At 40.8% G+C, this 72,089-nt stretch overlaps 4 protein-coding genes across 8 annotated transcripts; 3 read left to right on the top strand and 1 right to left on the bottom strand.

Annotated features, from left to right (window-relative positions):
- The first annotated feature begins 5,330 nt into the window (after positions 1-5,330).
- Positions 5,331-7,788, top strand: Pate1 (prostate and testis expressed 1). The gene is made up of 5 exons (NM_001270389.2): positions 5,331-5,401; positions 5,699-5,734; positions 6,313-6,345; positions 6,605-6,727; positions 7,448-7,788. Exons 1-5 carry the CDS (start codon positions 5,350-5,352, stop codon positions 7,579-7,581), a joined length of 378 nt encoding a protein of 125 aa, NP_001257318.1. The 5' UTR covers positions 5,331-5,349; the 3' UTR covers positions 7,582-7,788.
- Positions 7,789-23,251: 15,463 nt separating this feature from the next.
- Positions 23,252-55,607, bottom strand: Pate2 (prostate and testis expressed 2). Of its 5 annotated transcripts, XM_087560017.1 has the most exons (5): positions 24,861-24,978; positions 24,723-24,746; positions 24,037-24,165; positions 23,595-23,748; positions 23,252-23,404 (listed from the first exon to the last, which is right to left on the bottom strand). In XM_087560017.1, the coding sequence occupies exons 1-4, from the start codon at positions 24,910-24,912 to the stop codon at positions 23,612-23,614; spliced, it is 342 nt and encodes a 113-aa protein (XP_087416143.1). In that variant the 5' UTR covers positions 24,913-24,978; the 3' UTR covers positions 23,252-23,404; positions 23,595-23,611.
- On the top strand, positions 32,844-34,857 carry Pate3 (prostate and testis expressed 3). The gene is made up of 3 exons (NM_001256529.1): positions 32,844-32,892; positions 34,185-34,307; positions 34,733-34,857. The coding sequence occupies exons 1-3, from the start codon at positions 32,844-32,846 to the stop codon at positions 34,855-34,857; spliced, it is 297 nt and encodes a 98-aa protein (NP_001243458.1).
- A 1,847-nt stretch (positions 55,608-57,454) lies between the features above and the next one.
- On the top strand, positions 57,455-60,226 carry LOC148004027 (prostate and testis expressed protein 4-like). The gene is made up of 3 exons (XM_087564014.1): positions 57,455-57,575; positions 58,991-59,110; positions 59,436-60,226. The coding sequence occupies exons 1-3, from the start codon at positions 57,509-57,511 to the stop codon at positions 59,555-59,557; spliced, it is 309 nt and encodes a 102-aa protein (XP_087420140.1). The 5' UTR covers positions 57,455-57,508; the 3' UTR covers positions 59,558-60,226.
- The last annotated feature ends 11,863 nt before the right edge of the window (positions 60,227-72,089 follow it).

The raw sequence follows: 72,089 nt of genomic DNA, 5'->3' as shown, positions 1-72,089 counted from the left end.
CCACTCTGGAAATCAGTCTGGAGATTCCTTAGAAAATTGGATATAGTACTACCTGAGGACCCAGCTATACCACTCCTGGGAATATACCCAAATGATGCACCAACATATAACAAGGTCATATGCTCCACTATGTTCATAGCAGCTTTATTTATAACATCCAGAAACTGGAAGGAATTCATATGCCCTTCAACAGAGGAATGAATACAGAAAATGTGGTACATCTACACAATGGAGTACTACTCAGCTATCAAAAACAACGACTTCGTAAAATCCGTAGGCAAATGGATGGAACTAGAAAATATCATCCTGAGTGAGGTAACCCAATCAAAAGAACACACATGGTATGCACTCATTGATAAGTGGATATTAGCCCAAAAGCTCAAATTACCCAAGATACAATCCACAGACCACATGAAGCTCAAGAAGAAGGATGACCAAAGTGCAGATGCTCCAGTCCTTCGTAAAAGGGAGAATAAAAATATTCATAGGAGGGGATATGGAAGCAAATTTTGGAGCAGAGACTGAAGGAATGGCCATTCAGAGCCTGCCCCACCTGGGGATCCAGCCCATAGATAGATAGATAGATAGATAGATAGATAGATAGATAGATAGATAGATAGATAGATAGATAGATAGATAGATATAAACAGCCACCAAAACTAGACAACATTGATAAAGCTAAGAAATGCATGCTGACAGGAGCCTGATATAGCTCTCCTACAGGCTCAGTCAGAGCATGACAAAGACAGAAGTGAATGCTAGCAGCAAACCATTGACTTGTGAATGGGGTCCCCATTAGAGGAGTTAGAGAAAGGTTTGAAGGAGCTGAAGGGGCTTACAACCCCATAGGAACAACAATACCAACCAACCAGAGTTCCTGGGGACTAATCCACTACCCAAAGAGTGCACATGGACAGACCCATGGCTCCAGCTGCATATGTAGCAGAGGATGGCCTTGCTGAGCACCAATGGGAGAAGACGTTCTTGGTCCTACAAAGGCTGGACCACCCCACCCCACCCCCGGCCAGTGCAGAGAAATGTCAGGGCGGGAAGGGAGGTGGTTGGGGAGGGGGAACACACTCATAGAAGAAGTGGGAGAGGGATGAGTTAGGGGGCTTATGGATGGGAAACTGGGAAAGGGAATAACATATGAAATGTAAATAAAAATTATCCAATAAAGAAAAGAATGGAACTTCAACTTCCCTATATAATGAATTTGGAAGACTTCCCTACTTGTCTGTATCTTTACGTTTTGAAGCATTGGTGCTTAATTTCCCTTAAGCATTGGTGGAATCCAACAATGGAACTGCCCGAGCCTGAGCCTATTTTATAGAAACTTTTTTGATTGCTATTTGGCAATATTTACTTGCCGAAGATCTATTCAAATATATGCTTCTTCTTGAGTAAATTTGTCAATTCCATCTTTAAAGACTTTATTTAGTTCACCAGGTTACCTAATTAGTTTGTGTATAATTGTTGAAAGCATTCTTTTATGCTCTTTTTTTCTGCTCTGCAAAGTCAGAAATAATAGACTTTCTTTCATTCTCACATTTAGGGAATGCGCATATCTCTCCCACTCTATCTTCATGAGATGCACTAAAATTCTTTGAACATTTGATTTATTCAAAGAACTAATGCTTGCTTTCATTGACTTCTCATGTTTGTTCATTTGATTTTAATGATGAGTGCATATGTTGGGGGGGCGTGAAAATACTGTGCCTGTGAAGGCCAGAAGAATACATAGGATACCCTGACGTTGGAGTTACAGGAGGATGTGACCCTCCCAACCAGGCTTCTGGGAATTAAATTCAGGTCCTCTGTATAAAGAGTATGTGCATTTAACCAGCCATCCCTTATGCCCCCAATTACTTTCCTATTTAATGTTTTGTTAATTTCCGTTCAAACCTCTATTCTTATCTTTATCTGGGGAGGTGTATGGGATGGGTTTCAATTGTTTTTGTTTTTCTCACTTCATATGGTAGAACATAGGTCGTTTATGTGATATATTTCTTCTTTGATCAAAAACCTAAAGCAAAAGACTAAAAGGCCCTAGAACAATTCTAATAAAGAATGTTAATATGGACGCTGAAAGTATGAAAAAGAATCAAATATAAATTCACAAGCTAACTGCTGTCCCATTGTGTGGGAGTATCTAAGTGTGGCCTCCCCTATCTATCGAACTTACATGGAAAACAATGGAGGAGCCCCTCATTTCTCCTTAGCTAATTTAGAAATTTTTCTCATGTGGCAGCCAAGTTTGTTGATATGTGCTATTGAAAATCCAAATAATTTCATTTAATCTCTACATTGCCATAGAAACAATAAATAATTATTGGTGATTTTTTTAACCTTTGGAATGCAGACCTACCTCTCTAGCCACCTCACTGTCATTAGTATCTTCCCTAGTTCTCAGCACAAGGGGCAGGGACTCTATGGGTGTGTGGAGATGATCGCAATTCTGAGTTTCTGACAGTAAAGCACTGGCTAGTCTCATGACAAAAGAAAGTGCATGTGAATTTTCTTCAAAGACACTTGAGTGTCCTTCCTTGTATTAGTGCATATTGTTTAGATATTTCCTGTATCCCATATCTTTCATGGAGGTAGAGACCTAGTTTCTTTTCATCCTTGTCATACAGTGCTGTGTTCTTCACTTACCTGAGGCAATGAGATAGGCTGTTCTTATCTGACCACTGATGCTTCATCTCTTGATGAAGAAGAAATTGTTCTTTTCACACTGGATCATTAGTAGATGTCCTGTGGGTACTGGGTAGATTCCAGGAAGCTGAGGCTTTGCAATGCAACAACCGGGCTTTTTCTCTTGTTTGTTCCCCTTATCATTAAGGCTGTGTGTCCACAAGAGACCTCATCCATCCAGCTCTATCAGTCACCACCAGCCTCACTGACCTACTCAACACAATCTCATTGTGAAAATATTCTCACTACCAATGAAACTAAGATTTTTGTGTGCCTTATGAAGTATTAATTTATTTTTATTGTGTGTCTATGTATGTGCACAAAGTGTACACACACACACACACACACACACACACACACACACACTAGGCTTCTAATGGATTCTGAGGGAAGAACAACCATTGTCTTCAAGTTCTTAGCCCAGTTGTGAGACCACCATGTTCCAGTAGACAGGTCCAAACCAATGGTAATAGGCCCTGGCTCAACAAAAAAAAAAGAAAAGAAAAGAAAGGGCATTATATAATAGAATATATCTAATATTATATATTATATACATACATTTGGAAATATATATTTTGTTGGGGGAAAGAAGAACATGTATGTACTACCGAGCCTTTGTGTTGGGAAACAGCTTGCAGGAGTCAGTTCAATCCATCCACCATGTGTATTCTGAGGATTATATGCAAGTCATAAAGCTTGAGAGCAAGCACCTTACCCACTGAGTCATCTTTAGCAATCCCCTGGAGTCATCTTTTAAATATATATTGGATGCCAAAACAGGTGGGCACATTTGTTTCTCTCCATAATGTGAAAATTTATTGGAAAACAATGCATTTTATATGCTACATCAGTTTCAATGGCTTTAGTTCACCAAGTACTTCTGATCTCACTTGGCTATTGTCAATCACATTTTTAGTCTAATATCAATCACTAACATTAACTGTCAGGATCTGTGTGTATGTGTGTGTCTTTTTATATTATTCTATGTTTGAGTCTGTGTCTGTGTGTGTTACAGAAAGGCTATAAAAGGGTTAGAAGGTCTTCACTGATCAAAGAAGATGCTGGGAAGACAGAAACAAAGAGCTGATGAACCCTCAAGGAAAAGTCTCTTTAAGTGACCAGACAAGGAATTATACTAGCCATGCATAATAGTACATGTATTTGCGCAGGGTGTTTAACATGTGAACCCTGAATAATGGCACTTTAGTAGAGTAATAGGTGCTCCCAGGGAAACACTCACCCTTCACCCTTTTTCAAATAAGCCAGCTAACTCTTTTGACATATAATAATGTCCAAACTAGCATGAATCTGTACACCTAGTTCAGATTTCTACTCATTTTGCTACAGAATGTGTTGCTCCCTATTAAAATGCATTTTCTTCCAGTGTCTAGATCTCTCCCAGTTGATTTTCCTTAAGCCTGGGTGTAGCCCCTCTCATTGGTTCTCTACAATGAAAATGGAAGAGGGGAAGCTACAACTTCACCTCCCCGTTGCTGAGAGAAAAAAACAGAAGACTAAAGTGAGGCATTATATATAGCTCTGTGAATCTTCAGGTTATATCCTCTACATAAGCAATACACCAAGACACCTCTCTACCTAATTTTGCCTGGTGTCTGGGAAAGCTTATCTCTCTCCTAACTGAAGCCTCGATATAAACCATCAAAAAGGGAACACATTTTCCTTCTCCGTTTTCCTTGTCTACTTTAGTGTCTTACAAAATGACTGACACCTAGCAAGCGCAAGGCCCTGGGTTCGGTCCTCAGCTCCAAAAAAAAAAAGACAAAATAACAAAATGACTGACAGAAACTCCACTACCTTCATCAAGATTCTGAGCAGATCTCAGAGCCTGATCTCTCGGCTCCTCTCACCTCTGTTTTTTTTTTTCTTTTTTATGAATGTATTTATTACATTTTTAAGTTGATGTCCATTGCTGTTTTTTCTGCATGTATGCCTATATGAGGGTCTTGAATCCCCTGGAGTCAGAGTTACAGACAGTTGTGAGGTGTCATGTGGGTGCTGCGAATTAGATTTGTGTCCTTCGGGAAAACAACCAGTGCTCTTAACCACTGAGCCGTCTCTCCAGCCCATCTCACTCACCTCCATTTCTAAGAAGCATGTATTTCATAGGATTCTCAGCCTTTCTACATTCTAATTCTTTGTTCTTGTATATTCTCTCAGCTTTTACAGGTACTTTGGTGTAGGACACTTTGGTCCCTGCTGATCCAATCCTGATCTATTCTTTTTTTTTTTTTAACGGTTCACAGACTTTATTGGTTTAACAATGAACAGCAAAGAAAATGTTAACTATCACTCCAGAGGCATCATGTAGACGTGAAGGCCACCCTTTGAAAGCAATCCTGATCTATTCTGTGTCCTTTCACAGAGAGATATAATGACAAAATTAAAGACCTAGATATCAGAAATCCTGAGAGATATGGCTGGAATAAATCAAGTCTAAGATTTTCCTCATCAGTCTCTCTTCCACCAAGTTACAAAGAAAAGACATTAGAGTCACTGGTTTTTTCCAGAATCTGGGTATGCCTTTCAATCACTTCTCAGTGTCCCACCCCACTAACTCCTATTGAAGAAACCTAGACTCATCACTGTATAAATAGTGGGGCTTCCTGTCCTAACCTGAACCTTTCCACCTCCAAAATGTTCAAGCCCCACTTACTGAGATGCCTGACCTTACTCTGCTATTTGAGGGGTGAGTCATGAAGAGTCACCAGTTGGTGAGCTATGTCCATGATCAAAGAATGGTGAGAACTCCCATGATAAAGGCCAGCCTTGGCAGCCCAGCAGAAAAAGCAGCTCCTCTGTGCCATGCCTCCCACCCATACTCTATCAGGTCGCTGGGATGAACGTTAACCAAAGCCCTCTCTGCTCAATGGAGGAAGCAGATGGTTTGCCAACAGACTGAGCGATTCCTAGAAGCTGTGAGGTGGGGGCTGGAAAATTATATTCTGCAGATAGTATGAATTTTACCTTTTGGGTTTTTCAACAGTTTTCTTTGGGTCGCTTCCAGGTGATGCTAACAAACGTGAGTAGAAATGGTTGTGATTAATGGCTACAAAGATGGGGGAGTTGAGTGGAGCTTGGTGGGCACTGGCAGCTAAAAGCAAACCACAGCTAGGTGGAATTCCTACCGTGAGCAGTCTCTTCTGGCAGGATGTAGTCGCAGTGGGGCTGTCTTTAGGGCTAAAACAAAGAAGTAGCACAGAAACTGACCATCCTGAGGGCAAGAACAAGGGACTAGGGAAGTGGAATGTGGGGTTCACAGAGACCAGATGACGAAGTCGAAAGTAGCAACCTCCTAAATTGCAGAGGTATGTTCTGTCAGATCCCAGCTGAGACCATCATGAAGGTTCAACTAAAGAAGGAATGGTGTATGCTACATCCCTTGGGGGTGGGAAGAAGACTCTCAGAGGCCCTAAAGAGATGGAGAGGATAAAAGAAAAACATGGTACAAAATGACATGAACAGTTTAGAGTGGTAGAAAAGGCTCAAAAAGAATCCAAGATAAAAGGCAAAATGAGCCCTGAGGGAAGAGAGGTGCAAAGGGAGGGTAAACCTCAGACCCAACTGCACGATTGTTCTCTTTCTCTCTCACCTGAACAGCTGATAAAGTACTCATTCATGAAAATAACAATGGTAAGTATAAAAAGCCCTAGCCTGGTCATCTTGGCACTGATGTTTCTCTCTCCCTTGTGCCTTCCACTTTTTATCCCTGTCAGACTTCTAAGCTGAGGCCTCTGGGACCATAAACTGCCACCCTTCTGGTTTTACTTATCCTCATGCTTTGATGGGTGTGGGGGTTCAGGACACTCCCAGCTGTAAGCAGGATTCACACTTGAAGTAGAGGATAGGCTCTTTGCAGGTAGTAACTTCTCCTCTCCCACCTCTCTTCAAGTTGTGGAAATTGTGCAGTGCAGGATGTGCCACCTCCAGTTCCCAGGAGAAAAGTGCAGCAGAGGTAGAGGAATATGTACTGCAACAGTAGAAGAGGCCTGCATGGCTGGAAAAATCTTCAAAAGTGAGTGGTGGGATCAAGAAGCAAAAACAGGAAAGAGAAAGTGGGATGTGTGGGCCTTGAGGGGAAGGATCGAAGGAACTTCTGGTTACTGTAGACAACCTCACTCCTAAAGTAGCTGGTAATACCCATAATGCACCATGATAAAAAAAAAAACAAAGAAATGGTGGTAGCTGCTGAAGCAGGGATGGTATTCAAGGCAACAGTAAGATCCTGGAAAGAACGGGGGTTGGGGTGGGGGATGGGGGTCAAATGCAGAAGAGATGGAGTTAATACACTCTGGAGACCAGTTGGTTGGTAATGAAAGCTGTTCTTTGTGTACCTGCCCAAGGTTTTGCATGAATGGCGCCAAGCTATGAAAATAGAAGAGCCCAGTGTCAGGAATATGCCCTGGTTATATCTCCTTATGAGTAAGATTTACATGGTTTCACTAGTCTCCTACCCTCAGTGATATCCAGGCATTGAGGTTTTCAGTAGAAACTCTCACAGTGGTAATCCCAGATGCATCTAAGCCTCTCATGATGGCCTTTCTACCTCTAGTAAAATCTTAAAACCACTCACCATTTATTTTCTTTTGGGTAGCCTCCAGCTTCCAATCCTTCACATCTGAATACTGGAGTATGAACCACATGTGGTGATTTTTAGATACCAGTGTGCGTTGGGGAGAAGTAGATTTACAGAATCCTCTTCCAAGGTTGCTGATCTGTTCCCCTTCTTCTGCAGAGGATGGTACCATGTGGTTAAAATTCATGGGCTGCTTAAAGAACTGTGCTAATGTGAAAAAAATAAAATGGGGCAGCTATCTGGTGGACTTCAGATGCTGCCGGGGCCACGACATGTGCAATGAAAGGTTTTAGACACTTCTGTCTTTCTGTGCTCCAACAATGTGTGTGATGGGATGGCCTCTCTACAAAGACCTCCGGAGTTTAACTCTGCAGAAAAGGACTGCAAACACATGGCTCTGCCTTCTACATGTCACAGGGAAAGCATTCTTTTTCTAGAGTCCCTTCTTGTTTCAAAACCAATTAAAAGTGAATAAATAAAATCCTTTTTTACCAATATCAGCCTATGCTTGGGTTGTTGATAAACCTAGTATAGGTACATTCAACATTGGATAACAAGATACTAAGGACAAAAGAAATCATTAAAAAAATTTTAATGTCTTCTTCCTTTCCCTTCTATTCTGTGGCAGAATTTTTATTTTTTTATTACCATGTAATAATTATACATAATAATCAGCTTTGCTTTGATGTTTCCACACATGTATATAATGTATTCTGATCATATTCATCCCGTTACTCACTTCCCCATCTCTACTTTCACGTTCGCGTGCACGCGCGCGTGTGTGGTTGTGTGTGTGTGTGTGTGTGTGTGTGTGTGTGTGTGTGTGTGTGTGATCTTAATGAGTTTAATGAGAGTTGCTTGGAGGAGTGTCTCTGAAAGGTTATTTACAGCCATGAAGAGATACCTCTCCTTTCCCCCTCAACCACTAATCTTATGGCCACTACCCTCAGAGAAGGATAGGGCCACATGAGCCCCTCCTCCGGTAAACACAACAGCCCTGAGTTCAAGAAATGCATTAGTCATATCATCCTCAGAAGACAGCACTTCCCAGTACTCCACTCCAACCTTGAGCCCTCCTAGTCTTCCCAAACTCTCTTCTGCAATATTCCCTTAGCCTTGGAAGTGGTGACAGATTCTTTTCGTGGCTTTCTAATGACAAGTTATGAGTCTCTTCAGCTACCACTCACCACTGCAAGAAGAAGCTTTCAGACAGAAGTAGGCAGCAGAACTGATTAATGGAGACAGACACAGTTATTTAGAAGGCAAGCTGACAGGGCCATTTACCATGTCCATCATGTAGGTTTACCAAACCAACAGTTGTAGCTTCCTCACTAAGACCTATAACCTTCCCCATTGTAGCTGAAGATTTTATTAATTCTTTCTCTTGTTTTTCTCCCTCCTTCTTTTTTTAACATTTTTTTTGTTTTATCGGGTTTTTTATTTACATTTCAAATATTATCCCCTTTTCCAGTTTCCCCTTCAGAAACCTGCTATCTCTCCATGCTTCTATGAGGTGTTCCACCACTCACCCACCCACTCCCTCCCACCTCCCCATCCTGACATTCCCCTACACTAAGGCATCAAGCCTTGAGAGGACCAAGGGCCTCTCCTGTCATTGATACCCAATAAGGCCATCCTCTGTTGCATATGTGGCTGGAGCCATAGGTCTTAGGAAGTGTACTCTTAGGATGGTGATTTGGTCCCTGGGAGCTATGGGGGATCTGGTTGGTTAAAGCATGTACCACTGAGATTCTGAAAAAGGATGTCTATGATAAAAAATGAAATGTTTAATTGGGCTTTTCTTCATTTTTGTTCATGGATGCTTCTGCCAGGCTGAGAGAGGGTTGGTGTATGGAAAGAACCTGTACTAGAGATACAAAAAGATAAGGATCTTCTGCCATCTGTCTTTGGGGCTATAAACTAAAGGCATGGGATTGTAGGAGGAGTCTGTGGAATTCTGGAGATTCCCATGTATCAGCTTCCCTGAAGAACCCTTAGAGAAGGATCCCAAGCAGGAAAGGATATCTGACATGAAACTTCTATAGGGGTCTCAAGCCATGAGTTGAGACCAGTGAGAAAGTAGATTATACAGCAGTGTGCCTAAAGCTGAGAGATAATTTTCCACTTTATTAAAAATGCCTTCTTGTCCTGGACAAGAAAGAGATGCCCATAAACATACAAGAAGCCTACAGAACTCTAAATAGATTGGACCAGAAAAGAAATTCCTCCCATCACATAATAGTCAAAACACCAAATGCACAAAACAAAGAACATAGGAGCAGTCAGCAGCAGGAACCTTCCAGTTTCTGGCTGTGCCCAGAACTAAAATCCAGTCATCAGGAGCCCTGACACACCTGAGAGCAGAAGGAAGGAACAACTCTTCTGCTCCAAGTGACCCACCTGGAGACTTCAGGACACAAACCAAGGAGCAACTCTCTGTTCCCAGATATGGTTGAAAGAAAAGAGGTCTACAGGAGTGCTAATGCACAAACTTACAGGAGGATCAAACTACTGTTAGAGACAGCAAGACCAGCTAACACCACAGACAACCTGATGGCAAGAGGCAAGCACAGGAACCTAAGCAACAGTAACCAAGACTACTTGGAAACATCAGAGACCAGTTCTCCCACCAAAGCAAATACTGAATATACAAACACACTGAAAAAGCTTTAGATTTAAAATCACATCTCATGATGATGATAGAGGACATTAAGAAGGACATAAATAACCCCCCTTAAAAAAATACTGGACAACACAGATAAGCAAGTAGAAGCCCTTAAAGAGGAAACACAAAAATCCCTTAAAGAATTATAGGAAAACACAACCAAATAGGTGAAGTAATTGATCAAAACCATCCAGGATTTAACAATGGAAATAGAAACAATAAAGAAATCACGAAAGGAGACAACTCTGGAGATAGAAAACCTAGGAAAGAGATCAGGAGTCATATACACAACCATCACCAACAGAATACAAGAGATAGAAGAGAAAATGTCAGAGGCAGAAGATATCATAGAAAACATTGACACGCCATCAAAGATAAAGTAAAATGCAAAAAGCACCTAATACAAAACATCCAGGAAATCCAGGAAACAATGAGAGGATCAAACCCAAGAAAAATAAGTATAAAAGAGAGTGAAGATTCCCAACTTAAAGGGCCCATAAATGTCTTCAACAAAATTATAGAAGAAAACTACCCTAACCTAAAGAAAGAGATGCCTATAGACATACAAGAAGCCTACAGAACTCCAAATAGATTAGACCAGAAAAGAAATTCCTCCCGTCACATAATAGTCAAAACACCAAACACACAAAACAAAGAATATTAAAAGCAGTAAGGGAAAAAGGTCAAGTAACGTATAAAGGCAGACCCATCATAATTATATCAGACTTCTCACCAGAGACTATGAAAGCCAGAAGATCCTGGGCAGATGTCATGCAGACCCTAAGAGAACACAACTGCCAGCCCAGGCTACTATATCTAGCAAACTCTCAATTAACATAGATGGAGAAACCAAGATATTCCATGACAAAACCAAATGTATATAATATCTTTCCACAAACCCAGCCCTATAAAGAATAATAGATGGAAAACTCCAACAGAAAGAAGGAAACTACACCCTAGCAAAAGCAAGAAAGTAATCTCCCTGCAATGAAACCAAAAGAAGAGAGCCACACAAACATAATTCCACCTCTAACAACAAAAATAATAGGAATCATTATTCCTTAACATCTCTTAACATCAATGGAGTCCGTCCCTCAATAAAAAGACATAGACTATCAGATTGAATATGTAAACAGGACCCAGCATTTTGGTGCATACTGGAAATGCATCTCAGTGACAAAGATAGACACTACCTAAAAGGGAAAGGCTGGGAAATATTTTTCCAAGAAAATGGTCCCAAGAAACAAGCTGAAGTAGTCATTCTAATATCAAATAAAACTAACTTTCAACCAAAATGTATTTAAAAAGATAAGAAAGGAAACTTAATACACATCAAAGGAAAAATCCACCAAGATGTACTCTCAATTCTGAACACCTATGCTCCAAATGTAAGGGCACCCACATTCATAAAAGAAATTTTACTAACACACAAAGCATACATTGCACCACAGACAATAATAGTAGGAGATTTCAACACCCCACTCTCATTAATGGACATGGAACAGAAACTAAACAGAGACACAGTGAAACTAACAAAAGTTATTACCCAAATGGATTTAACAGACATCTATAGAACATTTCATCCTAAAACAAAATAATATACCTTCTTATATCACCTCATGGTACCTTTTCAAAAATTGACCATATAATTGGTCACAAAACAAGTCCCCATGCATCCTATCAGATCACCATGGACTAAGGCTGGTCTTCAATAACAACAAAAATGACAGAAAGGCCACATATACATGGAAGTTAAACAATGCTCTACTCAATGATAACTTGGTCAAGGAAGAAATAAAAAAATTAAAGACTTTTTAGAATTCAATAACAATGCTCTACTCAATGATAACTTGGTCAAGGAAGAAATAAAAAAATTAAAGACTTTTTAGAATTCAATAATAATGAAGGCACAGCATACCCAAACTTATGGGACACAATGAAAGGAGTACTAAGAGGAAAACTCATAGATCTAAGTGCTTCCAAAGAGAAATTAGAGAAAGCATACCCTAACAGCTTGACAGCACACCTAAAAGCTCTAGAACAATAAGAAGGAAATTCATCCAAGAACTGATATCAACCAAGAAGAAAAAAAGAACTATACAGAGAATCAACAAAACCAGGAGCTTGTTATTTGAGAAAAATCAACAAGATAGATAGACCCTTAGACAGAATAACAAGAGGGCACAGAGACAGTATACAAGTTAACAAAATCAGAAACGAAAAGGGACACATAACAACAGAAACTGAGGAAATTCAAAAAATTATCAGATCCTACTGCAAAAGTTTATATTCAACAAAACTGGAAAATCTGGAGGAAATGGACAATTTTCTAGACAGATACCAGGTACCAAAGTTAAATCAGAATCCCATTAAACCATCTAAATAGTTTTATAACCCCTAAAGAAATAGAAGTAGTCATTGAAAGTCCCCCAACCAGGGTTTAGTTCAGAATTCTATCAGACCTTCATAGAAGAACTAATCCCAATACTCTTCAAGCTATTCCATGAAATAGAAACAGAAGGAACACTAACAATTTGTTCTTTGAAGCCACAGTTACACCTATACCTAAACTACACAAAGACCCTACAAAGAAAGAGAACTTCAGAACAAATTCCCTTCATGCAAATCAATGCAAAAATACTCAATTAAATTATCAAAAACTGAATTCAAGAATATATCAAAGCGATCATTCACCATGATCAAGTAGGCTTCATCCCATGGATGTTTCAAGGATGTTTCAATATATGAAAATCCATCCAAGTAATACACTATACAAGCAAACTCAAGGGAAAAAACACATGATCATCTCATTAGATGTTGAAAAAGCATTTGACAAAAATCAACCCCACTTCATGTTAAAAGTCTTGGAAAGATCAGGAATTCAAGGTCCATACCTAAACATAGTAAAAGCCATATACAGCAAACCAGTAGCTAACATTAAACTAAATGGAGAGGAACTTGAAGCAATCCCACTAAAATCAGGGACTAGACAAGGCTGCCCACTCTCTCCCTACTTATTCAATATAGTTCTTAGAGTTCTAGCCAGAGAAATCAGTCAACAAAAGGAGATCAAGGGGATACAGATTGGAAAAGAAGAAGTCAAAATATCATTATTTGCAGATAATATGATAGTATATTTAAGTGATCCCAAAAGTTCCACCAGAGTACTACTAAACCTGATAAACACCTTCAGCAAAGTGGCTGGGTATAAAATTAACTCAAACAAATCAGTAGCCTTCCTCTACTCAAAGGATGAACAGGCTGAGAAAGAAATTAGGGAAATGACACCCTTCACAATAGTCACAAAAAACATAAAAATACCTCTGTGTGACTCTAACCAAGCAAGTGAAATATATGTATGGCAAGAACTTCAAGTCTCTGAAGAAAGAAATTGAAGAAGATCTCGGAAGATAGAAAGATTTCCCATTCTCATGGATTGGAAGGATTAATATTTAAAAAATGGCCATCTTGCCAAAAGCAATCTACATATTCAATGCAATCCTCATCAAAATTCCTACTCAATTCTTCAAAAAGTTAGAAAGAGCAACTTGCAAATTCATTTGGAATAACAAAAAAAAAAGAGAGTAGCCAAAACTATCCTCAAAAATAAAAGAACTTCTGGGGGAATCACCATCCCTGACCTCAAGCTGTATGACAGAACAATCATGATAAAAAACTGCATGTTGTTGGTACAGAGACAGGCGGGTAGATAAATGGAATAGAATTGAAGACGCAGAAATGAACCTATATACCTATGGTCACTTGATATATAACAAAGGAGATAAAACTATTCAATGGAAAAAAGATACCATTTTCAACAAATGGTGCTGGTTCAACTGGAGGTCAGCATGTAGAAGAATGCAAATTGATGCATTCTTATGTCCCTATACAAAGCTCAAGTCCAAGTGGATCAAAGACCTCTACGTAAAGCCAGATACCCTGAAACTAATAGAAGAGAAAGTGGGGAAGAGCCTCAAACATATAGGCACAATGGATAATTTCCTGAACAGAACACCAATGGCTTATGTTCTAAGATCAAGAATTGACAAATGGAACCTCATAAAATTGCAAAGCTTCTTTCAGGCAAACAACACTGTCAGTACGACAAAATGGCAACCAACAGACTGGGGAAAGCTCTTTACCAATCATATATCCAATAGAGGACTAATATCTAATATATACAAAGAACTCAAGAAGTTAGACTCCAGAGAATCAAATAATCCTATTTAAAAATAGGGTACAGAACTAAATAAAGAATTCTCAAATGAGGACTATGGAATGGCTCAGTAGCACCTAAAGAAATGTCTGGAGGTTTCTCGGAAAATTGGAAAAAGTATTACCTGAGGACCCAGCTATACCACTCCTGGGCATATACACAAAAGATGCTCCAACATATAACAAGTACACATGCTCCACTATGTTCATAGCAGCCATATTTATAATAACTGGGAAATGGGATAACATTTGAAATGTAAATAAAAAATATCTAATAAATAAAAGAAAATCTATATTTTTGAATAATCTACTGTTTTAAATTTTTAAAGCAATGTAAATAAAAATATTTAATAAAAATAATTTTAAAAAGAAATGTAAACAAATTATCCAAGAAATAAATGTTCAACATCCTTAGTCATAAGGAAAATGCAAATCAAAACAACCCTGAGATACTACCTCATACCAGTCAGAATGGCTAAGATCAAAAACTCAGGTGACAACAGATGCTGTCAAGGACGTGGAGAAAGAGGAATACTCCATTTTTGGTGGGATTGCACACTGGTACAATCACTCTGGAAATCAGTTTGGAGGTTCCTCAGAAAATTGGACATAGTACTATCTGAGGACTGAGCTATACCACACCTGGGCATACACCCAAAAGATGCTCCAACATATAACAAAGACATATGCTCCACTATGTTCATAGCAGCCTTATTCGTAATAGCCAGAAGCTGGAAAGAACCCAGATGCCCTTCAACAGAGGAATGGATACAGAAAATGTGGTACATCTACACAATGGAATACTACTCAGTTATTAAAAACGATAACTTCATGAAACTCTTAGGCAAATGGATGGAACTAAAAATCATCATCCTGAATGAGGTAACCCAATCACAATAAAACACACATTGTATGCACTCACTGATAAGCGTATATTAGCCAAAAAGCTTGGAATACCTAAGGAAAAATTCACAGATCATGTGAAGTCCAAGAAGAAGGAAGACCAAAATGTGGACACTTCACTCCTTCTTAGAAGGGAGAACAAAATACTCACAGGAAGAAATACAGGGACAAAGGGTGGAACAGGGACTGAAAAAAAGGTCATCCAGAGACTGTTCCGCCTTGGGATCCGTCCCATATACAGGCACCAAACCCAGACACTCTTGCAGATGCCAAGAAGTTCTTGCTGACAGCAGCCTGATACATCTGTCTCCTGAGAGGCTTTGCCAGAGCCTGACAAATACAGATGTTGATGCTCACAGCCAACCATTGGACTCAACAAGGGGACCCCAATGGAGAAGTTAAAGCAAGGACTGAAGGAGCTGAAGGGGTTTGCAATCCATAGGAAGAACAACAGTATCAACCAACCAGACCTCCAGAGCTCCCAGAAACTAGACCACCTACCAAAGAGTACACATGGAGGGACCCATGGCTCCAGCTGCATAGGTAGCAGAGGATGGCCTTATGTGGCATTAAAGGGAAGAGTAGTGATTGGTCCTGTGAAGACTCGATACCCCAGTGTTTGGGAATGCCAGTGTAGTATAGTGGGAGGGAGGGAGTGGGTGGGGGAGCACCCTCATGAAGCAGGGAGAGGGGGAATGAAATAGGGAGTTTCCAGAGGGGAAACCAGGAAAGGGATAACATATGAAATGTAAATAAATAAAATGACCAATAAAAAACACATTGCCTCGGGAACAATAGAAATGTGCATAGCTGCCCAGGATTTGTTTGAACTGACAAGTGATCTCTGTAACATGCAAGCCTGTGTTTTGTCTGCCTGCCCCCACGCCCTGAATAGAACATTCTGGATCTTTTCTCAACCTGTAAGGGAGGATGTCCTCCTTCTGAGAACATACAAGTCCTCAGTAGCTTTGCTGTTTTCAATTCCAACATTTCATGAATATTTTAAATAGCACTTCTAGATGCTAGGCAAAAGTCATCCCTACCACACCGTGCTACAGCAACCCACTTTCCCTGTGACTTCTGCAAAGACCGTCATCCTTTTTCTTGAAAAGGGGGCATAAGGATCCCCAGTTCATCAGAGTCTACACTTGAAATCCTTGGAAACAGTTCTTAGCCTACAAATCAAAGTGCTGAAAACAAGAGAATTTATCCTCATTTCTAAATCTTGGTTTCTGGGTCCATGCTTTCCATCCAAAGAAAATTGAAACTATATATTACAAACTAATCTTAGAACATATATTACATCCAAAAAATAACAGGAAATCATTGTAATGCTTGATTCCAAATCATAGTTTAAGTGAGATTTTATTGACTCATTCCCCATATTGCCAGGCTAATGTCTGGCAGTAATGAGATATAGTAGAAGATCTTCATGGCCACAAACGAACTCCGGTATCATCTTTGTAGTGAAACTGGTTCTTTGCTTGGGAAAGGTGCTGTGTGAAATGTCTTGGCACAGAAGGGGCTTTTCATAAACCTTGTAATGGCATTGTAGTCACCACTATTACCACGAACATCTGCACCCAAAGTGTGTATTTGCTCCAGTGAAAACAACTTGGTCAGACTTTTCCTCCAGTCAGATGGTTAGCAAATGACCATGAATTAACCTAGAGCTGTTTAAAGGTAATAACCAATTGTTAAGTTGCTAATTGTTTCTTCATTATTGTCTTCCAGGGACATTTCTATTAGAGTTTAATGTTTCAGGCATTATTGACAGAATGTTTGTAATTTCCAGTTCCCTCTTTGTCAAACCACTTAGCCAAAAAAATTATCAAGCTGAGCAGGGCATTGGTGACACATGCCTTTAGTCCCAGCACTCGAGAGGCAGGGGCAGGGGCAGGCAGATCTCTGAGTTCAAGGCCAACCTGGTCTACAAAGCAAGTTCCAGAACAGCCATGGATATACAAAGAAACCCTGCCTCAAAAACAAAAACAAAAACAAAAAAAAACCAAAAGAACCAAATCAATAAACTTAGAGACTATGAACATGTTTTGGAAGAGAGGAAGTGAGGGTCATAGAAGTGAGGGTCATTTGAAGGAATCTTAGAAAGGACTGAAAGAGCTTGAAGGGGCTTGAGACCCCATATGAACAACAATGCCAACCAACCAGAGCTTCCAGGGACTAAGCCACTACCCAAAGACTATACATGGACTGACCCTGGGCTCCAACCTCATAGGTAGCAATGAATGGCCTAGTAAGAGCACCAGTGGAAGGGGAAGCCCTTGGTCCTGCCAAGACTGAACCCCCAGTGAATGTGATTGTTGGGGGGAAGGCGGTAATGCGGGGAGGATGGGGATTGGAACATCCATAGAGAAGGGAAAGGGGAGGGGCTAGTGGATGTTGGCCTGGAAATCCGGAAAGGGAATAACAATCGAATTGTAAATAAGAAATACTCAAGTTAATAAAGATGAAAAAAAAAAAAAGAAGTGAGGGTCATAGGTATTCATGCAATGAACTCTGCATTGGTGACCAGCTTGAGTCTGACAACCTACTGATCATTTTCCTATAAGAATTGTTACTTCACAGAATGTCCAAGAGGAGTCCCAGTGACGTTCCAGTATTGGTAGAGCTGCAGGAGTCAGAGTCATTGCAATAAACATGTTCAAGAAAAGAAGTGTGAACAAAAGTGCACACTGTGGGACACACGACCCACTAGAGTTTCCACAATGAGATTATGTTTTCTGTGTTGTGGAAGAGGTTGCAAAGGTAGAGAGTGTGGATGAGGAGAGTTCTAGATGAGTGGGATCCACAAAGAACCATTAATTTTTTTAATTGTTACTTTTTCACGTTTTTAAGATTTTTTGTTGTTTTATTTATTTACATTCCAGACGTCGTGCCCCGCCCCAGTTCCCACTCCCAGTTCTTCATCCCATTTCCCCTCCTTTTTGCCTCTGAAAGGGTGCTCCCCCTCCCACCCTCACCCCCCTGCATCCCTCTTCCCTGGAACTTCACATCTCTACAGGATTAGGTCATCCTCTCCAACGGAGGCAAGACAAGGCAATCCTCTGCTACATATGTGCGGGAGGGAAAGGGATTGGGGGGGGGTGGAGCTCAGACCAGCCCCCGTATGCTCTTTGGTTCAAGGCTTAGTCTGTGGTAGCTCCCAGGAGTTCGGGTTAGTTGAGACTGTTGCTCTTCCTATGGGGTTGCCATCCCCTTGAGTTCCTTCAATCCTTTCCCTCATTCTTCCATAGGGGTCCCCAGCTTCTGTCTAATGCTTGGCTGTGAGTATCTGCTTCTGTCTCAGTCAGCTGCTGATAGAGCCTCTCAGAGGACAGTCATGCTAGGCTTCTGTCTGTAAAAACACCTGATAGCATCAGTAGTAGTGTCAGGCTTTGGTGCTCCACACACACACAAGATGGATCCCAAGTTGGGACGGTCACTGGAGAGCCTTTCCTTGAGTCTCTGCTCTATTTCTATCCCTGCATTTCCTTTAGATAGGAACAATTATGAGTCAGAAATGTTGATGATATGTTGGTAACCCTGTCCCTTCACTTGGGGCCCGGTCTATCTACTAGAAGTGTTCTCTTCGGGTACCCTCTCTCCCCGTTGGGCATTTCAGCTAAGGTCACCGCCATTGAGTCCTGGATGTCTCTCACATCCCAAGTCTCTGGGACTATCTAAAGGGTCTCCCCAACCCCTGCTCTCAGAAGTTGCGTGTTTCCATTCATTCTGCTAGTCCTCTGGGCTTCTCTCTTGTCCCTCCCCCCCCATACCTGGTCCTTCCGATTTTCCATCTTTCTCCCCTTCCCCTTCCCCTTCCCAGCAGGCCCCTCCTTCCCTTCCTCTGTCTCCTGTGATTATTTTGTTCCCCCTCCTTCTAAGTGGGATTGAAGCCTTATCACTTGGGCTTTCCTTCTTGTTAAATTCTTGCAGTCTGTGGGGTGTATAATGGGTTTTCTTTACTTTTTGGTGAATATCCACTTATCGGTGAGTACAGAAGATATATGTCCTTTGGATCTGTGTTACCTCAATCGGGATATTTTCTAGTTCCATCGATTTGCCTGCAAAATGCATGATGTCCTTGTTTTTAATAGCTGAGTAGTATTTCATTGTGTAAATGAACCATATTTTTGGTATCCATTCTTTAGTTGAGGGACATCTGGATTGTTTATGAACATAGTGAGCATGTGTCCTTGTGGTATAGTGAAGGATCTTTTGGGTATATGCCCAAAAGTGGTACAGCTGGTTCTTCAGGTAGTACTATTTCCAATTTTCTGAGGACCCACCAGATTAATTTCCAGAGTGGTTGTCCAGTTTGCAATCCCAGCAGCAATGAAGGAGTGTTCCCTCTTTCTCCACATCCTCTCCAGCATGTGTTGTTACTTGAGTTTTTTTTTTTTTATCTTGGCCATTCTGATTGGTGAAGGGTGGAATCTTCAGGGTCTGTTTGATTTGCATTTCCCTGATGACTATGGACTGTGAACATTTCTTTAAGTGCTTCTGAAAAGCCAACCTGTGATGGGCAGCTTTGGCATGCACATGCCCAGTGTTTGTGAGAAAGTCAGAGGACAACTTTTTGGAAGTCAGTTCTTTCCCTTCCCCTTGTTTTTGAGACAGGATCTCTCTCCGCCACTGTTGTACTGTGTACTCCAGGCTATCTAGCCTGAGAGCTTTTCTACTGGTTCTCCTGTCTCTGCCTCCCATCTTGCAAAGGGCTGGAATTACAGGTGTGTACCACTGCAGCTGGCTTTTATACATGTTCTGGGAACCAAGCTTAAGCCCTGAAGCTTGTATGTTAACTGTCTGCATTCTGAGCCAGGCCCCTGGCCCTGTGAGTGCTTTTTATACTTCTTTGTTGAAACCTGCTCCGTGATAGAAGATACACATTTTATGCACCTGTGGAATAGTTTCTTATATTTCTCAGGCTCTTTTTAATTAGCCTGGTGCTTTCTTATTTTATATGCTCTATCTGTTTCTAATAACATGTCCTTTGAAATTTTCTTATTAGTTATGCCTTAATAGTTATGGCATTTTTAGTCTTTTAAGCTTCTTTTTTAACTGGAGGAGTTTTAATTATATCATTTCCCCCTTCCCTTTCCTCACTCCAAACCTGCCTATGCACACCCCTCCTTGCTGGATTTCAAATTCATGGCCCCTTTTCCTTTAATTATGGCTGTATACTTGTATGTATATGTGCATGTATGTGTATATACATGTATATGTGTGTGTTGGTACATGTAATGTTACTTGTCTGTGTGTTTTCAGAGCTCACCATTCAATACTGGATAACCAGTTGTGCTCTTCTATCTCTCCTCATTCCTTAGCAGCTGCAGTTCTTTGTCAAGGGTTGAGGTGTCCTAAGCTTTCTCCCTTATAAACTAGCACGTCTACTAGTGCTGTTCATGTTCAGGATATATTAAAGCAGTCATATTAGAAGGATTTGATGTATGTGGCTTCTGACATTTCAAGGAAACACAATCCCTCCACCCAACCCGACCCCAAATTTCCATATGGAGATTTAGATCCATGTATATCCATATATATTTATTAGTCCTCAAACTCATAAAATCCTTCTGCCTCTTCCATAATGATCCCTGTGCCTTAAGTGCAGGGGTTACGTTGTAGATATATTTACTGGGACTCTCCATGTTGTTTGGTTGTGATTTTCTGAACTGTCTTCATCTGTGACAAAAAGAAGTTCCTTTGATGGGGAGTGAGAGCTACACTTATCCAGTAGCTATGGTTGTTAAACAGTTTTTCAAGTATTTGTCAACCATTTGCATTTCTTCTGAATATGGTCTATTCAGTTAAAAACCCTACTTATTAATTGGTTGATATGGGTTTATTTATGTAGGTTTAATCTTTGAAATTTGTTTAATATACCCTAGATATTAATCTCATATCTGCTCTGTAGTTGGCAAATATTTCTCATTTTGTAGGCTGCTCCATAAATCTTTTGATTATTTCCTTTTCTATATAAAATCATCTTAATTTATCATTTATTTTTATCTTATATAATTTTTTGTATAAAATTTTATATAATTTATCATTATAGTACCATTTGATAACTCTTGGAATCATTCCCTCTCCTATTATAGTCCTCTTCAGAAATTTCTCATCTAGGTCTTTATCTTCAAGTTATGTTTTCTTATAGTATTTTCAGTATTTTAGACCTCAAAATTGGTGTTTGATCCATTTTACACTGAATTATATGCAAGCTGGAAGGAGTAAATCTATTTTCATTTTTTCAACATAGGAAAATATACTTCTCGCTGCACCATTGAAAGGGAAGTTTCCTCAATAATGGATGAGGTCTATACGTATCTTTCCATATAAGACCATATATTTGAATGTATTTAGAGACTGTGATGGCTTAGTAAAGTGATGGTGTAAAGTTTACCCTCCAATACTCATGACTTTATTAGCACTGATTGTTGGCTGGGTTTATCATAAGAGGCATGATTTCATCCTTGTGGATCAGGTCTTAAGTCTAAACAGAGAGTCCTTGGTGACTGCTAAGGTATGTGTGCCACTACTGAGTCCTTAAGGACATTGTTACGGATCATAGGTATCATAGCTGGATAGGACTATTGGTTGCTTCCCACTATTGAAAGCTGAAGTACTTGGTGTCTTCCTTCAGCAATAGGGTCTTACTTTACAGCTCTGGAACAACTAAGGACACTGGCTTATAATGTCTCTAGAACCCTTGAGACAGGATATTTTTGTTTCCCATGATTTTTTGATAGTGTTGAGGAATATTATATTAGCTAGGATTCTCTAAAGAAACAGAACTGATAGAATATTTGAATATATACATGCATTAATATACATATATGTATATATATACACAAAAAAATCTGACTTCTTTATATATTTTTAGATTACTAAACCACTCTGAAGCTTATTATCTTTGCATTTATTTTTCCTGTCTGGTTTTTTTCCACAAATTAAATTTGTGAATGAGAGATTCCAATTATATATATATATGATATTTTATTTATTTACATTTCTAATGGTATCCCCTTTCATCGTTTCCCCTCTGCAAACTCCATATCCCACCCCCTCGCCCTGCTTCTATGAGGGTGCTCCTCCACCCATCTCACCATCCTACCATTTCCTTACACTGGGGAGCTGAGCCTTCACAGGACCAAAGACCTCTCCTCCTATTGAGCTGTCTATGACTCTGTCACCTGCCTTTAGGACCCTTTTCTCCTACTGCCTGCCTTGTCTAGCCTCTACAAGAGAGGGTGCACAAAGTCTTACTACGACTGCATAAGCCAAGGCTGGTTGATACACATTTTCTGAAGATAAATGGAGCAGGGAGGAGGAGTGAATGAGGAAAGAAGGAAGAGAGACTGGAAGGGCAGGGACTACAGTTGGAATGTAAAGTAAATTAATAAAACCAATAAATAAATAAAATAAAATAAAACAGAAAAAGAAGTTGTCTAGATCAAATTGCCTTGTGGACAAGTCTGTGGGGAATAATCTTGATTATTCTTATTGGCCTAAGAGGGATCAGATTATTGTGGGTGGTACCATTTCAAGACAGTTGAACCCATATTGTATGAGGAAGCAAGCTAAGCATAAGCCTGTGACAAGCATTGTCCCTCCATAAGTCCTGTCTCCAGGTTCCTACCTTGAGTTCCTGCCCTGACCTCCATCCATGAAAGACTGTCATCTAGAAGTATAAACTAGTTAAACCCTTTCCTACTCTCAGTTGGTATTGGTCAAAGTGTTTTATCACAGCAACAGAAAGGAAACTAGTACATGATACCTCATTCTATCTTTATATATCCTGTTATCTTTAACTACTGAAGAAACCCATTTTTTTCTTCACTCCTATCTGAATATATTGAGTAGTCATTTTTGAATAAGGCCTGAACCCCTAATACAATCACTTGGTTGAACCAGAGCCTTAATAATACAAATCAGATCCACAGACAACAAACTGTCTCTACATCAATGACAATTTTCATATATTTCTAGTTTTATTGTTTAATCTCTTTCTACATTTCTCTCACCTGATATTTCCTCCATGAAATTTTGCCCCCCCTGCAAAGTCTCAGATCCTTAGCAAATTGGGAAGCTGGTACTAACTCTCTCTTACCTTCAGAATCCATAAATACCGTGCCAGGAAGTCTCAGAGTTAGTCTAAAGAAAATGCCCAACTCAGAACACTTGGTGCAGACCAACACAGAGTATATTTACAGATCTCCCTGTACAAAGGTGGGATGACATTTTGAGCCAAATTCTCGTGGGCTTGTACACGAGGTGATCAATTCTGGACCTACTCATGATGACCAGGACTGTCCACAGATCAAAATGCCCTGCTAGATATGACAAAAAGAATTAGCAAAGATTTGCTTAGAAATGAGGACAAACTCCCAGCCCAGTTTCTCATATGACTGATTCTCTTTTCATGGACAAATGCCTTTCCCATTTATTGTTAGTTAGTGGGGAGAGTAAATACAAACTTTGGGGAAAAGGGAGTTGGTAGTAAGTTGAAGAATGATACCATACCCATAATAAATTCAGAACTAGAGTCCCATTGGGAGGTTGCAATAGCTACTGTGCTTGCAACAAATTAGCTCTGTCCTCCTTTCAAAACTCAGGAAGTTGATGTCCTCACAGTTGGTCATACATGACAGTCTTGAATAATGATACATGCTCTGCCCTGAGAAAGTGAAAGAGGAAAGAACTTTGAAGAATTTATTGCTCACTCTCATGTTTCTGGTAACAACCTATCCTCAAAATTCCATAATTTCCTGTACTCCATAACTGATGAGAGACCCCCGCCCCTCCATCACTCAGTGCTATGTTAAGGAAAGATCCATCTCTGCAGTCTTTGCAAGACTGCTCATCTGCATCAACTCCACTCTCCCACTCATCCTAAGAGTGAAAGGCCCTGCTGTTTAGAAGGGAAGGTCTGGTTAGCTGCCCATCATCCCATTCCCCACGTTACCTCTGTTCGTGAGTATGTAAAAGTTCTCAGCAGCACAGGACTGTCTATGCTTCAGTGTGCAGGATCTCATGAGTCCGTAGCATAACCCAAGATGATATTTCTTACATTTATAACACATTGTTCCAAGATCTACCAGACACAGAAAGAAGTACTTAGTGAATGCAGTCTGGAGAAAACGTCTGCAATTAGAGCTTTCTCTGTAAGTTACTATTGATCTGTGGGTCATAACATTCCCAGAATAGAGCTCTTACAATAATCTTGAGAGAGAAAGGTTTTCTTTTGGGTTACTGTTTGGTTTCGTTTTTTGAGATAAGATCTCTCTATGTATCCCTGGCTGGTCTGGAACTTAAAGAGATCCATCCACCTGCCTTTGTCTCCTAAGTGCTGGGATTGTAAAAGAGAAGCTTATAGACATAAACCAAATGTATACCATTTGAGGAGGCCAGGGTTCCTGTAGAATGTACCCAAAGAATTCACATAAGCACCTTGTATAGACTGAATTTTTGCCATGAGTATTTGTAATAGTTAAAAGGAAACAAAGGTAATTACGATTCCTTATTAATGGCCATAGAATAAATATGCCAGGAGAACACTGGATTCTCAGGATTTGGCAGTAAATGGAAGGGAGGTTTACTCCTGAAGGTGTCACAAATGAACCAAAGACTTTATGCCAGCCATGATCGTACCTTTTTCAGGTTCATTAAGGACACCTGGGAAGAGAAGGAAAAGCAGTTTCCTTTGTTACAATCTCAGACAGCCAGTTTGGAAACCCCTCCTTCCCCAGCATTGGGCCACTCTTGAGTACCTTTATCACCAGGACTTACCCCAATACTGGCAGAATAAACAGACTATCACCAGCATGAACAGAGCAAACATAGTGCAAGCCTTGTCTTCAACAGCTTCCTGAGGAAGGCACTGGCTCTTTTCTCACTTGAAAGGAAACAGTGACCTGTCCTTGGGCTATTCATCTAAATTACATCATAAATTTTTCAGAACAACAGTACTTCCAGTTCCCAGGATCAAGACATCGTGTTTGACTCCCTCAGGATATATTCCTAAATCCTAATTGATCACATTGGTTCCTATTTCCAGGATGCAGGTCTTGTCGAACTTGGAGTTGTTCTTTAGAGATCCCTTTGTCCCATCCTCAAAGGAGAATGACAGCAAAGCTCATCCATTCCCCCCATTGATTTCCCTGCACCTTCACACATTTTTCTCTATATGCCTTCACCATGATCTAAGCCATCATTAGATTGACCAATGAACAGCTTTAATTTTTTTTTTGCTTCCTTATTTCTACCCTTGCCTCTTCATGGTGAGTTCTCCAGGTAGAAACCAGAGAACTGTTTATAAGTCACAGGTGCCACACTGTGAATTCAAAACCTCCAATAACTTCTCAGCATAATGTAGGAAAAAATTCAAAACCTTTGAGCTGACAGAGCATTCCTTAGGGAAAATAAGTACTAGCTGCCTCTCCAATGTCTTCCCCTGCCAATTTCATCTTACTGGCTTAGGTACCAATTCAGATGCTGCCTGGCCAAATACAAGAGCACTCTGGAAAATGACACCTCTGGCTTCCATCCTATCTCACCACCTGACCTTGTATATCTGTTCCTTCCTTACCTGTTTCACAAGGACAAAGTAAACATTTTCTTTAGTGTCTGTCATTTTTCTATAGGGTCTGTCACACCCTATAGCTTAGAGTTTTGAATATAAAAAATATCCAATAAATATTTGTGAGTTGAATGAATGGTAGCCTTGCCACATCTACTTTTGTATTAATAGCTCATTTGTCACAGAACAATAAGGTTTATCAGATTTTTTTTCTTTTATTTGTAAGATTATATAATTATACCATTTCTCCCTTCCATGGGGTCCAGACAGGGAGATAGCCTGAGATGACCATCATTCCAATGCCATGTAGGCCTGAAGGGGCAGACCATGGCTGAGATGACCCCTACCCTGTGCCATAATGCACAAGCAGGGCACAGCACACCTGAGACCACTCCTGAGATGACCCCAGACACTCAGGAACCTGAGGCACAAGAAATGAAGAGAAAGAAACAGAAAGATGTGGACACAATGAAGGGAGGAAGAACTGGAAATTTGAGGGTAGTGATGACTGATGTGAGTAGCCAGTGATGCCACCTGGGACCATGGTGGAGTCCTGATAAATGCTAACACATGGACCACTTTTGGGGCTGTGACCCTACAGCCACAGGGGTCTGTTACCACCAAAGGCCAGACAGATGTCGCTGGTCTCACTGCCCCTTGGGGACATGTTAGTTTTTGAGGGCTGTTCAGAACAGGCCCCACCCTTCACCTGGGCATTGTAGGGGAGCTGGCCCTGGAGGTGTGAGAGTAAGAGAACTGACCAACCCCAAGCCAGCAGCAGTACTCAGGAGAGAGGGCCCCACACATTTGGGAGTTGGGCTGAGCCATCCCTGAGGGTATGAGCATGGGAGACCTGTCCCTGCTACTCATCTCCTGGATGGTGGCATAGACAAGGGAGACATACTCTCCTCTCTCCTTCCCCCATATGTGTGTGTATATTTCTGTATGTGTGTGTGTGTGTGTGTGTGTGTGTGTGTGTGTGTGTGTGTGTGTGTGTGTGTGTCTGCTGTGGGATGGTACTGGCAAGGGAGAGATTCTCCTTCTCCCTTTTGCCCCAGGCTAATGAGAGCAGAAAAGTTGGCCCTGAGAGATGGCCACAGGATAATGGGAATGGAAGAGCTGGGTTGTCCCTGTCCCTCACCTGCTGAAGCTTGGGACACTTGGGACACACTGCTCACTTTGGAGAATGGGCCCTGCATACCACCTGGGCAGCACAGTAGTGCCCCTGAAGTTGGGGGCATGGGTAAACAGACCCAAGGGTGTGAATGTGGGCCTGCAACCTGTCCGCTGTGTTACTTGAAGAGAAAATAAAGTGGTTTATGAAGACTATTGACAGTATTTCAGAAACAACTTTCCAAGTTTTTTTGGAATGGAGTTATTTTATTAAGAGAAAAACATTAGAGAGAATTGCCCAAGAGTCAAGAAAGGCTGGCATGCGGCAGTAGTGGGCAAGAGCTTTGCCCAGGGAATCTTCCTGACAACTCTCTGTACTCTTTTCTGACCTCTGCCCCAGGTTTTCTGTTAAAAGAGGTGGTGCTCTTTAGTGTTCTGCCAGGAACATGAAATGGCCAGGAGACAAACAGACTGTTGTGGGAGCAATGAGGAAGGGCAGAAGGAGTCTTCATTTTCTTAGGGTTATCTGTTTAACCCTGTGCATAAGCATGCTAAAGAGAGACTCAATCGTTGTCTCAGTTGGTAAGTCCAGGAACTACAACGCCTAGCTGTATCCCTCCCTGGATTAGAGCAATCATTCGTGAAGTTAGGGGTACATCTTGAAACAGGAGCAATCACCTTTGGAGAAACAGTCAATGCCCTCAAGCAATAAGTTCTTAGATCATCCCAGATGAACTGTGCAATGATCAAGCCTGCCTAGTTAAACAATTTAAATGTGCTTTCTATTTAAAGATAAAATTCATGTCAGTACCACAAATATAGACCTGGTGCCATCAAACTTCTCTCTGGTTACTTCAACCAACATGGTTACATCTGCCTTCTCTCTGCTCTTTGACATTACATGAGTAAAATTTAAAATCATTCTAAAAATTATACCCACACACATATACAGACATGTACACACCACATCTATGTGTGCTTTCAATAACAGCTTTGGCATTTTTAGATTTCCACTGATGCTTAGCCTATTAGCTGTCAGAGCCAGCGATTTTGCCCAGAAACTTTAATAATACACTATTTACCAGAAATAATTTGGGCTAATTTGACAATTTCACTTACATGGCCATTCATTTAAAAGCCAACTTATTACCATGCAACAATATAAAAACATAAATACATGTAAATAATACATAGGGAGTTTTTTTCATTTTTTCTTTTATCAAAAACAGATTCTTTTCCCATACCATATATCCTGATTATAGTCTCCCCTACCTCTACTCCTTCCAGTTTCTCCCCATATCAGATCCACTTCCTTTCTGTCTTTCATTAGAAAAGAACAGGTTTCCAAGCGCTAACCACCAAATATGACAAAGCAAAAATATAATAAGATAAAAGCAAAACTAATCCCATCTAAGAGGGACAAGGCAAACCAACAGGAGTCCTACAAACAGGAACAAGAATCAGAGAGTCACTTGTTCACACATCAGGAGTCTCATAAAAATCCTAAGCTAAAAGCTGTATTAGATATGCAAAGAGCCTTATGGAGACCAGGGTAGGCCCTGTGCTTGCTCCTTCAGTCTTTGTGAGTTCATATTCACTTGTTAATTGATTCACAGGGCCTTGTCTTCCATTCCTCAGACTCTTACATTCCTTCTGCCTCCTCTTCAATGGGGTCCTCTGAGCACTGAGGGAAGGGATGTAATGTACACATCCCGTTTAGACTCTCCACATAATGCCTGGCCGTGGGTATCTACATTTGTTCCTATCTGCTACCTAAAAAAGCTTGTCTATGACTGAATAAGGCATTGAGCTTACAGTCTTTAATTGCCAGTCTTTAATTTAGACTGTTGATCTGATTTTCTTCATATCCTTAACTAATCCTTACTCTGACATCTGCACTTCCAAAGACAGGACTCATAATACAAAGTAGAAATTTTGGATCTTAGACATCATGCCTAGGGTGATCATAGAAATTTAAACAGGCTGGGAAGGTAGCAATAGCTTTTTTCTTAAATTGCATTCTTTTCTTTAGTTTCAAACTAGCTAAGAGAATAATCTTGAAAAAGCAGTGTCTTGGAAGAGGAGAAGACAAGTAACTTAATGTCACAAGTGAAATTTAAAATCATCCGAAAATAATTACTGTCACACACATACACACACATGTGCATACCACACATAAATGTGCTCTCACATACCTGAATTCAGGCCTGCCCAAAGTGGTAATTTTATCACACAATAAAAATGTTAAAAATGTAAAACTAAGGATTGGCTACAAATTTTATTACTGTTATTTTCAAGAATTCTAGAGCAAGGCTGAGTTCTAACAATGTCAAAAACACAATGATTGCATGAAAACTATTACCATAAACACATATGATACCAGTACTAAACAAAAACATACTTTTAGTAGAAAAGACATAGAATGTTCAAATATCTATATATTTGAGAGATAAGAAAGGCCCAGAGGCTGCCAAAGGCTCAAGGGATGAAATTCGGTGCATGGATTCAGTCAACCTCTTTCCTGAAATTGGGAATAATCTTCCACCCTTCAGTAAGATTCCCATTATCAAGCTTAGAATAAGGCCAGACAATGTTACAATAAAATATTAGACCCATTTTTCCTTTAAAGTGAAATTTATTTCAATTTTTGAGGATGCATTGTGGTGAATTTAATTTCCTAGAGTGAGTTACAAGACTGTAATCAGGATAGCATTCCTCTTGCCTACATGCATAGTCCTCCAGAAGACTGACAGGTTGGGGTATGTCCCTGTTCTGTTGCCCTACAAAATGTCCTCAATGAACCAATCGTATCCTAGCAGAGTTTTATAAAACACTGGTTTGCACTTTCAACTCTCCTAAGATCTCTTCATCGACAAAAAAAGATCCATGCTCTGCTGAGTCATAGAAAATGCTCAAGGGTCACCAAAATGCCCACTGATAAAGTAAAGGCTCACCCACCAAGCCTTATGGATGAAAAGAACTGACTTCTGCAAGTTCTCATCTGACTGGAATACTTGTGCTGTGTTGCACATGCACACACATACACACACACACACACACACACACACACGCACGAAAAAATCTGTACAAAAATGTAATAAAATATTTTAAAAGAAACTTTTCGAACTTTCTGGTATTTCTCCTAAAACTGCATGCCTCGCAATCTGATAATCTTGTTTTTCCTTCCTCCCTCCCTCCCTCTCTCCCTTCCTTCTTTCTTTTTCCCCTTCCTTTATTTGGGTGGTGAGGATCATTTTGGGTCCTTTGTACATCTAAGAAAGCATGGTTTCCTTGAGCTACATCCCTAGATCTGAATTTTCTAGGAATGGTAGGATTTTGATGTGAAGTCCAGGCTAGCCTAGAACTCATGGCTCTCCTGTCTCTGCCTCTGCAGTCCTGGGACTATGATATGTATATCACCATGCCCAGAAGACTTATATCTTTAAATGAATAAACTTCTCCTATACATAAGGAATATTTGCAAAAAATTGCTTCAGTATAAAATGCATCTGGTACTTCCATCCAAAACACTGTCAGCTGACTGATTTAGGAGACAGAGCGGTGAGATTGGTCATATGGGACCCATAGCTGACTTATCATTCATAAAAACAGACCTCAACACAACAGGACAGAATGGAGTCAGATCAATGATGGGCAGAGTGATCCTTTGACCAAGACTACTCAACAATACACCTTTCTTACCTCTGATTAAACCTCATTTAATCCAAACCTCACTTTAGAACCCTGAAGATGAGCCTGGGGATGATAGTGGATCATCTTTCTAATGTGGCCATATAAATCTCTGCCTATACCATCACTTTGTCTCTTTAATAGAAATGTTGAATCTATCTTGTCGAGGTATCATGGACCGGGCTCTGACTCTAATAGATCTAGTGGGGTGACATAAACTGAATGGTCTCTATTCTAAAAAGACAGACTTCTGACATGGGAAACCCAGGACAAGAATCAGAAGTTCTAGGTTGAAGGTCCATTTTGGTCACAGACTCTGTGTCCTTCTTTCTCTTTCTCTGACCTATCTCTTACCCATAAGGATAGGCCAGGTAAGTTTGGCTACCTTGTTAATTGTTGTCTCACATGGAACAGTGCATGTATGTTGCATGCATGAGCATGTCTCAATGAGTATTGAACAGTGGTTGTGAAAAGTGAATTAGAGACTTATTATAAGTACTAGTACTATTAGTCACCAAGTATGTGACCATGAAAATGATGCTGGATTTCACCAAGCCTTATTTCCTCCTCTGGAGACAGGACAAGGATGGCCATACCATAATAATAGTGCACCCAGCATGTGGTACCCACAGTTTCGACACCCAATCACACATAGAAAGTTTCAAGAAAAAAAATTAGCTTTCCTTGTCATGATTAGCTAAGCCATGCAGCAAGATAAAAGCAGCCTACAGAAATGAAGCAACACTAAATAGTTTATCCCTCAATCTGACATATTCAACTATTGAAACAACAAACCCCAAGAAACTGGAATCCACCTCCCCTTGAGATCTCATGCTGGGTGAAGAAGGCTGAAGCCTGATGCCATCTTGAAGGGAGAATTTGTTTCCCAGGAAAAAGACTCCACACAGTTCATCAGAACTTGTCTGACCACTTTGCTGAATGGAAGCTGAAGCCTACAGAATAAGGGATCACTATTAGATGGGGCCAGTCTTAACCGGAACTGTCTAGACGGACATATCCCTGACTCTCTATTTAAAATTTAATCTCACTTTAAGATCCCAAAAATGGACTGGAGACAATCACTGGATCTCCTTGTCCCTCTCCCCAATGTAACTCAATTGAGTTGACCTCAATCTTTCTACTTTTTACAATTAGTTTGGCTGTTTGACTTCTAGAGGAGGAGTGGTCAAAGCTGGCTCTTTGAGGTACAGACTGTGAGCCCAAGTTCAGTAAAAATACCTATTCACATAGAATTTATCTTATATTATAATACAAGTGATATATCATGAGGTTCTATAACTAACCTAAATATGATTTAAACTATATAGGAAATATGCATAAGCTGTATGCAAACACTACATAATTTTACACATTGAACACCATAGATTTGGGTATCTGTGGAGGTTTCTGAAGCAAATCTCCTCTTGATACTGGGGGACAACTATGATTAATGTGATAAAGACTATATTGTAAAAAGCTAACAGGGTGGAAACATAAACAGTTACTCATTATCATTATCGTCTTTTGTTAGCATGGGAATACTAGGGTACCTTTTAGAGCAATGGACCCTTTCTTGACTCTTGAGTTGGCTTAGCCCAGTAAGCTAGAATCCTGGGGACTTGCCTGTCACTTCCATGTAATTAACTTACAAATTTGAAGAATGGAATTTTCAGGCCAGACAGAATGACTTTTACAAAGAGGTATTTTTTTATCGCGAAAGGAAAAAAGCAGAGTTCCTGAACAGTAGGAGGGGTGCTCTGGAGGAGGATACCATGAGCCTCACTCTCTTGGGATTGACAAGGTTTGCCTAGACAGCAGAATGGGATGAGGGTGAGCTGGTCAGTCCAGTTTCCATTCAGCTGCCCAGGTGCTTCTGAGTTTCAGTCATTTACTCAATATTGTTTCCAAGGAAGGAGCATTCCTTTACAGGACACGTGACAACTAAGATCTGGGCACTCTCTGCTTTTTGCCATCCCTGGCTTCTGTCTCTGACAGAATCAGAGAGCTTTTGGCTTAAACCCTTTCACACACACCTAGACTCGAGCAAATTCAAGGCTATCCACAAGCTCAAAGACATGTCCAGTTTGAGACAAAAAAAAAAAAATCTCTGCATTTTAGAGTCTTTTTACCCTAAAACAGTCTAGTCAAATTTAGGCTCCAGATCTCAAGACTATGGAGACCACAGCCAATAAACTCAACCTCTCAAGCTAAGCCTTGTGAGACTGACTCCCCTTAGGCATGAATAATCATCAACTTTTGCTGGAGGAGAAAGCTTGTCCCTGGAGCCCAGCAGACTGGGTCTTTGTTAGCTTTCCTGTGGAAGGATTAGCTGTCAGACTTGTGCTTGCAGCCCTTCCTAGCTTTGCTCCACACAATACATCTGGGTCCAAATGAACAGGCACTTCTTGCTGCTCGTCTCCCTCTTCTGCCTCATTGTGGGTGAGTTCCAGAGGCTCCTCCCTGAGGAGTGAGCTTCAGTGTCAGGAACAAGAGAACTGGAGGGGAATCTTCACACGTAGAGCCATGTCCATGTGGACTGAGCTTTGACCACATTTGGGAGGGGATGAGAGGAGATGGCCTTCAAGATGTTCTCTGTGCCTTCTGTTTCAACTTCTTTGTCTTTTCTAGCACTCCACCACATCCCTCTAAGTGCATAGGCCTTTATTTTGTTACCCTTTCTGCCACTGCCAAACCTCATAATATAAATGCCTAGAAAGATTTACCTTAAGATACTTATTCTGTTCACAAATCTAAGTTGCTGAAAGAGCTGGTTATTGGATAATTTTGTAATGTGTTTTAGTCCTAGACTTTGGATTCTGATAGCCGTTTCAAGGACCTTGCTACAGGTTGTTTAGGGAAGAAATTATGTACTCCCTGGAAACTAGTCCCGTCACTTTTCTAAATACTCTTAATTTGTCAAATAGAGACAAAATCTTCTTCAAGATTTATAAGATCAGATTACACTGTATTAAGTCAAATACAATTCAAAACAACATAACACCAATAAGATAAGATGGTCAATAAATGATACATCTTAATCTTAGCACTACAGAGAGATTTTTTTTCCTGTGTGTGTGTGTGTGTGTGTGTGTGTGTGTGTACATGTGTGACATGTACATTGTACATGTCATATCACACATGTAACCAGAGGACCACTTTTAGAAATAATTTCTCTCCTTCCACCATGGGGGTCTTGGCTCAGGTCAGTAAGTCTTGAGAGCAAGCAAATTTAGCTAAGCTAAGTGACCTGTTTCTGGAAAGAGATTGTTTTGTTTTCTTTTGTTTTGAACCTATATTTCAATTGTTCACTCTTCCATAACCTCCTGAAGGTATTACTCATTGACCAGTTTTTAAGTTGGATAAATAAACTATGTAGAGGTCAATTCTTTACACAAAGTAAGGGCTAGAGAGATAGCTCAGTTGATAAAGTACTTGCTGCCCAAGTGTGAGGACCCGAGTTTGATCCCCAGAACTCATCTAAACAAACCTAGATGTTGCAGTATGTGCTTATAACTCCCAGTGCTAGGAAGGCAGAGACAGGCAGATCCTTGGAGCTCACTGGTCAGACAACTCAGCATCACTAAAGGCAAAAGAGTAGATGAAAGGTTCAGTTGTCAGCTAGCTCTTTATCTGCCTACCCACCCTTGGAAGATCCCTTCACCCAGCTTTGCTATCTGTCTACAAATTCCAAATCCATGTCCTCAAGCGGAGCTGTGTGCTCTCTCATACAGAAGCAACAACACTGAAGTGTACAACATGCCACCTCCGCACACAGTCAGACCATTGCAGAAGAGGCTTTGGTGTTTGCCTTGCTCAGAAGCACGAAACATGCATGAGCTTGAGGATCTACTCCAGTAAGTGTCAGGGTTGGGTGCAGTCATGTGAAGCATGGGCAACTTCTTAAAAAGGGCTATGGCAGAATTGCGTCTCTGACCCAGGCCATACTACACTGAGCATGGAGGGCACAGTCTTATGAGATAGGCAGAAGAGACGTGGCAGGATGAGAACAGCCAAACAGATTTTTACTTTGATGATACCAAAGCGCTGTTTTCCTCACTTTCTAGCAGGAGAAGGAATAAAGCACATGTATAGATTTGAGCTGTCAGAGGCTACCCAGAAGCTAACAAGTGAACCCTATAACTTTCCAGCAATTTCTTCATGGGTGCTCTTGGGAAGGAGAAGCTGGGAAGTCATCCATAAACCTACCTGGTTAAGGCAATGAGTGTTCTGCCTTGGATACTGAGATCACTGCCTTACCACTGCTTCTTTCTTATTGTAGATGGCTCTCTCCAGACCTCATACATGGTGTGTCAGAGATTCTGCAAGAATTTGGCATACAACTTCAACAATCGAACTTATATTCATAAATGTTGCAACTATGATTTTTGTAACTTCAGACTTTAAGATACTCCCCCCAACCTCATTCTAGAAGGTCCCACATGTTTTTCTTCTTTTACACTCTGTTTATCCTGCCTTTCCACCCTGTATACATCGAGGATGCTCCTGCTCTATCCCCATCATTCATCCTGATTCCTTTAATTTGGATCTCAAGTTGAGCAAGCGATGATGGTTTTGAACAATAGATTTCTCCTACTACTAGAATTGGCATCTAAAAGACCTGTTCCAAGAAACTCTGACCAGTAAGTAAGATGTGAATTGGAATGGCTCTCACACTCTTCTTTAGCTTAGTTAGTTGAGGTGGACCAGAAAGAGTTCAGTGGAAAATTCACAAATATTTTTAACTGAACAATGAACCATCACAGGGTTAAGCAGAAATAGAACAAAATGGAGATGAACCCTGAAGGTTTTGCTCTGTGAATGCAAAGTTGTTCCTTTGTTGCCCATTTCAGACTCAGTCATTCTGATTTTCTTGGCAATTAAAGTACATTCTCACACACGTTCACAGGACATAGTAAGCACAAGTCTCCTGGCCTCTGTGACAGTCCCAGATCAAATAAGGCCATGAGTATTTTTCTACAGACATACGTCAATAGCATGTTTTATCACACTTAGTTTCTTTATTTACCTAACCTTTCTCCCTCCCTTTCATCCTTTGCCAAACACCTATTCACCTTTCATTGCTACATGCAATGCACTCTCCCAAAAAAAGTGGACTGCCCTTAAATCTTTTCCCAGTATGTCCCATGGCTCCTCGGCTGTATAACCCAGAGCAGACAGCCTTTAATGCTTCCTCTTTTGTGGTATAAATGGGCCATACTCAGAGACAGCTTTATCCTCCCTGGAGTATCTCCCATGAGCCTTAGGAAAACATGTAGAGCACATATGGACCTAGTACTTCTATAAATAATAAACTCACTCCATATAACGTGTGTACAAATGTGTCTTTCTCACTGGACCCACATAGGCAAATCATGCTCTAAACAGGAACTCAGAATGCAGTGGGCAGAAGTATTCAACTGCTGTTTCCTACAGTTGGCATAGTAATGATCTCTGCTATTCTTCACAAATGAGAATCCTAGTTGGGGATCATCTGTACATTACACCTCTCCTTCTGCCATCCAGCAGGACTGTGACCTTTAAGGACCTTACAACTACAGGTATTTCTCTAGATTTCCAGACTAAATGTCAGTGATCATGTACTTAGTAACTCACAGGAGTCACAGGAATACTTGGTCACCACAATTTTACTAGTTCCTATTCAGCCAAAGTCTGGCTGTGCATTGCAAGCCCTTTCTTCCCTCCAGTGAGAAAGTCTTAGGGTTGTTTTCAAGAGGAAAGGTTGCTGTTGTTCTTTGTTCACACAAGCCTGTTCATATAAGAAGGGCTTGTCTTTTCCAGAGTGCTTGGAATTTACAAGTGTTCAATATCACTTAAAAATATTTTATTTTACAGTTTGGATTAAGAGTCCTGCTATGAAGATCTTAATACACACTTCCCTAACCTTCATAGTAAAAGAGAGTTGCTCATGACTTTCAGTACCTAAAGAATCAAGCTGTCCTGGAAACCGAAAATTGGGTGTCAACTTCTAGCCTTAAGCTGCCAAGACACATTAGGAGACAATAACTGGGAGAAAAGAAGCTGACAGCTCTTGCAGAAGAACATAGACAGCATACTGGGTGTGCTGCACACACTTGCTAGACCATGGCTGTACCTACAGCAGGTCTCAAGTTAAGGAACAGGCTGTGCATACGTTTACACAGGGACAAAGCAGAGACCTGGCTGGAGCTACCACTGAAGTAAAGTTTCCTGTCCATAAGCCCCCATCCCGTCCCTCCTCCCCCTTCTTCTATGAGGGTGTTCCCCCCTTCCCAACCACACCCCCTTCCCACCCTGACATTCCCCTACACTGGGGGGGGGGGATCCAGCCTTGGCAGGACCAAGGGCTTCTCCTCCCATTGGTGCCCAACAAGGCCATCCTCTGCTACATATGCAGCTGGAGCCATGGGTCTGTCCATGTGTAAACACAATGACTTTTAACTACCTGCTGGTACCATACTTCTGCATAAACCTTGATTCTTTAAGATAAAGAACCACTTTGTGGTTTTCGAGTATAAACTGAGAATGTGGGAACACAAACTGAATTGGGTATTGAGGCCTTTCAGGAACTACCTGGTTCCAGTCCACTGGTGGCATCTCCTCTCTTCTATGCTCACTGATGTCAGGAACTTATTGTATAAACATTCTCATAACACAGTTTCATCATGTGTGTAAAATGAGGGAACTAGAATTAGAAGCCATGGAGTTTCACATGGTTTACACATGAGAAATAGAAGTCAGTTAAAATTCACCAAAATACGAAGGCAAAGGGAGACTCTGAACCATGTCCTTTCAGTAATCAGCCAGATGCCATGTGAGAAAAGTGTGGAGTGTAAATTTGGCTTTAGGTAGGGATTCTGAGTCACCTCTTTTCACAGGTCATCTCTACCACAGTTCTGGCATAGTACCTTCAGCTACTGACCTAACAGAGGATTTGACGAAACCCAATACATCAACAATTAACTTCCTCAGAAAGATTTTTCTGCAGGTTTCTTCCATGACCCTCTTTGACCTTTCATGACCCAGTCTTTGCCTGGACTGGGAAAGCAGACCAGAGGGTTCCTGTGCACTTTTTAGATTAGATGCTTATTGCCTACCAGTGCACACTTTGGCCTGTTTGGGAGAACTCAGGCAAGCTCTCTTAGCTGGAGAACACTATGGCTAAGAAGGAAGAGGGTCCCAAGTCAGAGACCTGGAGTTAAGGGTTGTGTATGAGAGACCACATGTCCAGGACTGGGGAAGGACAGAGACCTTGGCATGGAAAGGCCTGTGCAGTACTGATCTTTGTTTTCTGTGTGAAGTCACAACTGGCTTTTCTGACTGTGCTTCAGGATGTTCTCCCTCCCTTGTGTTTGTCCCCTGGAAAAGACATTCTACACAGACACAGAAACTGGAGAGGGAACCAGAGAGGTATAAGAAGACATCATTGGTACCAAGAACCCAAGTTAGACTTCAGGAGTTTTTTGTTACCAAAGAATCTTCTTGGGCCTCTTGTAAGGATAGACACTTACTGTGCACTGTTCCAGGTTGCCCCTTGACTCAGGTGTCTGCTCCAGGGAAGCTCACAGGAGACCTTGAGCCAAGCTTGGGCGGAGCATTCTAGGCCAAATCCCTGGGGATTCAGGACTATGTTCTCAGCATCTATGTCAATATCAATAAGTTCTCCCAGACAGTGCTCCAGCAGGCAGGCCCCAGAGAGTCCCAGAAGCCTTGCTGTCTCTGTTCTCTCATGGCATGTTCTTCTGTGATAGCATGGCAAGCATCAGACACAGAGCACACTGCGTCTCAGATGGTGGCATACTCTGAATGAATATATCCTGAGAGGAATGGGCCATCTGAAATACTAAGAGCCCTTAGAGTAAACTTCACTGGGACTGCCTGAAGTAGTGGTCCATCAGAATCGTAAGTGAGTATGCAGTTTGGTTAGAACTTTAGGAGGGTGTGAGAATCAGTATTCATATAGTGAGGTGGGGTCAAGGAGGACAGAGAGAATCTCATTTACATAGAATGAAAAGAGTTTTAATTACTTAATTTCATTATTTAATTAGCCTTTCAACGTGCTTGGAAAAGTTGGTTTTGGGTTACTGAATATCGCTTACTGGTATTGCTTGCACATTAGAAAAACTGCACAGTACGACGTTTCTGAGCCTGTGGTGGAAACTTTGAATTCTGTTCTAACTTTGGAGGGACACTGGTGTCCTCTGGAAAAGATGAGCACAAAATGATGGATATGCTGATAAGCAAAAAGAAAAATAAGACTCACCTGGATCTCATATGTAATGCAGGGAAATAGTGGAAATTAATGGATAAAGTCTTGAGCACAAAGACTAGAAAAACACATGCCTATGATTATTACCTGCTGATGTTATTCTTGATCTGATTCATCCTCTCTGCCTTATAGCAGGGTGTGGACAGTGGAAGAGGGAGGAGAAGACTGCACCATGACCTAATTTCTATGCTATATGCCTTATAGTGAACCTTCAGATTCCAAATAGCTTATAAGTTATAGGATCCAGTGTGCTCTGTAAAAGCAAATAAAGATAGACATGCTTTTAAAACTCAACAGGGAAGGAAACCTCTAAAGAAGGACTGAAAAACTGCTTGTATAACTTAAGTGAAGGGTCCCTGAGGGGACATCACATGAGAGCAGAGGACACATAAAGGATGAAGATGGTGTGGCAAACTGTTGTGGTTGCTCTTCTCACTGCTGTGGCAAAATGTCTGACAAACACAACTTACAAAGGAAGGGTCTGTTTGGGTTCCAGTTTGAGGACTCAGCCTATGGTGGTAGTAATGCATGGTAGCAAGGGCCTAAGGCTGCAGATCGCATACATTGATGGATAGAAATCTAAATGAACATTACAAAATAGTCCTTTACATATGTGTACTGCCTACATATGTTTGTGTTTTTAAGTCATTTACATGGTACCAAATTAATTCGTAAGTAAGTGCCCATAATTGTAAGTGCCCAATCATAATTGCTAAAGGACATGCAAATTACTTTCATTTCCACTATAACTGGACTTTTAAGAGGACTTTTAAGAGGAAGAAGCCAGACTTCTTAAAGTTCACAACCTGTCTCACTAATTAGAGAAAACATGAAGAGAGACAAAGGAGAAAATATGTTCTAGTTTGCTTTCTGTTGTTGTGATCAACAGCATGTCCAAAAGAAGCTTAGTGAAGGAAAGGGTTTGTTTGATTTACAGGTTACAAAGAGGCATCCAGGCAGAAGCCCAAGGCAAGAGCCTAAATAAGAAACTATGGAGGAATGCCGTTTACTGGCTCACTCTTGTTCAGCCATCTTTGTTATGCAACCCCAAACCAACTGCCACAGGATGGTGCCACTCACAATGGGCTGGACCCTTCTACTTCAATCAACAAGCAATAAGATGCCCCATAGACATTCCCCTAGGCAAATATGTCAGAGACAATTCTCCAGTTGGCATTTCCTCTTCCTAGGTGTGTCAATTTGACAACCTAGGTTAGCCGACACAGAGTATCGAATCATTATAGTCACATTAAGGAAACAGGGATGGCTAATTGTCCCAGATCTTAGTTTTGAGGTATTAATGTATGCTTTGAAATTAATGATAATAAAAGTCAAAATGAGATAATTTCAATGAGAATGTACTCCATAGGCTCAGAGGTTTGGTGATGTATAGGTCAGTTTAGGAGACATGGCCTAAACTACTGGAATAAGTGTGTCACAGGAATACACTTTGATGTTTCAAAGCCATGTGCCATTCCTAGTAGGATCTCTCTGTTTCCTGCTTGCAGTTTAGGGTGTAAGCTCTGAGCTTCCAGATGCAGTCACTATGCCTCTGCTCCACCATCACAGACCTTTAACCCCGCTAGTTCTGTAAGCCCAAATACACTCTTTCTTCTATTAGTTGCCTTGAGCATGGTGTTTTATCACAGTGACAGGAAAGTAACTAATACCGAGATATGCATATTTAGACAGTCCTGGCCAAGTTGTTATCCCTATGAACTTTGTCTCTGTTCTGATTTTACAAAGTTGTCCTAAGGTTCCTAACTCTTGAGGGATAAAATGTTTTTTAGGAAATAATTGCTCCTGCTCCAAAATCTAGGCTTTTCCCCTAATAGATCATTGACATCATCTCGTCTCTCCTATTACAGAAATTCAAGGAGCAAGAATAAAGCCTTATTCTACTTCAGATGCTGCATGAGCCCAAATGAGAAGCAAATTGTTTAGCAAAAGCAATTCTAAAGTGTTTGTTAAATATCATAATGACTTGATCTTTAACAAAAAGTTACCTTAAATTTGTTACAAAGATATAAAATTATTCATACAGTTGTTTTTGTTTTAGACATAGCTTCCTGGATTTTTTAAAAACATAATTATGTCATTAAAAAAACATGTTTTCTAATAATAAGACATATCCGATATAAACACAAAGATATGATATAAAGGCTATAGACATGAGATATATTTTTGGTAAAGGGTTAGATAAAAAAAAGATAGGACTTTGCATGTTAGAGTCATATTGTTCCAAAATGGAAATGAGTAAGAACAAAGTTAAAAGATTAAAGTAGGTTGTAAAAAGATTATGAGAATTAAACCTAAAGAAAATAAATGTGGTTACAACTAAATTGATTATAATAAGAAAGATTATTATAACATTTGAAATGTAAATACATAAAATAGCCAATAAAAATAAAACAAAAACTAATTTTTTATAAAGATTAAATTTTTAAGTCAAAATTCAATAAGCTAAGACAAATGTAATTCTCCACAAAAATCAAGTTTTAAAAGTATTGCTCTATTCTCAGTAAATTTACAAAAACTAGCTGGCTTGGAAAAAGACAAGCATTTGTTTTATTCTTTTACTCAATGAGACATTTAAGCCCTATGGTTAGGTTTTAAGTTCATTTGTTTTGTTTTGCCATTCCTTCCCTTGTTAGATAGACAAAGCCTTAACAGAAGAAGCTGTGTGGTGATTACTAACATTGTATTATGGGAAGACTAGGACAGAGTGGGGAAGATCAGGAGTCCTCCAAAATTAACTGTGTATGCCAAGCCAGGAAGATTAGAGGATGTCAGGGAGGATACCCCAGCACTGCCAACATCAATCTAAACCTAGTTATACCATGAAAACAGTTCAGAACACCAAAGACAAATGAAAACCTGAAAGCTGTCAGAGGCAAAAGTCATGTTTACCTCTAAAAGATGAAGGATGTGGGCTGGAGAGATGGCTCAGTGGTTAAGAGCACCGGCTACTTTTCCAAAGGTCCTGAGTTCAATTCCCAGAAACTACATGGCTCACAACCATCTGAAATGGGGTCTGATGCCCTCTCCTGGTGTGTCTGAAGACAGCAACAGTGCACTCGTATACATAAAATAAGTGATTCTTTTTAAAAAAGGGGGGGGGATAAAGGATGAGGATTACAGTGAAGTTCTCTTGAGAAAGCATGCAAGCAAGAATCAAAGAGGGAGAGGAATGGCAACCTGGAATTCTGTCTTCTACTAAATGATCTTTCAAAAATGAAAGAGTTTTCTTTTTGCAAGTAGCTCTGCCTTGTAAGAAAAGTTAGGAAAGTTCTTCAGAAGAAAGGAAAACTATACAATACAGCAAGAAACTCAGAACCATGTAAAATAATGAAGGAGAAGGTGAAGAAAAAATAAACTCTCAGTTGTCTTAGTTGACCTAGCATCAAACAATTTGTTCAAAATTGAACCAGCAACAATGTATACAACTACATGTTCATGTCTGTCTATCATATAAAATAGATAAATATGCAAATTATGTGTGGCATGGATGGAAGCACTGATATGAGGGAACAGGAGAAACTGGGATTGTTTTCTAAGTACAGTGTACTCACACAACCTGCGAATTATGAGTTATTAGAAAGCAAGCTTGGATCTGTTCTAAATACGTATTATACACTTGAGGGCAAGCATTTTTAAAAGCTTAAAAAGAGTCTGCAGCTTTAAGGAGACCGGGCTGTGCACCTCAGCCTGGGCAACACAGTGGAGCTGACCCTGATGGTAAAGGTGAGCCCCGTTGTGAGAACGAGCAAGTTGGCCCAGTTCCTCACGGGCTGCAGCACTTGGGGGAAGGGACCCCTATGCCTTGAGTGGGTACCACAGTGGAGCAGACTTATGAGCATGGGTGGAGCGTAGGTGTGAGAGTAGGAGAGTGACCCTGCCAATGGCAGTTTTAGGTGACCTAGCTAGAGCAGTGACAGAGAGCTCACGCTGGTGATCCGGATAAGGCTTACCAGCTCAAGTACACCTAGACCCAGATTCAGGGCTCTGACTTGACCCATCCCAAAAATTTATATTCAATATCAATCATCTAAGCCTCTACCTTAGGAAACACTAAAAAAAAGATGCACAGATGTCAAAAAAAGTGCAAAAACCACAGCCCACATCATATCTGTCAGGAAGATGTAACCCAAACTAATAACATGACATAATTTTAATATCTGTTCAGAACAATGACCATACCAGATGCTTACTAAGGAGATAGAGATACAGGAGTTCACATTCACTGCCGATGGAAATGCAAAGAGTAAACCATTTTAGAACATAATTTAGCAATGTCTTATTGAACTAGGATACTTTTAATTCTTAATATATGACCCATAATCATGTTCCTTGGGAAATGTACTTCTAATTTAGACTTTCTACATATAGATGTTTACAGTAGTTTCATTGGTAATTGTCAAAACTTGGAAACGACATGACCCTCAGAAGATGAGACACATAAACATCAGAAAATGGAATAGGGTGGCACCATCCTGTGTGCTTGGGTCTTGGACTACATAATGGGAACATGAGGGTTCATCCCCCTTGCTTCTTAACTGCAGATGACATGTGACCAACTGCCTCCTACTCCTGCCACCATGAATGTCTGGCTATAGCAAACTGAAGTTTGGAACTGTGAGGCCAAATAGCCTCTTCCTTCAAGTTGCTTTTGTTAGGGTATTCATCATAGCAATAGAAAAGAAACCAATGAGCTATCTTTGGCCACCAGGAAACTGAAAATGAAAATTATCTTAAGACTCTATCTCATCCCAGTTGGATTTTTTTTTATGTGTGTCATTGTTTGGTCCGAATTGACATCCATATACCATGCATACCTGGTGCCCACAAAAGCTAGAAGATGGAATTGTATCCCTTAAAACTGAAGCTACAGACAGTTGTGAACAGCTATGGGTGCTGGGAATTGAACCCCAGTCCTCTGGAAGAGCAGGCAGTGTTTATAACTGCTAAACTATCACTCCAACCCCAACTGGATTGTTTATCACCAAAAAACAACAACAACAAGTGCTGATAAGTATGAAGAGAAAAAATAAACCCTGATATAGTGATTTTTTTCCTGTGTTGTGCAGCCTCCCACTTTGTTGATAGTGTCAGCTCTAAGAGTTTAGACTGTAACCTTTGAGGTTGATTAGATATAGAATTATGTCATCAACGAGTAAGAATACTTTGACTTCATTGTTGTATTTGCACCCCTTTTATTTCCTTCTCTTGTCTTATTGTTCTTAGCTAAGACTTTAGGCAGTGTGTTAGTCCTTATTTGTACTTTTCGAGAATTTTTCAGAGTTAAGTTGTCACTCCTAGTTGAACTGTTAGAGTCCCAGTAGTATTTTTCCATCTCCATCCCATTGGTGAAGAAAGTTAGTGTTTATATTAACCAATGTGTTGATCTCTTACAATTTGTGGCTCTCCTGCTTCCGGTTTGATAATTTGCACAAATGTGAAAGCAGTGTTAGATTCCCAGGTGGGTGGAGGTGCTACGAAAGATTATCCAGGCCCACACGTCACCAACTCTCACTTATTCAGTAAGCTTACAATGAAGGAGGGATTAATAAGGAGAGAAGTCAACAATCTGAGGGCCATAGTGGAATAGAAGAATAAAGATGCTTATAATAAGGGAGTAAAGCAAAGTCATCTTTTTGAAAGTAGCCATGCTTCAAAGTCTTCGTGGAGAAACAAGTTTACCCAAGCACTGTGCTCTCAGAAGTTATGTCATATTCTTCCTGGGGGGAGTGCTCACTGTTCCCTATCATGATGTGTTCTTGGACTGATAGATCACAATATCACACACCAGATAGGACGTTACCAGGAACACAACATTCCTATCTGATTTACCATGCACTCCCAGGAGAGTGCTCACCCTAATTTTACAGATACTGGAAAGTCACTCCCCAAAGTGCCTTACAGTATCTTTGTTTTAGTTATTGCAAAAAATCTCCCTTAAGTTGAACAAAGTCTCTGCCCTTAACATTTCTGCTCACTATAGATTGAAGGAATGGCTAACCAATAACAAGCACAACTCAAAATATGGGCAAACAGCAATCCCTGACATTATAAATGGTACTCTGTTATGCTGGCAGACAGGAGCCTAGCATAACTGTCCTCTGAGAGGCTCCACCCAGCAGAGAATGAAAAGAGATGCAGAGACTCACACCCAAACATTAGATGGAGCTCAGGGAGTCTTATGAAAGAATTATAAGAAAGATTGAGGGACCCAAAGACAACAGGGACATCACAGGAAGACCAACAGAGTCACCTAATCTGGTCCTTGGGGGCTCCCAGAAACTGGATCCCCAACCAAAGAGTGAGCACAGACTGGATCTAGGCCCCCTACACATATGTAGCAGATGAGTAGCTTGGTCTTCATGCAGATCCCCAAACAACTGGAGCAGGAGCTGTCCCTAAGCCTGTTGCTTGTCTGCCTGGCTGTGGACCCCATACCCCTAAATGGACAGCCTTTCTGGCCTCAATGGGAAAGGATGTACCTAGTACCTCAGTGACTTGATGTGTGGGGCGGGGGGAGGCTGACACCCAGAGAGAGGCTTCCGTTTCTCAAAACAGAACAGGAAGTAGGGAGGGGCAAGGACTTTTGTAAAGGGGTACTGGGTAGAGAGTAAGAGCTGATATTGGGATCTAAAGGGAATAAATAAATAAATTTAATTTTTAAAAATCCTAGCCCTGCAGTCCAGACTCCACCCAGATCTGAAGGGACCCAGTCAACCAGCTCCCTGCACCCAAATCCCGTGGGAGGGAGAGCTAAACCTTCAGAGGGGCAGACACGCCTGGGAAGCCAGAGGAGACTACACTCTGCCCACATTTCTGACTCTAGAGGAAAATGCCTAGCACCATCTGGGCCCCCTGTGCACAGGGACCCAAGAAAAGGCAGGGCAGGCCCCTCTGGTTACTGCCCTCACGGAGAGCTGAAACACAGCCCCCAGGAGCGAATTCAGGCCTGGGACCAGAGGTAAGACCAACTTTCCTGCTCCAAGTGACCTGCCTGGTGGACTCAGGACACACGAGGCAAAATTCCTCTCGGACCGGACACATCCAGTTTCTAGCTGGAGCCCGAACCTCGCTGATCGTGGTCCACAGCTCCCTGCTCCCAAACCCCATAGGAGAGAGAGACCTCATCACCCAGACAGGTGGGCACTCCTGAGACTGCAAGGCAGGAGAGACTTCCAGTACGGACCACTCTTGCCCACATCCCTGGCCCAAGAGGAAACTGTATAGGGCCTCTGGAAATAGGAAGATAGGGGCATGCAGATCCCCTGTGGTCCAGACTCCGCCCAGATCTGAAAGGACCCAGTCAAACAGCTCCCTGCACCCAAATCCCATGGGAGGGAGAGCTAAACCTTCAGAGGGGCAGACACGCCTGGGAAGCCAGAAGAGAATACACTCTGCCCACATTTCTGACTCTAGAGGAAAATGCCTAGCGCCATCTGGGCCCTCTGTGCACAGGGACCCGAGAAAAGGCAGGGCAAGCCCTTCTGGTAGCTGCTCTCAGACAAAGCTGAAATGCGGCCCCAAGGAACCACTTCAGGCCCAGGAACAGAGGTAAGACCAACTTTTCTGCTGCAAGTGACCTAGCTGGTGGACTCAGGACACACACCCACAGGTACAGCTGAAGACCAGTAGACAGGAAAGACTACATGCCTGAAAAGAGAATACTCTCTTCCCATAACTGGCTAAAAGAAAACAGGAAAACAGGCCTACAGTATGCCTGACACACAGGCGTATAGGACCGTCTAGCCACTGACAGAAAAGCAGAACAAGAATAACATCAGAGACAACCTGATGGCTAGAGGCAAGAACAGGAATCCAAACAACAGAAATGAAGACTACATGGCATCATCAGAGCCCAATTATCCCAACAAAGCAAACACTGAATATCCAAACACACCAAAAAAGCAAGATCAGGCACTTCCTGTGTTTACCGGGAGTCCCAAAACCACAGATCCCGGCCCACAGCAGCTCTCTGCTCCCAAACCCCGTGGGAGAGACCTCACCGCCTGGTCAGGTGGGCACTCCTGAGGCTGCAGAGCAGAAGAGACCACCAACACTGCCCACCCCTGCCCACATCCCTGGCCCAAGGGGTAACTGTATACGGCCTCTGGGTTACTCTGGGGGAGGGCCCAGGAGCGGCAGGACCCCTCCGCCTGAGACACCACCGGAACCTGAAGGAACAGACCAGATAAACAGTTCTCTGCACCCAAATCCCGTGGGAGGGAGAGCTAAACCTACAGAGAGGCAGACACGCCTGGGAAACCAGAAGAGACTGCACTCTACACACATCTCTGACGCCAGAGGAAAACACCAAACGCCATCTGGAACCTTGGTGCACGGAGACTCCCGGAAAAGGTGGCACAGATCTTCCTGGTTGCTGCCGCCGCGCAGAGCTCGTAGGCAGCACCCCACGAGCAAACTTGAGCCTCGGGACCACAGGTAAGACCAACTTTTCTGCTGCAAGTGACCTGCCTGGTGAACACCAGACACAGGCCCACAGGAACAGCTGAAGGCCTGTGGATAGGAAAAAAAACACGCCCGACAGCAGAACACTCTGTCCCTATATCTGGCTGAAAGAAAACAGGAAAACAGGTCTACAGCACTCCTGACACACATGCTTATAGGACAGTCTAGCCACTGTCAGAAATAGCAGAACAAAGTAACACTAGAGATAATCTGATGGCGAGAAGCAAGCACAGGAACCCAAGCAACAGAAACCAAGACTACATGGCATCATCGGAGCCCAATTCTCCCACCAAAGCAAACACAGAATATCCAAACACACCAGAAAAGCAAGATCTAGTTTCAAAATCATATTTGATCAGGATGCTGGAGGACTTCAAGAAAGACGTGAAGAACTCCCTTAGAGAACAAATAGAAGCCTACAGAGAGGAATCGCAAAAATCCCTGAAAGAATTCCAGGAAATCATAAATAAACAAGTAGAAGCCCATAGAGAGGAGTCACAAAAATCCCTGCAAGAATTCCAGGAAATCATAAATAAACAAGTAGAAGCCCATAGAGAGGAGTCACAAAAATCCCTGAAAGAATTCCAGGAAAACACAATCAAACACTTGAAGGAATTAAAAATGGAAATAGAAGCAATCAAGAAAGAACACATGGAAACAACTCTGGATATAGAAAACCAAAAGAAGAGACAAGGAGCTGTAGATACGACCTTCACCAACAGAATACAAGAGATGGAAGAGAGAATCTCAGGAGCAGAAGATTCCATAGAAATCATTGACTCAACTGTCAAAGATAATGTAAAGCGGAAAAAGCTACTGGTCCAAAACATACAGGAAATCCAGGACTCAATGAGAAGATCAAACCTAAGGATAATAGGTATAGAAGAGAGTGAAGACTCCCAGCTCAAAGGACCAGTAAATATCTTCAACAAAATCATACAAGAAAACTTCCCTAACCTAAAAAAAGAGATACTTATAGGCACACAAGAAGCGTACAGAACTCCAAATAGATTGGACCAGAAAAGAAACACCTCCCGTCACATAATAGTCAAAACACCAAACGCACAATATAAAGAAAGAATATTAAAAGCAGTAAGGGAAAAAGGTCAAGTAACATATAAAGGCAGACCTATCAGAATTACACCAAACTTTTCACCAGAAACTATGGAAGCCAGAAGATCCTGGACTGATGTCATACAGACCCTAAGAGAACACAAATGCCAGCCCAGGTTACTGTATCCTGCAAAACTCTCAATTAACATAGATGGAGAAACCAAGATATTCCATGACAAAACCAAATTTACACAATATCTTTCTACAAATCCAGCACTACAAAGGATAATAAATGGTAAAGCCCAACATAAGGAGGAAAGCTATACCCTAGAAGAAGCAAGAAACTAATCGTCTTGGCAACAAAACAAAGAGAAGAAAAGCACACAAACATAACCTCACATCCAAATATGAATATAACAGGAAGCAATAATCACTATTCCTTAATATCTCTCAACATCAATGGCCTCAACTCCCCAGTGAAAAGACATAGATTAACAAACTGGATACGCAACGAGGACCCTGCATTCTGCTGCCTACAGGAAACACACCTCAGAGACAAAGACAGACACTACCTCAGAGTGAAAGGCTGGAAAACAATTTTCCAAGCAAATGGTCAGAAGAAGCAAGCTGGAGTAGCCATTCTAATATCAAATAAAAACAAATTTCAACTAAAATTCATCAAAAAAGATAAGGAAGGACACTTCATATTCATCAAAGGAAAAATCTACCAAGATGAACTCTCAATACTAAATATCTATGCCCCAAATACAAGGGCACCTACATACATAAAAGAAACCTTACTAAAGCTCAAAACACACATTGCACCTCACACAATAATAGTAGGAAATTTCAACACCCCACTCTCATCAATGGACAGATCATGGAAATAGAAATTAAACAGAGACGTAGACAGACTAAGAGAAGTCATGAGTCAAATGGACTTAACTGATATTTATAGAACATTCTACCCTGAAGGAAAAGGATATACCTTCTTCTCAGCTCCTCATGGTACTTTCTCCAAAATTGACCATATAATTGGTCAAAAAACGGGCCTCAACAGGTACAGAAAGATAGAAATAATCCCATGCGTGCTATCAGACCACCACGGCCTAAAACTGGTCTTCAAAAACAATAAGGGAAGAATGCCCACATATACGTGGAAATTGAACAATGCTCTACTCAATGATAACCTGGTCAAGGAAGAAATAAAGAAAGAAATTAAAGACTTCTTAGAATTTAATGAAAATGAAGGTACAACATACCCAAACTTATGGGACACAATGAAAGCTGTGCTAAGAGGAAAACTCATAGCTCTGAGTGCCTGCAGAAAGAAACAGGAAAGAGCGTATGTCAGCAGCTTGACAGCACACCTAAAATCTCTAGAACAAAAAGAAGCAAATACACCCAGGAGGAGTAGAAGGCAGGAAATAATCAAACTCAGAGCTGAAATCAACCAAGTAGAAACAAAAAGGACCATAGAAAGAATCAACAGAACCAAAAGTTGGTTCTTTGAGAAAATCAACAAGATAGATAAACCCTTAGCCAGACTAACGAGAGAACACAGAGAGTGCGTCCAAATTAACAAAATCAGAAATGAAAAGGGAGACATAACTACAGATTCAGAGGAAATTCAAAACATCATCAGATCTTACTACAAAAGCCTATATTCAACAAAACTTGAAAATCTGCAGGAAATGGACAATGTCCTAGACAGATACCAGGTACTGAAGTTAAATCAGGAACAAATAAACCAGTTAAACAACCCCATAACTCCTAAGGAGATAGAAGCAGTCATTAAAGGTCTCCCAACCAAAAAGAGCCCAGGTCCAGACTGGTTTAGTGCAGAATTCTATCAGACCTTCATAGAAGACCTCATACCAATATTATCCAAACTATTCCACAAAATTGAAACAGATGGATCACTACCGAATTCCTTCTACGAAGCCACAATTACTCTTATACCTAAACCACACAAAGACCCAACAAAGAAAGAGAACTTCAGACCAATTTCCCTTATGAATATCGACGCAAAAATACTCAATAAAAATTCTGGCAAACCGAATCCAAGAGCACATCAAAACAATCATCCACCATGATAAAGTAGGCTTCATCCCAGGCATGCAGGGATGGTTTAATATACGGAAAACCATCAACGTGATCCATTATATAAACAAACTGAAAGAACAAAACCACATGATCATTTCATTAGATGCTGAGAAAGCATTTGACAAAATTCAGCACCCCTTCATGATAAAAGTCCTGGAAAGAATAGGAATTCAAGGCCCATACCTAAACATAGTAAAAGCCATATACAGCAAAACAGTTGCTAACATTAAACTAAATGGAGAGAAACTTGAAGCAATCCCACTAAAATCAGGGACTAGACAAGGCTGCCCACTCTCTCGCTACTTATTCAATACAGTTCTTGAAGTTCTAGCCAGAGCAATCAGACAACAAAAGGAGGTCAAGGGGATACAGAGCGGAAAAGAAGAAGTCAAAATATCACTATTTGCAGATGATATGATAGTATATTTAAGTGATCCCAAAAGTTCCACCAGAGAACTACTAAAGCTGATAAACAACTTCAGCAAAGTGGCTGGGTATAAAATTAACTCAAATAAATCAGTAGCCTTCCTCTACACAAAAGAAAAACAAGCTGAGAAAGAAATTAGGGAAACGACGCCCTTCATAATAGACCAAATAATATAAAGTACCTCGGTGTGACTTCAACCAAGCAAGTAAAAGATTTGTACAATAAGAACTCCAAGACTCTGAAGAAAGAAATTGAAGAAGTCCTCAGAAGATGGAAAGATCTCCCATGCTCATGGATTGGCAGGATTAATATAGTAAAAATGGCCATTTTACCAAAAGTGATATACAGGTTCAATGCAATCCCCATCAAAATACCAATCCAATTCTTCAAAGAGTTAGACAGAACAATTTGCAAATTCATCTGCAATAACAAAAAACCCAGGATAGCTAAAACTATCCTCAACAATAAAAGGACTTCAGGGGGAATCACTATCCCTGAACTCAAGCAGTATTACAGAGCAATAGTGATAAAAACTGCATGGTATTGGTACAGAGACAGACAGATAGACCAATGGAACAGAATTGAAGACCCAGACATGAACCCACACACCTATGGGCACTTGATTTTTGACAAAGGAGCCAAAACCATCAAATGGAAAAAAGATAGCATTTTCAGCAAATGGTGCTGGTTCAACTGGAGGTCAACATGTAGAAGAATGCAGATCGATCCATGCTTATCACCCTGTACAAAGTTTAATTCCAAGTGGATCAAGGACCTCCACATCAAACCAGATACACTCAAACTAATAGAAGAAAAACTAGGGAAGCATCTGGAACACATGGGCACTGGAAAAAATTTCCTGAACAAAACACCAATGGTTTATGCTCTAAGATCAAGAATCGACAAATGGGATCTCATAAAACTGCAAAGCTTCTGTAAGGCAAAGGACACTGTGGTTAGGACAAAACGGCAACCAACAGATTGGGAAAAGATCTTTACCAATCCTACAACAGATAGAGGCCTTATATCCAAAATATACAAAGAACTCAAGAAGTTAGACCGCAGGGAGACAAATAACCCTATTAAAAAATGGGGTTCAGAGCTAAACAAAGAATTCACAGCTGAGGAATGCCGAATGGCTGAGAAACACCTAAAGAAATGTTAACATGTTTAGTCATAAGGGAAATGCAAATCAAAACAACCCTGAGATTTCACCTCACACCAGTGAGAATGGCTAAGATCAAAAACTCAGGTGACAACAGATGCTGGTGAGGATGCGGAGAAAGAGGAACACTCCTCCATTGTTGGTGGGGTTGCAGACTGGTACAACCATTCTGGAAATCAGTCTGGAGGTTCCTCAGAAAATTGGACATTGAACTGCCTGAGGATCCAGCTATACCTCTCTTGGGCATATACCCAAAAGATGCCCCAACATATAAAAAAGACACGTGCTCCACTATGTTCATCGCAGCTTCATTTATAACAGCCAGAAGCTGGAAAGAACCCAGATGCCCTTCAACAGAGGAATTGATACAGAAAATGTGGTACATCTACACAATGGAATGTTACTCAGCTATCAAAAACAATGACTTTATGAAATTCGTAGGCAAATGGTCAGAACTGGAAAATATCATCCTGAGTGAGGTAACCCAATCACAGAAAGACATACATGGTATGCACTCATTGATAAGTGGCTATTAGCCCAAATGCTTGAATTACCCTAGATGCCTAGAACAAATGAAACTCAAGACGGATGATCAAAATGTGAATGCTTCACTCCTTCTTTAAAAGGGGAACAAGAATACCCTTGGCAGGGAATAGAGAGGCAAAGATTAAAACAGACACAGAAGGAACACCCATTCAGAGCCTGCCCCACATATGGCCCATGCATATACAGTCATCCAATTAGACAAGATGGATGAAGCAAAGAAGTGCAGGCCGACAGGAGCCGGATGTAGATCTCTCCCGAGAGACACAGCCAGAATACAGCAAACACAGAGGCGTATGCCAGCAGCAAACCACTGAACTGAGAATAGGACCCCCGTTGAAGGAATCAGAGAAAGAACTGGAAGAGCTTGAAGGGGTTCGAGACCCCATAGGTACAACAATGCCAAGCAACCAGAGCTTCCAGGGACTAAGCCACTACCTAAAGACTATACATGGACTGACCCTGGACTCTGACCTCATAGGTAGCAATGAATAGCCTAGTAAGATCACCAGTGGAAGGGGAAGCCTTTGGTCCTGCTAAGACTGAACTCCCAGTGAATGTGATTGTTGGGGGGAGGGCGGCAATGGGGGGAGGATGGGAACACCCACCTAGAAGGGAAGGGGGAGGGGCTGGTGGATGTTGGCCCGGAAACCAGGAAAGGGAATAACAATCGAAATGTAAATAAGAAATACTCAAGTTAATAAAGAAAAAAAGAAAAGGAAAAAGAAATGTAAATAAGAAACACCCAATGTTTAACTGAAGCTGGGGAGTTGCTGCAAAGTGTCACTACAATTACCAAATGACAATCGGGTATCAGCTAGTGGCTATGGCAGCCCCAGGGCAAGTGACCATAATTGCTTCAGTGATTGCTTGATGTGAACTTAAGGTAAAATGTAGCCAAGCAGGGTCAGGGAACACACGACCATTGTAAGTATAGGTATGTTCATTTTCCCTGAGAGCTATTCACAGAGGAAGTTCAACAACTCTACTTCAGTTTGAAGATGTGAGTTTGCCCATTTTGGTGGTTTCTCGGGTCTCCGTGCACGCTTGGTGTATCGTGAAAACTATCTCATTTGTTGCAGTCACCTACTTACCCACTTCTCAATGTTATTTACTGTTCTACAAACAAGCGCTTCAAACAAGCAAACCACCAAAAAGATATCTGCTAAATTGTATGTGCTGCATGAGTCACCGGTGGGTGGATTTGTTTCTTTAATCTTTAATTTTATTCATATTTTAATGAAAATATCCAGTAATCTATGTCAGCCATTGTAATTACTAAACAGAATTGAAATAAATTGAATAATGTTCCAAAAAAAAATAGTAGGTCATTCCAATATTCCATTTCTCCAATAGATCATCTGAACAAAAAATTATCAAAGGTCATACATCAGGATGTACTTCATAGATATTAGGGGCTGTGCCACATAAACACTATTGAATACACGTTCTACACAGCAGAACACAGAAGCTTCTCTAAAATAGACTATATCCTGGAACACACACAAAAATAAATTTGTAAAAATTAAAAAATAATATACAAATGATTTCATGTCTCCTATCTGACCACTGTGCAATAAAACTTGAAATTGAGAGCAAACATATCGCTAGTAACTACTCAGATTCTAGGAGATTAGACAACTCATTATTGAATGATGAATGGGTCAAAGGAAAAGTGAAAATTCTCCTGAATGTAAATGAAAACAAACACAATAGGGCAAACCTCTGAGGCACATGGAAAGCATCCTGTGGGGGAAATTTAAAGCTCTAAGTGTCTACTTAGAAAATCAGAAGGAAAAAATAAATGACTTAAAGACAATTTGGGAAAACAAGAACAGATCAAACCTAAACCTAGTTCACAGCAAGAAATAAAAAATAAAGCATTAATAAGTGAAATAAAAACAAAGGTAACAATATAAAGAATCAATGAGCTTAAAATCTGGTTCTTTGAGAAGATAAACAATATTGATAGAGCCTTAGCCCAGCTAACCAAAAGAAAGAGAGAAGCCAAGTTAACAGAATCAAAAGTGTAACAGAATCATTCCAACACATACGAAAGCAGTTCAGAATATTATAAGCAGATATTTTAGAAACCTATGCCACGTTAAGCTGGAAACTCAAAAGGAATGGATGAATCTGTAGTTTCTGCCAAACCAGCAAAATTAAATCAAAAGGAAATCAACAACCAAGACAGACCCAGGAGAAAACCCAAACAGTAACAAAGGGCATTCTACCAGACTTTCAAAGAACTAAAGCCAATCCTCCATAACAATTCGAAACATATAGAAATGGAAGGAGCACTCCCAAAAGTCCTTCTACAAAGCCAGGATCACTCTTCTTCAAAAACCATGTAACTGCAACAACAAAAGAGTACTACAGGCCATAGTCCTGATAAACATGGGTTTTAAAAATCCTCAATGAAATACTTGAAAACAGAATACAGATCTATGTAAAAAGATTATCCACTATGACTAAGTTGACTTTACCTGTGAAATTCAGGAATGGTTCAACATATACAAATGGGTAAATATAATAGACCACATAAGTGAACTTAAAGAAAAACATCATATGATCATCTCAATAGATACAGAAAAGGCCTTTGACAAAATACAACACCAACATTTTCATGATAAAAGTCCTAGAGAATGTAGGGCTAGCAGGAATATACTTTAACATAATAAAAGATACCCACAGATGACATTATCCTAAATGGAGAAGAGCTTAAAGCATCACACTGATTATTAGGAACAGCAGAGAGATATCTACTATTTCCACTCCTTTTTAATATTGTGCCCACAACACTAGGTGGGGCAATAAGGCAAGAGAAGAAAATTGTAAGGCTGTGAACAAGGAAAGAAATCAAACTATCTCTCTTTGCAGATGATATGTATACATTAAAAATCCCCAAAAGTCTGCCGGAAAACTTCAGATGGTGTTTTTGTTTCCTTCTGTTGCCATGACAAAGCACTTTCAGGATTACTAAAAGCAACTTAGGAGGGGGAAAAAAGAGTTTATTTCACTTACACTTTCAAGTCACTATCCATCGTCATTGAAGAAAGTCAGGACCAGAACTCAAAGCAAGAATCTGGAGAAAAGTCTGTGAAGTAACACTGCTTTCTAGTTCACTCACAGGTTCATACTTATCAAACCCAGAATCACCAGCATGCTTCTGCATATGCTCAAAAGGGCTTTTAATATCCAATTCTGTTAAGGATCATCAGATGAAAGATTATCATGTTTCAGGTGGTTGGGTCCCTAAATACAATCACAAATAACCTTATAAAAGAGACATAGAGAACTGAGGACACAATTCAAAGGTAGGACACTTGCCTAGCATATGCAAAGCCCTATATTTGATTACCAACATTGGGCAGGGGACTATAGAATGTGATATAATGATGAATGAAGATTTTGAAGCTATATGCTTTGAAGATGGAGAAATGGGACACAAAGCTAAGGGATGTTGGAAGCCATTGTAAGCTGAACAAAAAAGTCAAGAAAATATGCTTTCTTCTTTAGTGTCTCCAGAAGGAACCAGCCCATTACTGACATCCTCCTTGTAGCCCAGTAAAATGTCTGTCCTCTAAAACTTTAAGGGAGTAATTCAGGGCACCAAAGCTATTATTTAGTTTATTTTTGCCATGGCAATATGAAACAAATACAACATATATATGTATATATATATATATATATATATATATATATATATATATATGAATTTCTTGTTCACTGTAATGCAGTTCCAGGAACTTAATTAAAAATTAATATTTTTCTCAAGAGTTCAGAAACACAGCAAAACCCCACTAATACAAATAAATGTATAATTTATAAATGACTCTAATGTAACTTCGTGGCACACAACCATGGTTTCAAAACCCTCACAACTTGCTAGCACCAGTGTGACTCTGGGAACATTGCTGAACCTTTCTGAGCTTATTCTTTCCTTTGAAGAAATGATAAATATTATGCACACTTCCCAGAGGGCTTTTTTAGCATCTGATATGTGAAAAGTGGTGGAGAAGGAAAGGGAAAGCCCTATCAAGGTCTTAGAATATGACACTCGCCAAATCTACAGAGGACATGATCAGCAACAAAGGAAAGATGAGGAGACCTGGTACCAACTAAAATGGGGGAGAGAGAGTGCACCCCACCAGAGATGGCAGTATAAGGAAGGAAGTAAATCTACCTGAGAAATCGGGGTGGCCACAAGGGTAACAAGCATGAAATTTTCTTCTAGAAGTTTGCTCTAGATTGGAGCTGAATGGCTCAGGGAGAGGTTGGGAACAGCCTATTTCAATTCCCTAGAGTAAACAGCCGGATGCTATGTGAGACAAGGCTGAGTGTGGTAGGAACATGGTCCTAACTTCAATCCCAGAAAGGACAGGAAATACCCAGAAACTGCTCAGATCCCAAGAAGGAGCTCGCTGGAAATGTCTCTGAAAAAGCACCCTCATTTCTTCCTTTACCCTTTGAACTCCTCAACTCTAAGATTTTCTGGGAACTCCAGATATCCCAGACTTCTAGCATGATAAGGGGTAAAACTTCCTAAGGAGGAGGTGGAAGTCAGGAGCCTGGGGAGTTGCATGTAGCTTAGGGTTCCTCCTTTCCTATGACTCAGACTGGAGATTTCCCCAGCATTGGAATGAGCTGTGCAGGAAACCTTTGTGTTACCTGTTCCTTCTCTGGAAGCCTTTCAGTGCAGAGTCACATTTCCCATTTCTGAATCCTAGGGTGAGCAGACATTTCCCACTTAGTATAGAGAAAGAGGTTCCTGAAGGACCAGAAAACTTGTACACAAGGAAGAAGCGATAAGGGCATGGAAGCTCTCTGACTCGGTTGTAGCTAGATAGCTGGACAGTCTGTACTTCCCACAGTATCATGCATCTGGTTTGTTGAAAAAGAAAAGGGCACTTCCTCCTTAGGCCTATATTGGAGATTCCTTCCTGTTCTCCCGCTTTATAAAGAGGGCAAGTGCCCACCCTTTACCTCAAGCCACCTTCTAACATCCAACATGAATTCCATGACAAAAATCAGCATACTGCTCATCGTGGCTTTATCTTTTCTCTGCTTCACAGAGGGTAAGTGTCTACAAAGGGGGGTGAAGAGAGGCCTTAGGGATGCCAGCCTCTAAACCACGGTCCTCCAGTCTCACTCGGGCATTGCAGCTCAAATCCAAAGACTGAGGTTCTGGGCACTAGAGGGATCACATGCAGTATTCTAATCAAAAAGAAAACAGTAACTGCAGAGAAATAGGACAGCAATTTTTAGACCTTCAGCTTCTTAAGTTTTTATTTATAGGTTTCCATTTAATTTCCTTTTTTCTTGAAACACTGTTATGCTGCATTCTACACAATACTCCCCTCCCCTTCTTTTCTCTGGTCACTTCTTCTCCATGTATTTTGCAGGGATCTTTATTTAGCTGATTACACTCAGGCAAGCTCTTCAAAGCTTAATACTACTCACAGATTCCCTGTCATTTCCAAGGCTCCAATTATAACTTGTAGCTGAAAATACCCAGCTTCACTCCCCAGGGAGATCTCTCTTCTTTGCCTCTGTCTTATATCAGTGGATGCACACCTCCCTTGAAAGTCAGCCTTGACATATAACTCTCCCTCATACTAAATGAAAATTAATGGCTAGTTCCTACCCTTTCTACTTGTTAAATGGACTTGAAGTACAATGTCATTTCTATTTTGACCACTTTGATACTAAGAAATATTAAGTCATAAAGCATTATTGAAAATGTAGGGTTCTTCACCTATTAGAAAAAGATGTTTCTAACTATACCTCAAAAAGCTGGAGTTCTAAAAAAAAAAAAGAGCACATAAATTTGAAAGAGACCAAGGGGGGCCATATAGGAGGTTTGAAGGGAAGAAAGGGAAGACAGAAATGATGTAATTGTGTTATAATCTCAAAAAATAAAAATATAAGAAAAAAATTTTAATTCTTCATAGCAAAAAGCAAAAAAGTCAATTCATGTCATGAACAACTGGCTAATGTTCCTACTCTATAATGACTTCCAGTAAAATTTAAGTACACTAATAATCTAACAGAAAAATAAGCTAAAGAAATCAAAATTTCACCATAGAGTAAATACAAGTAGGTATTAAATATACAAAAATGTGCTCAATCTCATTCTTTATATAGCAAGAGAAATACATATTAAGTCAACATTCACAAACTGAATAACATGATAGAGTGATCTGGTTATAGAGAGATAAGAATTGTCTTATACATTATATATATATATACATATATATATGTTTTTATTTCATCTTCAAATATAAGTAGGTACTAACTAGGTAGTATGAATAGCGTCATTATTATTTTCACCCATCCTCTAGCTTAATTCACAGAGCTAGGTTGAATACCAGCTGATGAAGTAAGCAGACAGCACAGTCTATGCGTAACACTGAGCCTCTCTTTGACATTGTAATCAACTGTCCCATAGCCCCACAGTTCATCCTAAAAATCCTACTCTTTCCTTATCCAGCAAATACAAATCTCATCTGTAATACCTGTAATCGCTCAGAAAATTCAGAATGTAAAAACGGAACTGGCCAATGCACTGCACCGGAAGGTGGATCGTGTTCAACCATATCAATCTATCACGGTAAGTGGGGCCGATACAGACTCCGAAAATGCCTTCAAACTACTATTCCTCCTGCTAGTGCCTGGCTTAAAGAACGTAACATTGTCTACCCCTGATAAGTGGTAAGACAGTGAATAAATTTGAGAAGGGAGGGAAAGAGTACTTTCAAATTTACCAGTAAGAGGCTTGGCATCCAGAGTCAGAGTCAATATGGGAGTGTGGCCTCCTGAGAAGACGAGGAAGGGAATTTAGTGTGCGAAGGGGTTTTCCTCTTGGTGGTGACTTTTAGAAAGTTGTATTGTGATAAAATTCCTCCAACATGTATAACAGGCTTCTCTATTTTTAGGACAACGGCATGTACTCTCAAAGCAAATGTGCTTGGGTCATTGCGAGGAAAAACCGCATTACAATGGAGACTTCATGATTTACGTAATGTGCTGTTCCAAAAACTTGTGTAATAGTTTCTAGATGGAGAAGAATCTCTTGAAGATCATCTTCGGTTCAAGATCCAAACTTAACAAATGAACCGAGATGAGGAACTTGCTTCCTACTCTGTTTCCACACCGACCTGAGATCACTGAGACAGCAGCAACAAAGGCTGTGTCCTCATTTCTAACGACCACACCATTGGACCACTGCAAAAGAAAAAACAATCCCATGCTTACCATGTTATTTTACTCTTCCAATTTTCAACGTCTAAGCCCTGTAATAGTGTCCCAAGAACTTTTATTTTAATCTCTAGAATCTATGAATGCTGCTGTAAGTGGCAAAAGAGACATTGGAGAAGGGAATAATCTCTAGATGAAAGGTTGTGTTTGGATTGTCAGGAAGGGTCTTAGTCCTAAGTACAAATGTCCTTATAAAATGTGGGGGGAGGGGGTTGTGTGAATTAACTATAGAAGAGGAAATGATTGTGTAATGGTGATTCAGAATTGGAGTGATATCCCTTGAAGGGGAATCAAACAGCCAGGAGCCAAGAGATATAAAAGGCCACTAGAAGCTGAGAAGGGCAATGAAATTAATTTTTCTCAATGCCTCCAGAAACCCACCACGCTGCAACTTGATTTTTATCCTCACCAGATTTATTTTTTACTTCAGAGTTCTACAAATTGAATAAATGCGTGTTGTTTTAAGCAACTATGTTTGTAGTCATTTGTCCTACCAGTGATGGGAAATTCCAATAAGTGTATAGGAAATGAAAGTGTTGGTAATCCTAACCCCCAATGGGGGTAGGGGAGGAGGGTAAACTTAGGGTGTCCTGCAAAATGAAAGCAATGTGTAGTTAAGTGCTGTGAGTGAATGAAAGGTTAGTGGGTGAAAGTTCCACCTGGGTGCTGCAGGCAACCCTGCAGATATGACTTTGAAGCTAGTAGTCCCTATGGCTTTCTTTTTTTATATAGATTTTATTGAAATTATATTATTTATTTACATTCCAGTCATTGACAAACACACCCTGTTCCCCTCCCACAGTTCCCCATCCTATTACTCCTCCCCCTTGCCTCAGAGAGAGTGTTCCCACACACTTACCAGGCCTCCCCCTTCCCTAGGACCTAAAGGCTCTCTCGGATTAAGCACATCTTCTCCCACTGAGGTCAGCCTGACCCTACCACTTTCTAAAGCAATCAAGTATGTATTCTAAGAAGTGAATCCACAGGTTCTCACCAGTTCATATACTGACTGCACCTTTCTAGCTCTCCTGAGTGTTAGTTTCTATGCATAGTTTTGGTTTGATTTTTGCAATGGTTGTGTTTGCATATTCAAGTCCCTAGTTTATTATGGGAAGTCACTCACAATATGCTATTAAATAAAAATATCCGTTATTATTTTTCTCCATAGAGTAAACTTATCTGATATGTTTTGCTATAAAAGAATGTATCACTTTGAGATATTATTTTATAATATGTTGAAAAAGAAAAATGCACTGCTATCTACTAATCTCTCTCACACAAAATTTCTGTTCCAAAGGTATGAGTAAATGAATTCTCCACATCTCCACTGGACACTGGTAGAGTATCCTACAATTTCACTCTGACATGAATTGTCAGCTTCTATTCCTACCGTGTGTGAAAGAAGCCAGGTCACAAGTGCATTCTTATTCACCAGCTCAGTAACACCCAAAGTAGCACTTTTTTGTTAGGGATTTTAATGGAAGATTCATAAGACAAGGATGATTTTAAATAAGTCATCAACTGATGATTAATTCATTATCTAGTCCCTCTCCTATCTTCCCAGAGATTGGAAATGGAGGAAGAAGGCTGAAGGTTCTAAATCTCAATCATATATTAGTTGGTTCCCTCATGACCAATCCCGATTCTACAGTTTTCCAAGTAATTCCCCAAACTCAGGGTGTGACTGAAGTCTGTCATGAATAGTGAAAGACATAGAAATGTTTCAGGAATTGAGAACAAAAGGCCAAATACTGTAACCGAAAGTATTCCTGCTATTTTTATCACTTAGGAGATCATAGAAGTTTATTTTGTACAAATACATGCACAAATACAAAATAAACTGTTCTTCAAATTATAGTAGGAAACACTCCCAACAGACCTACTACTGCAAACTGGAAATATCATGCAGCTAAAAATGAACTTACTATGCCTAGCCTGATGAGCAGAATAGCTCATGTGGTAGTTTAAATATGCTTGGCCCATGGGAAGTGGCACCATTAGGAGGAGTGACCTTGTGAGAGTAGGTGTGGCCATGTTGGAGAAAGTTTGTCACTGTGAGCAAGGACTTTGAGGTCCTTCAGATCAATATGCAGAACTCCCAGCTCCTCCAATACCATGTCTGCCTGCAAACTGACATGCTCCCCATTATGATGACAATGGACTGACCTCTGAATGGCCAGCCTCGATTAAATATATAAATTAACTTTATAAGAGTTGCTGTGGTTGTGATGTCTTTTCACAGCAGTAGAACCAAACTAAGACATCTCAGAAATGTAGGTTGACGTCATTATCCAGGTGAGGGCTGGCACAAGTTAGATCAAGGCCATGATTGGACAGTAAAAGAATAAGGCAGGGACAAAGTTTTTGTAGAGAGAGAGAGAAGAAGAAGGGGGGGAATCAAAATGGAGACTGAGAAGGATGGTCCTGAATTGCCAAGGCAGCTGGGATGGATTTCTGTAGACAAATTTATCTTATCTAGGTGGGCGGTTTATATTCTTATCAATTGGTTGTAAGTTTATTGTGTAGATGTATTGTACATTGAGCATTTAACATATAAATCTGGTTGTTGGGTTACAGTTTGTTGAGTCTTGATATTATCAGGTAGCTGGGACCAGAGTTCCTGACTGGCCAGAGCTGGCCAGGGTGACTAGCAATGGGAGTCGAAAGACCTCTGGGGCCAGAAGATAGCTAGGCTAACGTGTCATGGTGCCTCACTGAAGCCATCACTGAGATAAATTAAGGTTAGTTCTATATGGCCCTATGGTGCCAGAACTAACACCAGGGAGTGGCTGCCTGGGTCTGAGAGTACCAGGGCCCAGCATGTAATGGTGACATGGGGGAATTGTTCATGCCTCTTTTTAATTATACCAAAAACAGAAACACAGTGCATTATAAAGTGTCCAACATTTGCCTTCTAAGTGTAGTGCTAGCTGGAGGCTATGATTTCCTGCTACTGCTCAGCACTCCAAAACAGTATTAAAGTTTGTGTCATTCACCCAGAGAAACAATATTCAATATTCAAAGTTGGATGTCTATCAAATGTCTTCTTCTGACATTGTCAAACAGTAAAGAAAAAAATCCTAAGTTGAGCAATGAAGCATGGGAAAATATTTGTATGGATTTTGTGTTGTATCACTAGATACACTGTCTTGTCCTATTGTCTATTTGTGCTGTGGTCTAAACATGTCAAAATTCATATGTTGAAACCTAGTAGGCAATAATAGTTGAGGAGGGGATTATGTCTTAAGAGTGGGGTTTACATGAGCAGGGATGGTGGTCTTATAGAAGAATCCAGAAGGAGCTTTTTGTCCTTTCCAACATAGCAGAATTCAGCAAGAAGGCACTACTTACACACACACACACACACACACACACACACACACACACACACACACGTTAGGCATAAGAATGTTTGAACCCTGGCTGTGCCTTGATCTTGCACTATCCAGCCTCCAGAACTGAGAGCAACAAATGTGTGTTATCTATATTACACATGCTCTGATATTCTTGTGACAGCAGCCCAAGCCATTTAAGATAATTTTATTTTTAAATAACTATTATACCATTTTATCCCTGAGGCTCTGAGGATGTCTTCTATATCTGATTATAAACACTCACATGCTAGGAATCTCTTTGTCTACTGTCAGGTTCTGTGTTACTGTGACAAAATGCATGATAGGAATTTAAGGGTGACAAGGTTTATTTTGGCTCACAGTCTCAGAGGATTTGGTCCACAGACCCTTGGCCTCATTGATGTCCATATAAGACACAGCATCATGGAACCATGAATAATATGGTAACAGAGGTCTATTTATCTCATTGCAAACAGGAGCAGATCAAGAGACAGGAAGAGTCAAGAGACAAGTTACTCCCAAGGACCTGCCCTAGTAACCTAGTCTTGACTATATCAGTCTGTGTAGGGTATTTCCTATTCACATGGACAGTTTCCTTCCTGTCTATTATTGCTGTCTTCTTAGTTGGGTGGAATATCTAACACTAGAGGCCTTTTGAAAAAGTCATTAGAGGTCTATTAATATAGAAGTTTCTTTAAAATGTGTGTGTGTGTGTGTGTGTGTGTGTGTGTGTGTGTGTGTGTGTGTGTGTGTGTGTGTGTGTGTGTACAGACAGAGACAGTTTAAATGTAGTTGTGAGTTGTCCTATAATGGGCCAACAGTGCCCTTACTAGACAGAACAGATTAACAAATAAAAATGCAGGTGAACAAGGAGACAGATTTATAGAAGCTTATAAGAGCAGTCTCCAAAGGGCAGCAGTTTTAAGGCTGCAAACATCCTAGGGAAGAAAGCGATGTCAGACATTTTCTACATAGACCGTCAACATCCACATATGGACCAGAGGAAGGTTTTGCTGTCCTTCTGAGCCTCACCTTGGGTGTCTTAGGCAGTGTTCTATTGCTATGAAGAGACACCATTGTAGTCGGTCTTAGTTTCTTTGTAGGTTCTTCTTTTTTCCACACTTTACCCTGCCCCACAACCCCAATCTCACCCCCTATCACTCACGAGATAGGAGGGAAAGAAGGATAGAGGGGAGAAAGAGTGACAGAGATCCTTGAACCTAATTTCTTTATTCTTTTTTTTTCTTTTTTCTTTTTTTCAGAGCTGGAGACCAAACCCAGGGCCTTGCACTTCCTAGGCAAGCGCCGTACCACTGAGCTAAATCCCCAACCCCTAATTTCTTTATTCTTGTTTCTTCTTTGATCACAACTACTAACAAAGTGCAGCCAACCTCCCTGAATGACCAGCCACCAAATGACCCCATCCCATCAGGCCTCTAACATTTATGTAACCTCTGAAAAGCTCCCAGAATTCTAAACATCACACAATCTCACAAACAATCTGCAGCCGGCAAAACCATGCCCCTGCTAAAGCAGGAGGCAAATCATAGCTGCTGTATAGCAGCCCAATATCTCCACAGCTGGGACTAAAATGAAAATACAATCTTCTATTTGTGTGTTTGTTTGTTTGTTTGTTTGTTTGTTTGTTTGTTTGTTTGTGAAACCAAAATTCCAGAATTCTCACCATACACTATGACCACAGAAACTCTTATGGAGGGGAAAAAGCATTTAGTTGGGGCCTGCTTAGAGTTTCAGAAGTTGATTCCTTTGTAATCATGGTGAAAAGCACAGTCTCATTCAGGCAGACATGATGCTAGAGAAACAGCTGAGATGTCTACATGCAGATCCAAAGGGAGCAGGAAGAGAGAGATTCTGGACTTAGAGTAGGCTTTTTGAAACCTCAAAGTCCAACTCCAGTGACATTCCTTGGCAAGGTCAAACTTCCTAGTTCTTTCAAACAGTGCCACTCCCTGGTTAACCAAGTATCCAAATCTATTGAGCTTATGGGGGTGAGGTCCATTCTAATCCAAGCTACTACACTGGGGTAGGGAGGCTCTGCCATTTTCTCATAGGTCTGAGGCTAAGGTCTTCGACATGGCCAGCTCTGTCAACAGCACACATTCATTCAGGGCTTCTTCCACTCCCCACAAGAGAGATTATAAAGTATCTGGGGCTGGAGAGATGGCTCATTAATAAGGGCACTTGTTGCTCCTGCAGAGCAACAGTGTTTTGAGTCCCAGCATCCACATCCATCTATAAGTACAGTTTGAGGGGACCTGACACCCTCTTCTGGCTACCATGGGCACCAGACACACATGTAGTGCACAGAAACACACACAGACAAAACATCTATATAAATAACTTTTTAAAAAAAATCAAAATTACATGTTAAAAAACCTGTTACTTATGAGAGTCAAAATTGAAAGATGTTTACATTGTGTATAGTAGAAAAGAAAGGTTGAAAAGGCAACAACTTGAGAATTCATAAGTTGTTGGGGTTTTTTAATAAATCATCAAATCAAGTGTGGAAAAAAATAACAGAAAAGTAAAAAAAAAAAAAAAAAAAAAGCTGGGGAAATGGCTCTGTAGGTAATGTATCTGATTAAGCATGAGAACCTTAGTTCAGTTCCCTAGAACCCATGTAAAAGCTAAGCATCACAGTACATTGTAATCCTAGGGCCCTGGTGGAATCAGACAGCTCCTGGGAAGCTCTCTGGCCAGCTATTTCAGCTGAATGAGAGAACCTGAGATTCAGTGAGAGACCCTGTCTCAAAAGCTAAGGTGGAGAGCCAACATCAACCTCCATAGTCACATACATACATATGTCTTATATACATGCATGTACTTGGTTTTTTTTTAATCTTTAACTTGAGTATTTCTTATTTACATTTCAATTGTTATTCTCCTTCCCGGTTTCTGGGCCAACATCCCCCAACTCCTCCCCATCCCCTTCTATATGGGCTTACCCTCCCCATCCTCGCCCCATTACCACCCTCCCAACAATCACGTTCACTAGGTGTTCAGTCTTGGCAGGACCAAGGGCTTCCCCTTCCACTGGTGCTCTTACTAGGCTACTCATTGCTACCTGTGAGGTTGGAGCCAGGGTCAACCCATGTATAGTCTTTGGGTAGTGGCTTAGTCCCTGGAAGCTCTTGTTGCTTGGCATTATTGTTCATATGGGGTCTCAAGCCTCTTCAAGCTCTTTCAGTCCTTTCTCTGATTCCTTCAACGGGGGTCCCGATCTCAGTTCAGTGGTTTGCTGCTGGCATTCGCCTCTGTATTTGCTGTATTCTGGCTGTGTCTCTCAGGAGAGATCTACATCCGGTTCCTGTCGGCCTGCACTTCTTTGCTTCATCCATCTTATCTAGTTTGGTGGCTGTATATGTATGGGTCACATGTGGGGCAGGCTCGGAATGGGTGTTCCTTCTGCCTTTGTTCTAAACTTTGCCTCCCTATTCCCTGCCAAGGGTATTCTTGTTCCCTTTTTTTTTTTTTTTAATCTTTATTAACTTGAGTATTTCTTATTTACATTTCGGTTGTTATTCCCCTTCCCGGTTTCTGGGCCAACATCCCCCTAACCCCTCCCCATCCCCTTCTATATGGGCTTACCCTCCCCATCCTCCCCCCATTACCACCCTCCCCCCAACAATCACGTTCACTGGGGGTTCAGTCTTGGCAGGACCAAGACTTCCCTTCCACTGGTGCTCTTACTAGACTATTCATTGCTACCTGTGAGGTTGGAGCCCAGGGTCAGTCCATGTATAGTCTTTGGGTAGTGGCTTAGTCCCTGGAAGCTCTGGCTAGTTGGCATTGTTGTTCATATGGGCTCTCAAGCCCCTTCAAGCTCTTCCAGTCCTTTCTCTGATTCCTTCAACGGGGGCTCCTGTTCTCAGTTCAGTGGTTTGCTGCTGGCATTCACCCTATGTATTTGCTGTATTCTGACTGTGTCTCTCAGGAGATATCTACATCCAGTTCCTGTCAGCCTGCACTTCTTTGCTTCATCCATCATGCATGTACTTGTACACAGAGAGAAGGTAAAGTACAAAAAAGCAAAGTGGAATGATAAATTAATTTTAAACAAGGTAACAAATTACAGCTAAATCAATAATGCTGGATTTGGGAAATGTTTAAAATTCATAAACCTGATACATTTCTAGTAAGGTAATCATGGAGAAGGAAAGAAGGCATATAACAACTACCTATGTGTCCTTCTGTTGTGTGGCACAGGCAGAGTTAACATTACAAGTAGGACTTAAAACTGCTAGTCAGCTGCCTTGAAGTGGAGATTAGGGGAGATCTTGTGGGTGGTCACAATGTAATAACAAGGAAGGGAGACAGTGTGAGAGTGACACACTGTGAAGAAACGCAGTCATTGCTGGGTTTGGAATTAATGAATCATTAACAAACAATCATGTTGAGCCACTAAGTTTGCAGAATCTTCACTGATATTCTCCCTGGTTTTTCACCCTCTTACACTGCAGATGCACAGAGCCATCTGCTGGAAACTCTTCTCACTCTAAGTCTGCCAGGCAGAAACTTCAGAAATGGAAGAGGTTATGGAAAAGTGAGTGGTATACATTTATTACTGTATCTTGCAAAAAGTACTTTATTTGAGGGGGAAAAAAGTGTTTTGCAGAGGTGATTAACTGGGATCTTTAATGTAACAGCAAATAATCCTTAAAATACTTAAAGAGAAAACACATCTCCTACACCTGGAGACTGTCTTGCTGAACTTTGCTACAGATGAAATAGTCTGATTAATATCTCTCTCTCTCTCTCTCTCTCTCTCTCTCTCTCTCTCTCTCTCTCTCTCTCTCTCCCCTCTCCCTCCTCTCTCTTCCTCTCCCTCTTTCTCTCTCTCCCTCTTTCCCCCCACCTTATGTCTTTCTCCCTCCCTCCCTCTCTTTCTCCTCCCCACTCCTATCAGCCATGAGGTCATACCAAGGACCTGTTAAAGTCTTGACACCTGGTGTTTACCGGAAGTCCCACACCCGCGGATCCCGGCCCGCAGCAGCTCTCTGCTCCCAGACCCGGTGAGAGAGAGACCCAACCGCCTGGTCAGGTGGGCACTCCTGAGGCTGCAGAGCAGAAGAGACCACCAACACTGCTCACCCCTGCCCACATCCCTGGCCCAAGAGGAAACTGTATAAGGCCTCTGGGCTCCCGTGGGGGAGGGCCCAGGAGCGGCAGGACTTCTGCGCCTGAGACACCGCCGGATCCTGAAAGAAACAGACCGGATAAACAGTTCTCTGCACCCAAATCCCGTGGGAGGGAGAGCTAAACCTTCAGAGAGGCAGACAAGCCTGGGAAACCAGAAGAGACTGCTCCCTGCACACACATCTCGGACGCCAGAGGAAAAAGCCAAAGACCATCTGGAACCCTGGTGCACTGAAGCTCCCGGAAGGGGCGGCACAGGTCTTCCTGGTTGCTGCCGCTGCAGAGAGCCCCTGGGCAGCACCCCACGAGCAAACCTGAGCCTCGGGACCACACGTAAGACCAAATTTTCTGCTGCAAGAAAGCTGCCTGGTGAACTCAAGACACAGGCCCACAGGAACAGCTGAAGACCTGTAGAGAGGAAAAACTACACGCCCGAAAGCAGAACACACTGTCCCCATAACTGACTGAAAGAGAGGAAAACAGGTCTACAGCACTCCTGACACACAGGCTTATAGGTCAGTCTACCCACTGTCAGAAATAGCAGAACAAAGTAACACTAGAGATAATCTGATGGCGAGAGGCAAGCGCAGGAACACAAGCAACAGAAACCAAGACTGCATGCCATCATCGGAGCCCAATTCTCCCACCAAAACAAACATGGAATATCCAAACACACCAGAAAAGCAAGATCTAGTTTCAAAATCATATTTGATCATGATGCTGGAGGACTTCAAGAAAGACATGAACACACTTAGGGAAACACAGGAAATCATTAATAAACAAGTAGAAGCCTACAAAGAGGAATGGCAAAAATCCCTGAAAGAATTCCAGGAAAACACAATCAAACAGATGAAGGAATTAAAAATGGAAATAGAAGCAATCAAGAAAGAACACATGGAAACAACCCTGGATATAGAAAACCAAAAGAAGAGACAAGGAGCTGTAGATACAAGCTTCACCAACAGAATACAAGAGATGGAAGAGAGAATCTCAGGAGCAGAAGATTCCATAGAAATCATTGACTCAACTGTCAAAGATAATGTAAAGCGGAAAAAGCTACTGGTCCAAAACATACAGGAAATCCAGGACTCAATGAGAAGATCAAACCTAAGGATAATAGGTATAGAAGAGAGTGAAGACTCCCAGCTCAAAGGACCAGTAAATATCTTCAACAAAATCATAGAAGAAAACTTCCCAAACCTAAAAAAAGAGATACCCATAGGCATACAAGAAGCCTACAGAACTCCAAATAGATTGGACCAGAAAAGAAACACCTCCCGTCACATAATTGTCAAAACACCAAACGCACAAAATAAAGAAAGAATATTAAAAGCAGTAAGGGAAAAAGGTCAAGTAACATATAAAGGGAGACCTATCAGAATCACACCAGACTTCTCGCCAGAAACTATGAAGGCCAGAAGATCCTGGACTGATGTCATACAGACCCTAAGAGAACACAAATGCCAGCCCAGGTTACTGTATCCAGCAAAACTCTCAATTAACATTGATGGAGAAACCAAGATATTCCATGACAAAACCAAATTTACACAATATCTTTCTACAAATCCAGCACTACAAAGGATAATAAATGGTAAAGCCCAACACAAGGAGGCAAGCTATACCCTAGAAGAAGCAAGAAACTAATCGTCTTGGCAACAAAACAAAGAGAATGAAAGCACACAAACATAACCTTACATCCAAATATGAATATAACGGGAAGCAATAATCACTATTCCTTAATATCTCTCAATATCAATGGCCTCAACTCCCCAATAAAAAGACATAGATTAACAAACTGGATACGCAACGAGGACCCTGCATTCTGCTGCCTACAGGAAACACACCTCAGAGACAAAGACAGACACTACCTCAGAGTGAAAGGCTGGAAAACAACTTTCCAAGCAAATGGTCAGAAGAAGCAAGCTGGAGTAGCCATTCTAATATCAAATAAAATCAATTTCCAACTAAAAGTCATCAAAAAAGATAAGGAAGGACACTTCATATTCATCAAAGGAAAAATCCACCAAGATGAACTCTCAATCCTAAATATCTATGCCCCAAATACAAGGGCACCTACATACGTAAAAGAAACCTTACTAAAGCTCAAAACACACATTGCACCTCACACAATAATAGTGGGAGATTTCAACACCCCACTCTCATCAATGGACAGATCATGGAAACAGAAATTAAACAGTGATGTCGACAGACTAAGAGAAGTCATGAGCCAAATGGACTTAACGGATATTTATAGAACATTCTATCCTAAAGCAAAAGGATATACCTTCTTCTCAGCTCCTCATGGTACTTTCTCCAAAATTGACCATATAATTGGTCAAAAAACGGGCCTCAACAGGTACAAAAAGATAGAAATAATCCCATGCGTGCTATCAGACCACCACGGCCTAAAACTGGTCTTCAATAACAATAAGGGAAGAATGCCCACATATACGTGGAAATTGAACAATGCTCTACTCAATGATAACCTGGTCAAGGAAGAAATAAAGAAAGAAATTAAAAACTTTTTAGAATTTAATGAAAATGAGGATACAACATACTCAAACTTATGGGACACAATGAAAGCTGTGCTAAGAGGAAAACTCATAGCGCTGAGTGCCTGCAGAAAGAAACAGGAAAGAGCATATGTCAGCAGCTTGACAGCACACCTAAAAGCTCTAGAACAAAAAGAAACAAATACACCCAGGAGGAGTAGAAGGCAGGAAATAATCAAACTCAGAGCTGAAATCAACCAAGTAGAAACAAAAAGGGCCATAGAAAGAATCAACAGGACCAAAAGTTGGTTCTTTGAGAAAATCAACAAGATAGATAAACCCTTAGCCAGACTAACGAGAGGACACAGAGAGTGCGTCCAAATTAACAAAATCAGAAATGAAAAGGGAGACATAACTACAGATTCAGAGGAAATTCAAAAAATCATCAGATCTTACTATAAAAACCTATATTCAACAAAATTTGAAAATCTTCAGGAAATGGACAATTTCCTAGACAGATACCAGGTATCAAAGTTAAATCAGGAACAGATAAACCAGTTAAACAACCCCATAACTCCTAAGGAAATAGAAGCAGTCATTAAAGGTCTCCCAACCAAAAAGAGCCCAGGTCCAGACGGGTTTAGTGCAGAATTCTATCAAACCTTCATAGAAGACCTCATACCAATATTATCCAAACTATTCCACAAAATTGAAACAGATGGAGCCCTACCGAATTCCTTCCACGAAGCTACAATTACTCTTATACCTAAACCACACAAAGACACAACAAAGAAAGAGAACTTCAGACCAATTTCCCTTATGAATATCGACGCAAAAATACTCAATAAAATTCTGGCAAACCGAATCCAAGAGCACATCAAAACAATCATCCACCATGATCAAGTAGGCTTCATCCCAGGCATGCAGGGATGGTTTAATATACGGAAAACCATCAACGTGATCCATTATATAAACAAACTGAAAGAGCAGAACCACATGATCATTTCATTAGATGCTGAGAAAGCATTTGACAAAATTCAGCACCCCTTCATGATAAAAGTCCTGGAAAGAATAGGAATTCAAGGCCCATACCTAAACATAGTAAAAGCCATATACAGCAAAACAGTTGCTAACATTAAACTAAATGGAGAGAAACTTGAAGCAATCCCACTAAAATCAGGGACTAGACAAGGCTGCCCACTCTCTCGCTACTTATTCAATACAGTTCTTGAAGTTCTAGCCAGAGCAATCAGACAACAAAAGGAGGTCAAGGGGATACAGAGCGGAAAAGAAGAAGTCAAAATATCACTATTTGCAGATGATATGATAG

This window comes from Rattus norvegicus, chromosome 8 (genome assembly GCF_021556685.1).
Source record: "Rattus norvegicus strain SHRSP/BbbUtx chromosome 8, alternate assembly SHRSP_T2T, whole genome shotgun sequence".
NCBI classification, from domain to species: Eukaryota; Metazoa; Chordata; class Mammalia; order Rodentia; family Muridae; genus Rattus; species Rattus norvegicus.
The sequence above is the reverse complement of the archived record's forward strand: the minus strand, read 5'-3'. Positions and strand labels throughout refer to the sequence as shown.

Bases quoted from the DNA above. Each gene is read 5' to 3' on its own strand.
- LOC148004027 (XM_087564014.1), top strand. From the start codon at position 57,509: ATGAATTCCATGACAAAAATCAGCATACTGCTCATCGTGGCTTTATCT. The intron at 57,576-58,990 runs GTAAGTGTCTAC...TTCCTTATCCAG, and splicing joins TTTTCTCTGCTTCACAGAGG to CAAATACAAATCTCATCTGT. The intron at 59,111-59,435 runs GTAAGTGGGGCC...CTCTATTTTTAG, and splicing joins AACCATATCAATCTATCACG to GACAACGGCATGTACTCTCA.
- Pate2 (XM_087560017.1), bottom strand. From the start codon at position 24,912: ATGTTTGCTCTGTTCATGCTGGTGATAGTCTGTTTATTCTGCCAGTAT. The intron at 24,747-24,860 runs GTAAGTCCTGGT...TTCTCTTCCCAG, and splicing joins TTTATTCTGCCAGTATTGGG to GTGTCCTTAATGAACCTGAA. The intron at 24,166-24,722 runs GTACGATCATGG...TGTGTCTGGTAG, and splicing joins CCTTAATGAACCTGAAAAAG to ATCTTGGAACAATGTGTTAT.
- Pate1 (NM_001270389.2), top strand. From the start codon at position 5,350: ATGTTCAAGCCCCACTTACTGAGATGCCTGACCTTACTCTGCTATTTG. The intron at 5,402-5,698 runs GTGAGTCATGAA...GTTTTTCAACAG, and splicing joins CTTACTCTGCTATTTGAGGG to TTTTCTTTGGGTCGCTTCCA. The intron at 6,346-6,604 runs GTAAGTATAAAA...CCTCTCTTCAAG, and splicing joins CATTCATGAAAATAACAATG to TTGTGGAAATTGTGCAGTGC.
- Pate3 (NM_001256529.1), top strand. From the start codon at position 32,844: ATGAACAGGCACTTCTTGCTGCTCGTCTCCCTCTTCTGCCTCATTGTG. The intron at 32,893-34,184 runs GTGAGTTCCAGA...TCTCTCATACAG, and splicing joins CCTCTTCTGCCTCATTGTGG to AAGCAACAACACTGAAGTGT. The intron at 34,308-34,732 runs GTAAGTGTCAGG...TTCTTATTGTAG, and splicing joins GAGCTTGAGGATCTACTCCA to ATGGCTCTCTCCAGACCTCA.